This window comes from Stenella coeruleoalba, assembly GCF_951394435.1.
Source record: "Stenella coeruleoalba genome assembly, chromosome: 11".
Lineage (NCBI taxonomy): Eukaryota > Metazoa > Chordata > Mammalia > Artiodactyla > Delphinidae > Stenella > Stenella coeruleoalba.
The window spans coordinates 76,639,388-76,700,335 of NC_137157.1; the positions used below are offsets into that span (position 1 = coordinate 76,639,388).

Here is a 60,948-nt window from a genome sequence, read left to right on the forward strand (position 1 = left end):
TGAATAGACTGTCTTTTCTCCATTGTATATCCTTGCCTCCTTCTCCATCGAATCTGAATGAGACCCTTGCCGGGTAGAGTAATCTTGGTTGTAGGTTCTTCCCTTTCATCACTTTAAGGATATCATGCCACTCTCTTCTGGCTTGTAGAGTTTCTGCTGAGAAATCAGCTGTTAACCTTATGGGAGTTCCCTTGTATTTTATTTGTCATTTTTCCCTTGCTGCTTTCAATCATTTTTCTTTGTCTTTAATTTTTGCCAATTTATTACTATGTGTCTCGGCATGTTTCTCCTTGCGTTTATCCTGTATGGGACTCTCTGTGCTTCCTGCACTTGTGTGGCTATTTCCTTTCCCATGTTAGGGAAGTTTTTGACTATAATCTCTTCAAATATTTTCTTGGGTCCTTTCTCTCTCTCTTCTCCTTCTGCGACCCCTATAATGCGAATGTTGTTGCATTTAATGTTGTCCCAGAGGTCTTTTAGGCTGTCTTCATTTCTTTTCATTCTTTTTTCTTTATTCTGTTACGCAGCAGTGAATTCCACCATTCTGTCTTCCAGTCACTTATTCATTCTTCTGCCTCAGTTATTCTGCTATTGGTTCCTTGTAGTGGAGTTTTCATTTCAGTTATTGTATTGTTCATCTCTGTTTGTTTGTTCTTTAATTCTTCTAGGTCTTTGTTAAACATTTATTGCATCTTCTCGATCTTTGCCTTCATTCTTTTTCCGAGGTCTGGATCATCTTCACTATCATTATTCTGAATTCTTTTTCTGGAAGGTTGCCATCTCCACTTCATTTAGTTGTTTTTCTGGCCTTTTATCTTGTTCCTTCATCTGATACATAGCCCTCTGCCTTTTCATCTTGTCTATCTTTCTGTGAAAGTGGTTTTTCTTCCACAGGTTGCAGGATTGTCATTATTCTTGCTTCTGCTGCCTGCCCTCTGGTGGATGAGGCTATCTAAGAGGCTTGTGCAAGCTTCCTGATGGGAGGGACTGGTGGTGGGTAGAGCTGGCTGTTGCTCTGCTGGGCAGAGCTCAGTAAAACTTTAATCCACTTGATGGCTGATGGGTGGGGCTGGGTTCCCTCCCTGTTGGTTGTTTGGCCTGAGGTGACCCCACACTGGAGCCTACCTGGGCTCTTTGGTGAGGCTAATGGCAGACTCTGGGAGGGCTCACTCCAAGAAGTACTTCCCAGAACCTCTGCTGCCAGTGTCCTTGTCCTCACGGTAAGCCACAGCCACCCCCCCCCCGCCTCTGCAGGAGACCCTCTGACACTAGCAGTTTGATCTGGTTTAGTTCCTTCCCCTGGGTCCCGATGCGCACACTACTTTGTGTGTGCCCTCCAAGAGTGGAGTCTCTGTTTCCCCCAGTTCTGTCAGTGTCTTGCAATCAAATCCCGCTAGCCTTCAAAGTCTGATTCTCTAGGAGTTCCTCCTGCTGTTGCCGGACCCCCAGGTTGGAAGCCTGACGTGGGGCTCAGACTCTTCATTCCAGTGGGTGGACTTCTGTGGTATGAGTGTTCTCCAGTTTGTGAGTCACCCACCCAGCAGTTATGGGATTTGATTTTATTGTGATTGTGCCCCTCCTCCCGTCTCATTGTGGCTTCTCCTTTGTCTTTGGATGTGGAGTACATTTTTTGGTGAGTTCCAGTGTCTTCCTGTTGATGATTGTTCAGCAGTTAGTTGTGATTCTGGTGTTCTCACAAGAGGGAGTGAGAGCACATCCTTCTACTCCATCATCTTGGTTCAGGGCTCAATCCTGTGTCTTCTATGTCATAAAAATTTTAGTATTATTTGTTCTAGTTCTGTGACAAATGTCATGGGTATTTTGATAGGGATTGCATTATGCTTTGGGTAGTGTGGTCATTTTAATGATATTTATTCTTCCAATTGAAGAGCATGGTATATCTCTCCATTTCTTTAAATCATCTTCAATTTCTTTTATCAGTGTTTTACAGTTTTCAGTATATATGTATTTCATCTCCTTGGTTAAGTTTATTCCTAAGTATTTTTTTTTATATGATTTTAAACAGTATTTTTTTTTACTTTCTCTTTCTGATATTTCATTGTTAGTGTAAAGAAATGCAACAGATTTCTGTATATTAATCTTGTATCTTGCTAGATTCATTTATTCTAATAGTTTTTGTATGAAGACTTTAGGGTTCTCTACATAAAGTATTATGTTATCTGCAAATAGGGGCAGCTTTACCTTTCCCTTCCAATTTGGATACCATTTATTTCGTTTTCTTGTTTGATTGCTGTGGCTAGGACTTCCAATACTATGTGAAATAGAAGTGGTGTAAGTGGGATCCTTGCCATGTTCCTGAATTTAGCAGGAAGGCTTTCAGCTTTTCACCATTGAGTATTATGTGGCTGTGGGTTTGTTGTAAATGGCTTTTCTTTTTTTTTTAAAGTATAATTTCCAATTTATTGTCTTTCCAGGGAACAGTATTTCTTTAGTCTTTAAGGACTTAGCTCCTTACATGGGCTTTGGTGGAGGTCGTGGGGCAGCACCAGCAGGTCTAAATCAGGGTGGAGTTTTTCAGTCCTTCCGGGCTTCCCGAGAACGATTCCTGACTACCTTGCTGTGAATGGCACAACTCATGCAGTAATGCAGTTTCATATACAGCTTAGGAAGCACATAGGTGTCGAAAACACTCACTTCGGAAATGTCCCTGACAGCTGCAGCCTCTACGATGTTCCGAATGATGAACTTCTTAATGGCCTTATCCTTGGGCACACAACGGGCACTGTTGGTACAGCGAATAGGCTGCACGTGGCCGCGTCCCTTTTTGGCATGACCATTGTTCCTTCTTTTCTTGGTCATCTTGGAAGCAAGGAGGTGAAAGAGCATAAATGGCTTTTAATATGTTTCCTCTATATCCACTTTGCTGAGAGGTTTTTTTTTGTTTAATCATTAATGGATGCCGAATTTTGTCAAATGACTTTTTCTGCATCTATTGAGATGATCATGTTTTTCTTATCTTTCCTTTTGTCAATGTGGTGTAGCACATTGATTGATTTGCTTATTTTGAACCATCCTTGTGAAAGTGGAATGAATCCAACTTGATCATGGTGTACAATCCTTTTAATATATTGTTGGATTCAGTTTGCTGATATTTTGTTGTGGATTTTTGCATCTATATTTATCAAAGATATTGGACCGTAATTTTCTTTTATTTGCAGTTTCTTTGGTTTTGGTTTAGGGTAGATGGTGGCTTCATAGAATGAATTTGGGACTGTTCCCTCCTCTTCAATATTTTGGAATGGTTTGAGAAGTATGGGTATAAGTTTTTCTTTGTATGTTTGGTAGAATTCCCCTGTGAAACCATCTGGTCCTGGACTTTTGTTTGCAGGGAGTTTTATTACAGATTCTATTTCACTTGTAGTGATAAGTCTTTTCAAATTATCTGTTTCTTCTTGACTTAGTTTTGTCAGGCTGTATGTTTCTAGAAACTTGTCCATTTCTTCTAAGTTGTCCAATTCATTGACATATAACTAACTGTTCATAGTATTCTTTTATGAGTTTTTGTTGTTGTTGTTTTTGTATTTCTGCAGTATCAGTTGTTATTTCTCCTCCTTCATTTCTTATTCTGTTTATTTGGGTCCTCTCTCTTTTCTTGGTGAGTCTGTCTAGTTGTTTATCTATCTTGTTTATCCTTTCAAAAAACCAGCTCTTGGTTTTTCTGATGTTTTCTATTGTTGGTTTTTTTTAAATCTCTATTTTATTTATTTCCTCTCTGATTTTTATTATTTCCTTCCTTCTGCTGACTTTGGGCTTTGTTTTGTCTTCTTTTTCTGTTTCTTATGGAGGGTAGGTTAGGTTGTTTGTTTGAGATTTTCTTGTTTCTTGAGGGAGGCCTGTATCATTATGAACTTCCTTTGTAGAACTGCTTTTTCTGCATCCTATAGATTTTGTGAGACTGTGCTTTCATTTTCATTTGTCTCAAGGTATTTTCTGATTTCTTCTTTGATTTCATTGTTGACCCATTGTTTTTTAGTAGCATGTTGTTTAGTCTCCCTGTGTTCATTCTTTTCCCATTTTCTTTCTGTGTTGATTTCTAGTTTCATACCATTGAGGTCAGAAATATGCGTGAAATAATTTCTATCCTCTTAAATTTGTTAAGGCTTGTCTTGTGACCTAGTATGTGGTCTATCCTAGAGAATGTTCTCTGCGTGCTTGAAAAGAATGTGTGTTCTGGTTTTTATTTTTATTTTTGAATATAGTATCCTGTAGATATTAATTTAGTCCAACTGGTCTACTGTGTCATTTAGGACCTCTGTTGCCTTATTGATTATCTGGATTATCTGTCTATTGATGTCAGTGGGGTATTAAAGTCTCCTACTATTATTGTATTCCTGTCAATTTCTCCCTTTATGTCTGTTAGTATCAGTTTTTTCTATTTAGGTCCTTCTACATTGGGTGCATATATGTTAATGAGTATAATATCCCCTTCTTGTATTTGTCCCTTTATATAATGCCCTTCTTTTCTTTCTTTATGGACTTTATTTTAGAGTCTATTTTTTTGATATGAATATTGCTACCTTTGCTTTCTTGTCATTTCTATTTGCATGAAATATCTTTTTCCATCCCTTCACCTTCAATCTATGTGTGTCTTTTGCCCTAAAGTGAGTCTCCTATAAGCAGCATATTGTTTTTTTTAAATCCAATCTGCCACTCTATGTCTTTTAATCAGAACATTAAGTAATTATTGATAGGTATGTACTTTTTCCCATTTTAAGCCTTGTTTTCCAGTTGTTTTTGTAGTTATTCTTAGTTTCTTTCTTCTTCTTTTTGTTCTTCCTTTTGTGGTTCGATGATTTTCTTTTATAGTATTCTTGACTTCCTTTCTCTTTGGTTTTTTTGAATCTATTGTATGTTTTTGATTTATGGTTATTCTGGATTTCAAGTATGTTGATCCATAACTATATCCACTTGCTTTATTTTTTTAATAGTCCTTTTAAAATTTATTTATTTATTTTTGGCTGCATTGGGTCTTCATTGTTGTGCATGGGCTTTCCTTAGTTGCAGCGAGCAGGGGCTACTTTTCATTGTGGTGCACAGGCTTCTCATTGTGGTGGCTTCTCTTGTTGTGGAGCACGGGCTCTAGGCATGTGGGCTCAGTAGTTGTGGCTCGCTGGCTCTAGAGCACAGGCTCAGTAGTTGTGATGCACAGGCCTAGTTGCTCCTCGGAATATGGGATCTTCCTGGACCAGGGCTCGAACCCATGTCCCCTGCATTGGCAGGTGGATTCCTAACTACTGCTCCACGAGGGAAGTCCCTATCTACTTGCTTTAAATCAATAGCCATACAAGTTCAAACACATTCTAGAAGATCTACATTTTTATATTCCCCTTCTGCACATTTTGTAATTTTGATGTCCTATTTTACATCTTCATGCTTATCCTTTTGCTGTTGTAATTGCTTGTAGTTATAATCGCTTTTACAAAATGTTTTGATTGTTTTTTAATCTAGGTACTGGCTTATTTAAGTGATCTTCAATCCTTTTATATATCTGCCTTTCCTATTGTGACTTTTCCTTTCCTATAAATTCTTGCTTCTTTGCTATTTAGAGAAGACCTTTCAGTACATATATTTTTAAACATCTTTTTTGGAGTATAATTGCTTTACAATGGTGTGTTAGTTTCTGCTTTATAACAAAGTAAATCAGCTATACTTATAAATATACCCCCATATCTCTTCCCTCCTTTCAATACTTCTTTTAGGGTAGGTTTAGGATTGCTGAATTCTTTAATTTTTGTTTGTCTGAGAAATACTTTATCTCTCATTCTATTCTAAATGATAATTTTGCTGGGTAGAGTATGCTAGGCTGCACATTTTTCCTTTCAGGACTTCAAATATCTCGTTGCCACTCCACTTCTGGCCTGCAAAATTTCTGCAGAGAAGTCAGCTGAAAGCCTTATAGGGGTTCCTTTGTAACTGACTCATTTTTTTTTGTCTTGCTGCCTTTAGAATCCTCTCTTTAACTTTTGCCATTTTAATTATGAGATGTCTTGGTATAGGTCTGTTTGTGTTCATCTTGTCTGGGCCACTCTATGCTTCCCATACTTGGATATCTGTTTTCTTTTCTAATTTTAGGATGTTTTCAGCCATAATTTTTTTTATAAGCAGATATTCATTTTTAATTAATTATTTATTTATTTTTGGCTGTGTTGGGCCTTCGTTTCCATGCAAGGGCTTTCTCCAGTTGTGGTGAGGGGGGGCCACTCTTCATCGTGGTGCACGGGCCTCTCACTATCGCAGCCTTTCTTGTTGTGGAGCACAGGTTCCAGATGCGCAGGCTCAGTAGTTGTGGCTCACGGGCCTAGTTGCTCCGCGGCATGTGGGATCTTCCCAGACCAGGGCTCGAACCCATGTCCCCTGCATCGGCATGCAGATTCTCAACCACCGCGCCACCAGGGAAGTCCCCATAATTTTTTTAAAAATTTATTTTATTCAAGTATAGTTGATATACAATGTTGTTTTAATTTCTGCTGTATAGCAAAGTGATTGGTTATACATATATATACACATATATATATGTATTATATATATATATACACATTCTTTTTCATATTCTTTTCCATTATGATTTATCACAGGATATTGAATATAGTTCCCTGTGCTATACTGTAGGTCCTTGTTGTTTATTCATTCTGTATATAATAGTTTGCATCTGCTAATACCAAACTCCCAATCCCACCCTCCCCCACACCCCCCCCACTTGGCAACCACAGTCTGTTCTCTATGTCTGTAAGTCTGTCTTGTAGATAAATTCATTTGTGTTATATTTTAGATTGCATGCATAAGTTATATAATATGGTATTTGTCTTTCTATTTCTGACCTTCTTCACTTAGTATGATAATCTCTAGGTCCATCCATGTTGCTGCAAATGGCATTATTTCAGTCTTTTTTATGGCTGAGTAGCATTCCACTGTATATATGTACCACATCTTCTTTATCCATTCATCTGTTGATGGACATTTAGGTTGCTTCCATGTCTTGGCAATTGTGAATAGTGCTGCTATGAACATTGGAGTGCATGTATCTTTTTGAGTTAGAGTTTTGTCTGAATATTTGCCCAGGAGTGGGATTGCTGGATCATATGGCAACTCTATTTTTAGTTTTTTCAGGAACCTCCATGTGGTTTTCCACAGTGGCTGCACCAATTTACATTCCCATCAACTGTGTAGGAGGGTTCCCTTTTCTCCACACCCTCTGCAGCATTTGTTATTTTTAGACTTTTTAATAATGGCCATTCTGATCAGTGTGAGTTGGTACCTCACTGTAGTTTTGATCTGCATTTCTTTACTTATTGGAGATGTTGAGCATCTTTTCATGTGCCCATTGGCCATCTGTATGTCTTTTTGGAGAAATGTCAATTTAGGTCTTCTGCTCATTTTTCAATTGGGTTGTTTGCTTTTTTGTTACTGAGTTGTATGAGTTGTTTTGTATATTTTGGAAATTAAGCCCTTGCTGGTTACCTCTTTTGCAAATATTTTCTCCCGGTCCATAAGTTGTTTTTTTCTTTCATTTATGGTTTCCTTTGCTGTACAAAGCTTGTAAGTTTGATTAGGTCTCATTTGTTTATTTTTGCTTTTATTTCTATTGTCTTGGGATACTGACAGTATCTAGTACTATCATTCTTAAGAAAACATTGGTACAATTTATGTCAGAGAATGTTTTGCCTATGTTCTCTTCTAGGAGTTTTGTGGTGTCATGTCTTATATAAGTCTTTAAGCCATTTTGAGTTTATCTTTGTGTATGATGTGAGGGTATGTTCTAACTTCATTGATTTACATGTGTTCAGCCATAATTTCTTCAAATACATTTTTTTTTTTTTTTTTTGTGGTACACGGGCCTCTCATTGTTGTGGCCTCTCCTGTTGCGGAGCACAGGCTCCGGATGAGCAAGCTCAGCGGCCATGGCTTACGGGCCCAGCTGCTCCGTGGCATGTGGGATCTTCCCAGACTGGGGCACGAACCCGTGTCCCCTGCATCAGCAGGCGGACTCTCAACCACTGTGCCACCAGGGAAGCCCTTCAAATACACTTTTGATCCCCTTTTCTCTTTCTTCTTCTTCTAGATCCCCTATTATGTGTAGGTTGGCATGCTTTACATTATCCCATACATCTTGTATGCTGCTTTCATTTTTTTTTTCCATTCATCTCTCTGACTGCGGTTCTGATTGGGTGATTTCCATTATTCCGTCTTCTAGATCACTTATTCCTTCTTCTATGTCATTTGGTCTGCTACTCATTGCTTCCAGGTTGGTTTTTATCTCAGCAATTTAATTGTCTAATTTTGATTGGTTCATCTTCATTGTTTCTATTTCCTTGTTACTGTGATCTGCATTTCTTTTGATAATCTTTCTTAATTCCTTTAGCATTTTTATTGTCCCTTTTTTGAACTCTGGGTCTAGTAGACTGGTGAGGTCTGTTTCATTATTTGTTCCTTCAGGGGATTCCTCTTGTTCTTTTAATTGGGAGTAGTTCCTCTGCTTTTTCATTTTACTTAACTTTCTCTGTTTCTATGAACTTAGAAGAAACAGTTAGCTACTGTGGTCTTGAACCGGTGTTTTTATGTGGGAGTGTCCCTGTCTAGACTTCTGTGACTCCAACTCGTTTGGTGCAAGAGCTGGCTTTGGTATGGATGCCAGCCATATCTTTCTTTATAGTGTGCCAGTTGTTATCCCCTTGATAGGGGATGTGATTTGTGTTGTGGTATCCAGAGCCTGTGCTGGATGTGCGGCAGGGCTTCCTCTTTGCAGCTGTCACTGCCCTGTCTGGGGTGGGATCTTCTCCCCAGTTGTTGGAGTAGAAGCCCTGAGGATTGGGTTCGATCAGGCTCTTTTGCCTTTGAGTGCATGCCCTGCCCCAAAGGAGGTGCCATTGAAGCATGTGAGGCCTGTGTGGTCACAGCAAACCTATGTGTTACCCATGCAGGTGTCTGCAGTTCTGCCCAAAAGTAGCCCAAGGTGGCATCCCTTTGTCTGTTATGTTTTTCCCAGACCTAGTGCAAGGCTGTGGTGTGGAGTATGCTGGGGTGGGGACCAGCGTGTTGTGGCTGCAGGTCGAGGTGGCTGTGCTGCCACTGAGGTCCTGGGCTGCCACTGTGGCAAACTTCTCCCAGGATCTGTTCACCCCAGATTCAGCTCCAAGCTGAGGTGTGGAGTGGAGGAGCTGGAGTGCTCGTAGTTCACAGAAACAAACCAATGTGTACTCCTGCCAGGCCCTGTCTGCCCAAGACTCAGTGCCCAGCCTCTGTACATTCTGGACCCACTGCTGCTGTGCATGCATTAACAATGGGCTCCCTCTGCTCTTCTCCCTGGACCACACCCCAGCTGCATCCAGTCCTCTTCTGAGATTCAGTGCCAGGCCACTGCACATTCTTGTGGCACTGCCCAGTGCATGTGCTGACAGTGGTCTCTGTGGTTTGGCCTGGATCACACCCCAGGCGTCCCTGCCTGTCTCTGCACAGCTAGACTGAATCTCTGCCATGATCTCATGCTAGGCTATGGTGTTGAGCGAGTGGGGCTGGGCATTCAGCCCTTCAGACTGGGAAGAGCAGCAAGGCAGTAGCCACCAGCACAAGTCTCTCTCAGCCCTGATTGTCTGCATGCAAGCACTCCTTGTGAGCAGAATCTAGTCTTCTCCAGCCCCTCTATCTGTCCAAGTAGATTTCCCAGCAGGCAAGGCAGCTCCCCAGGGTATGAGCCTGCCCATGTGGAACTTCTCTTTCTTACAGATCCTCCCAGGGGCACCAGTCCGTCCTGATGCCTCTTTCCCCTCGTTCTACCTCTTTATGTGGAGATCTTTCTTGTAGCTTTGATTGTATAGGAGCACTTCTGCCAACTTTCAGTTGGTTTTCTGTGAGAAGTGGTCCACATGTATATGTTTTTTTTGTGGTACGCAGGCCTCTCACTGTTGCGGCCTCTCCCGTTGCAGAGCACAGGGTCTGGACGCGCAGGCTCAGCGGCCGTGGCTCACGGGCCCAGCCGCTCCGCGGCATGTGGGATCTTCCCGGACTGGGGCACGAACCTGCGTCCCCTTCATCGGCAGGCGGACTCCCAACCACTGCGCCACCAGGGAAGCCCTGTAGATGTATTTTTGATGTGTTTGTGGGGGGAGGTGAGCTCCATGTCCTCCTGTCAGCCGTCTTGGTCTTCCTCCCTCTAGTGGCTTATTAAAAGTAATGGACCAGATGCTCCAACGCTTATATCACCCTAATGGCCTGATGGCTCTGAAAGCCTTCGGCTTTAATCAGCTTTTTGACTGCAGCAGGCTCAGGAGATTCCATGATCTCCGGTAGCCAATTCTCTCTTCTTCCATGGTCTGGCCTTCTTTCTTATTTCTCCTCTGTGTCTTCAAATCTCTCTCCTCTTATAAAGACCCCAGTCATTGGATTTAGGGCTCACCCTCATCCAGTATGACCTCATCTTAACTTGATTATATCTGCAAAAACCCTATTTCCAACTAAGGTTACATTCATGGGTTTTGAGGGTTAGGACTTCAGCATATCTTTTTTTTTTTTTTTTGCGGTAAGTGGGCCTCTCACTGCTATGGCCTCTTCCGTTGCGGAGCACAGGCGGCTCTGGACGTGCAGGCTCAGCGGCCATGGCTCATGGACCCAGCCGCTCCGCGGCATGTGGGATCTTCCCAGACCGGGGCACGAACCCATGTCCCCTGCATCGGCAGGCGGACTCTCAACCACTGCGCCACCAGGGAAGCCCCAGCATAACTTTTTGATGGACATAAATCAACCCATAGCATCAAACCACTCACCCATTTAAAGTGTACAATTCAATGATTTTTAGTATATTCACAGAATTGTGCAACCATCATTATTATCAACTTTACAGCACTTTAATCCCCACAAAGAAACTATGTATTAGCAGTCACTCCCCATTTCCCCCTAGAAATTCCCCCAAGCCCTAGACGACCAACTAATCTACTTTCTGTCTTTATAGATCTGCCTACCCTGGACATTTCATATAAGTGGAATAATACAGTATGTGGCCTTTTATGTCTGGCTCTTTTCTTGTAGCATGTTTTCAAGGTTCATCCATGCTTTTGCATGTATCAGCACTTCATCCCTTTTTATGCTTGAATAATATTCCTTTGTATGGGTATACCACATTTTATTTATCCACTCATCAGTTGATGGACATTTGGGTTGTTTCTAATTTGTAGTTATTTGAATAATGCTGCTGTGAAAATTTGTGTTCAAATTTTTGAGTGGGGATATGTTTTCATTTGTCCTGAGTGTATATATATATATATATATATATATATATATATATATATATATATATATATATATATGACTATATACTTGGAATTGCTGGGTCATATGGAAGCTGTATGTTTAACTGTTTGAGGAACTGCCAAACTGTTTTCCAAAGAGGGTACACTATTTTACATTTCCGCCAGCAGTGCACGAGAATTCCAACCAATTTCTCCACATCCTCAACAACATTTGTTATTATCTGTCTTTTTGATTCTAGTAGGTGTGAAGTGGTATCTCACTGTGTTTTGATTTGCATTTCCTTGATGACTAGTGATGTTGAGCAGCTTTTCAGGTACTTATTGGCTATTTGTATATCTTTTTTGCAGAAATGCCAAATCAGATTCTTTACCCATTTTTAAATTGGTTTTTAAAAAATTATTTAGTTGTAGAGTTCTTTGTATATTCTTATATAAGGAATAAAGATGCAGACGTAGAGAATGGACTTGAGGACATGGAGGGGAAGGGGAAGCTGGGACAAAGTGAGAGAGTAGCATTGATATATATACACGACCAAATGTATAATGGATGGCTAGTGGGAAGCAGCTACATAGCACAGGGAGATCAGATCGACGCTTTGTGACGACCTATAGGGATGGGATAGGGAGGGTGGGAGGGAGGCTCAAGAGGGAGGGGATATGGGGATATATGTATACATGCAGGTGATTCACTTTGTTGTACAGCAGAAACTAACACAACATTGTAAAGCAATTAAACTCCAATAAAGATGAAGGAAAAAAAAAAGAGATAACCAGAAAAAAACTATAACATTGTATATATATAATATATATTGGTGATATAAGTACCTTATCAGGTATGTGATTTGAAAATATTTTCTCCAGTTCTGTGAACTGTCTTTTCATTTTTTTGATGGTGTCCTTTAAAACACAAAAACTTTTCAGTTTTGATGAAGTCTAATTTATTTATGTTTTTCTTTTTTTGCTGTGCTCAGTGTCACATGTAAAAAAATAGAACTCTTTTAAGATGTATTGCTTATTAAAGATGAGTAATTAATTTATGTGAGAAATTCTGAGGTAACAATATGATGGTGGATAAAAAGTAGTTTTTCAAGTGACAAAATAACTTGTACTATTTTAGGCTTTCTTTTAGGGTAACTTTTTCATGTTTCATTTAGGATTCTTGTCCTTTTATGGGGGGAAGAATTATAGAGATTACCATTTATTCAAATATTTATTATTATATATTATTTTTGTGGTTCCATTTGGACAATTAACATTTCTGTTAAATAATGAGGTATCTAAGTTATACTTCAAGTAAAGTGTTATTTATTGTGTTTCTAATTTCTAACTTGTTCACAGGAAAGTAAAAAGAAGATAAGTAACATCATACAAAATTCTAGCACTCAAACCTAACTCAAAGTTAAAATTTGTTTTAATAAAAAGATGTGTACCACATTTTAAGTGAAAATGACTGAATTGCCAAATGTGTTTAGTACATTCCTATTTTTGTAAAAAGATTATATAGATATTTGCTTGGAAATAAAGTCTGGAAGGATGTAAACAAAAAATTAAGAGTAGTATTTTCCATGTTTTGGGGAAATTTCTTGGGTCTACTTTGCTATCTAAAATAAACATATGTGGGAATTCCCCGGTCGTCCAGCGGTTAGGACTCCACACTTTCATGGCTTGAGGGCCCAGGTTTGATCCCTGGTTGGGGAATTAAGATCCCACAAGCCACGTGGTGCAGCCAAAAATAAAATAAAATAAAATAAAATATTTAAAAAATAAATAAAATAAACATATACTATAAAAATAAAGAGGAAAATATCTTCTAGCCTTTCCATGCATATTTAAAATGAAATATTTTACAAAATCACAACTGTATTCAATGTCTTATGTTATTATCCTGCCTTTGTTTACTTTGTATAATATCATGCCATTGAATATTATTTTAAAAGATTTGTACTGCTTGAATTATAATTCATGGATTAGAGTCTCCTTATTTAGCTATTTCCCTACTTTGCCTAGGTTTTTGTTTATAATTTTTTGTCACTTAACAAAGGCTGTGATTAGCATTTTTATAAATAAATTATTGTCTGCATCTCTCATTATTTCCATAGGGGAGATTCCTAATATAAGGGCTATTGGATCAAAAGATATGACTATTTTACAATGTCTTATTCAATAAATTCCTTTGAAGGGGACTTCCCTGGCAGTCCAGTGGCTAAGACCCAGCGCTTCCACTGAAGGGGGCACTGGTTCAATCCCTGGTTGGGGAAATAAATCCTGCATGCCACTCTGTGCGGCCAGAACATAAAAAAAAATTCCTTTGACAATACAGTAACACTAATTGCTTATTCTTTGTCCTTCTAGTTTTGTCAGTGTAATTCTGTTTCTACCCTTTATTCACTATGGAAGCAGCAAGGAAAAGGGTTGAAGCTGCTTGGAATGCACTTTGCACTAGTGGGCAGGAGACCTTGATTCTTTAGGTCCTCAGAAAACTCCCAAATGTCCAGAAGCTTTATTTACCTTATCTTTAAAATAAGGGGAGAGGTTTCACAGCCGTAAGATTCTCTAGTTCTCCTCAGGATACCAGGAGAAATGCTGGGCTTCACACTGTTGGAAAAGAAGCACATGAAATACCTCAGCAGAGGATATGACTTTTCATAAATGAAATGAAGTCCTTAATGACACCATTAAGCAGCTATTATTGTCTTTCTCTTAGAGCTGAAGGAACTGAAGCCCAGAGAATTTAGGTAACTTGCCTAAGATCACTGTGAACTAGTAAGAATCAAATCCAGGTGTGTGTGGTTCCAAAGTCTGTGCTGTTGACCCTTTACAATGATTTCAAAGTTGGACACAAATAGTATTTTTATGCTCTTGATATTATTATTATTATTATTATTTTTGCGGTACGCGGGCCTCTCACTGTTGTGGCCTCTCCCGTTGCGGAGCACAGGCTCCGGACGCTCAGGCTCAGCGGCCATGGCCCACGGGCCCAGCCGCTCCGCGGCACGTGGGATCTTCCCGGACCGGGGCATGAACCCGTGTGCTCTGCATCGGCAGGTGGACTCTCAACCACTGCGCCACCAGGGAGGCCCGCTCTTGATATTATTAACCACACACACATCCACAAGTTCTAAACTGATCGTTTCTCTCCAAAGAACTTTTATTTCAAAGGGACTTACCGGTGAAACACTGTTAATGTATTAATTCCAATACCATAAAAATAGTTTAAACAAAATCTCTGGGAATGTGGTGCTATAATTTCATGAAATAATAAGCCCACAAAAATATTAACCTTAGAAACTATAAGAATTCTGTTATAATGCTTCAAAGAATTATGGCAAAAATTTTTTTTCTGACTGAAGGCTGTATTGGTCAGAAAGTTACTTACATAACTTTCTCTCCTCAAGTATTTGAAGAGACACTCAATGAATCTGAAAATATGTGAAAGTGCAATATTTTAAATAATTTTACTATGTTATCTGTTCCCTGAGAATCTTTCTTAGCCTTTTCTTCCTTCCTTCCTTCTCTTCCTTCCTCCTTCCCTCCCTCTCTCTCTCTCTTTCTTTCTCCTCTCCCCACCTTTTTGTGGCAACGCTCCAGAAAGCCTTGTAGAACCAAAGAGAAGCAGATTTCTATCACTGGTAACAAAATATACAAGATAATTTCTCATATCTCCACTCATATGCTACCAGCTTCAACATCCTTTGGTGAATTAATCTTTCCAGCTTCAACAATACGTAGCTACATTAATTTTAAGTGACTACAGCATAACCATTCCTATAGGAACCATGCATTTGCTAGACAATGCATATTTAAAACCTTCACATTTTCAAGGTATGCAAAGTTCGGCTGTTTTTACAGAAATGAGATGATCCATTATAAGTCTTCAGTATTTTTGTTTTTCTATTTTGAGTTTGTTGTTTTTGCTATTTATTCCTGCAGCTTTTATTGAATTCCCACTCAGCTCCATGAGGGCAGGGGCTATATTTGTCTCACTCAACATTGTACCCAACACATATCTGGTGCCCAATAAATGTTTGGTTTTCTCCCCAGCTTTACTGAGATATAACTAACATAACAAAACATATTTGTTGAATGAATGTATTCTTTCCCCATTGATTTGAAACAACTTTTAAAATCACATTTAAATATAGTAATTTGTTGCTAAGCTTAGAGGTGGCTATCCACAAATACTGCCTCACTGTTGGCAAGGCAAATCAAGGTGTAGAAAATAGGGAGTGGGGGAGGGGAAAATATAGACAAGCCCTAACAAGTAAAAATTGAGGGGGCACGTGCTTTCAAAATAAACTGAATTCATTGGCTTTAAAGATCTTTTCTAGCAGGAAAGCTTTTTTCTGAATCATCTTTTTCATTTTTTTCAGAAAACATTACTGCAACATTATCTATAAGGTACAATCTCCTACAAATGTTATGCTGTGCTTATACAGATGGTACCTTACCAGACTTGAAATTTAATTATGTTTGCTTTTGCATCCTTGATTCATTTTCTGAAATATCTTGGGAAATAAAACTGTATAGATTTATTCAGAATTATTTCATTTAGTGGAATATTTAGGATCTATGGCTAGATCTATATGACCCAAGGGATAGTTTATTATTGGTCAATTAGAAGGCAAACATTTAATGATTAATATGTCTGAAATACCATTCTGAGGTTCACTATTAGTTCAGGCTACAACAGGCATAATCTGTGCTGTAACTTTGAGCCTGATCGTTGATCCAAGTGTGTCCTTCACATTTTTTTTTAACTTTGTCCACTTTTTTGCTTCCTCCCCTCACGTTTAGCAGCTTCTGCTCTATCTCTGGTTGTAAACAACGAAACAAATGGACAGTGTAGTATTTGTCTGACCCTCAAGGTCACATATGGGATTCAGAGATTCAAAGCTAAAATGAAACATTAAGGTACAATAGGTTTCCAGAGACGGAAAAGAACACAGATAAAAACTGGCAAAATACTGTATCAAGAAATGTTAAAAAACATGATAATTTTTGTGTAGGTTTCCCCAACACTTTTTAAACTGGACTTTGGTTTCCTTGATTATACTTCTGATTTTTCTCTGTTCTTCTCTTGCTAGTCTAAATAACTTTTATCAGAGCCCCAAGGACAGGACCTAAAACAATTCTATTTGGTGTAATAGCTGGACACATGGTAGGTATTCCTGTTTTTCTTTTCTTTTTTTCCCCTCTTATTCTTTTGGTATGAGAAACACCATAACTTCCTTCAGAAACACTGATGTATTTCCAGCCTTTTCTCTTAATTTGATGCAACCTTACCAAGATTTTTATCAGCTTTTTCTCTGAGTGACAACGAATTAATCTGTTTCAAAGCAACAAATGACACAGCCTAAATAAAATCTTGTTACTGAAGGTTGCGGAGTCACCCACTCCGTTTTTATGGCAACGCTGGTTTGGAGCATTTTGCTCATACATGCTATCCTTTCTGAGGAAACTGATTTTTTCCCCGTCCTACTGTGAAGGATGGAATCTGGGGGTCAAAGGCATCCCTGCATTTCAACAGTGCCCACCTCAACCACCAGAGGCTCAAGCTCGGTTTAACTGGCAATTCCACAAAGGGCTCGCTGCGCTTTTCGAGTGATCGAAATCACCTGTTCAAGGTCGCACATCCAATTGTTACTGGATGCAATCATCAAGGTCGGGTAGGGCTGCCGGGTCTGCGGCCCGCCAGCTCCCGGCGGCGACTCAGCAGGCCCACCTGGTGCCCCGCAATCTGCGCAATCGCTGGGAGAACGCGCCCTCTCGCGACCGACTTCGCGCCGCAGCTGGGCCTGGCGCAAACGCCCCCCGGGCGGAGGCCGGCGGCTGCAGGACCTGGGAACCGGAAGGAGGAGGCGGCGGCGGCCCGAGGCTGGGAGAGCGGTTGGGGGCGGGGCGCGCCCATATAAGCCCCGTGCGGGGTTGAGGGCGGGCCTAGGTGAGAGCGGCTAAGTCGGCGGAGCGTCCGGCGCCGCAGACCCGGCCAGCGAGGCCTGGGACGGGAGAGGGAGGAGACTGGAGGAGGAGACGCGAGTGCGGGGTGGCGCTGGTCCACCTCCGCAGCTCTCCTGGCTCCCGCCGGCTTTCGAAGGCGGGCCCGTGCTGCGGCAGTGGCGGCGGCAGCGGCCTCGGCGGCCTGCGGAGGTGAAGCCTGGCTGCCGCGGCCTGGGTCGGCGGCGCGGGGTCAGGTGGCCGGCCCGCGTGGGTGGGCAGGGTTGGGCGGCCGCCGCCGTGAGTGCAGGGGAGGCTTGGCATCCTCGGGGCGGGGCCCTGGAGGGCAGGTGGCCCGTGCGTCTTACTGCAGGTCGGTCTCCTAGAGGCACCTGCAGAAGTGGCCCCGGCCGTGTGCTTCGGCGTCCGGAGGACTGTGGGGAGGGCGGGGGTCGCTGCCTTCGGGGTGCCGAGGGCCCGTCGCGTAGAAGCGCCTCTCGCCCGGGCCCTGCAGGGGCTTGGGATCCGCGCCGGCTGCCTGGGGCCTGTTGTGCCCTTGCTTTGGGGATGCTCCTCAAGGGGAGTGGGGGGAATAGCGCTGATGCGCGGGGGTGGAGGGGGAGCTAGGGTCACGGTCGGGACGGTGTAAGACTCGCCAGGATGAGCCCTTAAACCGGTTGGATGTGAGTGGTTAGTCTAAACAAAACTGAACACCAACTCGGGGCGGTCTCAGCTTCACAGAGTACCTTGCTCTAAATGTCCAGTAGTGACGGACTTGCCTTATAGGCCCCAGAGCAATCAAAGGGAAGTTAGCATTCTTGTTCAAGAAGTTTCTCTTCACTTAGTGAATGAGAGCTCTAAAAGAATTGTGTGTGCTCGGGATTTTCTTTTAAAAGTCGTTGTTAGTGATTGGGGTCGGGGATGCTGGTGAGGGATAATGTAGAGAGTTTCGAATGGCTGCCTTGTCCCAATGGGGAAGGCTTATTTTTTGTGTGTCATCACTTGACCATAGAAATTATTCAATATGTGGATTGCCCTCAGCTCTGAAGCCACTGCTTGTTTAGCGGCTCTTCATCCCTGTGTGGGAAATTGAATTTCTGGAAACGTCCCCCATATTGTAGATTTTTGCCTACGTAAAGGCGCCAGTGCGTGGCACTAATTGCCTTCAAGGTAGTGAAATGGAAGTGTGGTATTTAAAGCATCATTAGGTTTTGAGCTCACTTCTGTGGAAGAGAATTTTGAGGGCGTGGGTCTAGACTTTTAAGGGAATTTAAAGCCTCTAGTCGTAATTGACTTTTATACTTTGTTTTTTTCTTCCCTCTTTCAGACTCATCTGTTTCAATGGTGCAACTCTCTTCATCTCCATTTGGTTACCAGTCACCTTCAGGCCATTCGGAGGAGGGAAAGGAGGGGAATATGAAGTCAGCCAAGCCCCAAGTGAACCACAGTCAGCATGGGGAAAGCCAGCGGGCCATGAGCCCCTTGCAGCCTGCTCTCGGTTCTGCTGCCTCTCCTTCCCAAGCATATGAGACATATATTGATAATGGACTCATATGCCTTAAACACAAAATCAGAAACATCGAGAAAAAGAAGGTAACTTTTTTTTTTTCCTCCCAGCCCTGTATATGCACCATCTTAAATAAGGGTTAAGGAACTGGCATTTTTGCTTTCTATCAGGGCTCATAGGTATTCTTCCTAAAGATTTTTTTCCTAAAGATTTAAGTAACCTTGAGATTTAGCTGGCTAAAATGTACAAGTGGGCTAAATATTGGCTATATTAAACACTTTCTGTTTGATTTGTCAGAATAATTGAATAAAAATATTCTTCATGGTAAAATTATTATGCATGCTACTGTTGAAATACTTGAAGAGCTGGCTACTTTACGTCAGATTAATTCCTTGAGTGTAGTATTAATGTTTCTTTTCATAAATGAGTAATAGTCTGAATTTTTTAGCTTGTTTTCCTTGTGACTTTCTGCAGCAGTTGATATTGCAGTATAGCTGCTGCAGTCTTTGGAAGCTTTAATGATGGTAGAGCCAGAAAATGTTTTAGCACTAATTTTTGTGTTGCTAGGTTATCGTTTAAGATTGGTAGGTGAAAGCATTGTAGAGAGCCTTGTGAAGTTACTCAGGGTTATAATCAGCCTAACGTTACAGTAAATGCTGATGTAAAGATCCAAATCATTCTTCATTTCCTGAGTCATGTAGCCTGTGAAACAGTACTGCACGTAGCTTTGTTGTGTCATGATTCTCTTTTGCTTGGGATAGTAAGGTGAGTTAATAACTATCTGGACCTAGGAACTCTTAAATATTTTTATGCCAAGACCTAGTTAAACCCTAGGAAAGTTGCTTTTAATGGAGGAGGGTGAAGAGATTTTTAAGAGTCTGGTTGACTCTTTTTTCCTCCCCCTTCTCCCCTCCCTTGGCGCCCCCCCCCCCACCAACACACACACTAGGAAGGTAGTGAAGAAGAGCCAGTTACTAGTAGCTTCTCTGTAGCCCTAGCTCTCACCAGTTGTCTTTTGAATGCATGCAGTTGATCACAAGTGTGATAAGGTGAGTGTGCCTGGGTCAGCACAAATCCCCTGCCACTGTGGGAAATTAGTCAAAGCAGGATCTATTGATAGAGACTCATTAATGTCTTACCCCAGGTGGAGGAACTACATATATATGTATAATTATGCTCTTCAGTTTAACTATAGTGCCTCTTTAATTGTGAATACCAATCTGGTCAGTACTTACACATTTGTTTCAAGCTTCTGGAAGAGCATTTTAAAGCTATCCAGCCAATATGGAAGGAGCCTAAACATTGCTTTTAGAATACCATAAAGGGTCATGTCATTATTATGTGGACAATAAATGCAGTTAATTTGTCATCTATTTACTTAAATATCAAATTTTATATGAAAAATAGCTGCAAGTTGAGGCTACTATAATTCTAGAAAAGAAGTATTTTACATTTCTGTACTTCCATTAGGAAGTTTCCTATGGAACAAATGCCTACATAATTCAACAGGTAACAGTTTCAGTATGAGGTTAGAGTAGGACTTCTCAGTCTCAACACTATTGACATTTTGGGCTGGATAATTCTTGGTTGTGGGGGGGCTGTCCTTTGCACTGTAGGATGTTCAGCAGCATCCCTGGCCTCTACCCACAAGACGCCAGTAGCACCTTCTTCCTCCCTCCCATCCCCCAAGTTGTGATAACCAAAAATGTCTCCAGACATTGTCGTATAACCTTGGGGGACAAAATTGCCCCTGATTGAGCACCACTGGGTTAGGAGCATATGATTGATTAAATCCCTGTGTGTCACGTAGTCTAATTATAGAGGCCATTAAGAGAAAAAGGTTTTATTACTGCTTAACTTTTGTAATTCCAGACTAATGTTGATTGTGTGTAATATTTTTTTCCCTGACTGGAACTCACCTACAATTTCTGCTTGCCTCGTAGTAAAATGTTATTCTTACAGATTGATAGCTAACTTCAAGAACTTTGTTTTCATAAGGAACAGTCTGGTATTTAGTTTGTTTCAGAATTTTATATCAGGTTGTAGTAGATACAAGTTTCTCTTTTGTAGCTCAAACTGGAAGATTACAAGGATCGCCTGAAAAATGGAGAGCAACTTAATCCAGACCAGTTGGTAAGTGGTTTATGATCCTTTGGCCAGACCTACTGATTTTCTTTTCTTAGTAAAACTCTAGATGAATTTGGGGGAGACCAAAGATTTGATAGGCTAAAAAAGAAGAGTGAGAATCCACTGGATTTTTCAAAGACTTTGTCTTCACCTATTAGATCTCATAGTTTTGACTTTACTTCTTTTGCACTAGTAGATGGTGTACGGATGGGTGTGTGTGTTGTCAAATAAGAGGGAAAATGTAGACTATCGCTAAGAGTTAACGTATGGATTTAAATTAACCTTTCACTAGAGTGGACTAAAGGAGAAGAGCAGGGAATCATCTAGCTTTCTATTTTTCTAAACCTAACATCTCTCTGCTCTGAAATATAAAAGAATATTTACTACAGCTTACCTTGGTTTTCTCTAGTTGCTTCCCTCTAATTCCTTTGATGGTTTCATCCTGCTTTTCTATCCTGAATTGCCATGTTCCTTCGCAGGAGGCATGTTTATCTGATAGATAGATGTTGGGCCTTTTTTTTTTTTTTAAAATCTTACTATAACTATTTACTATTTACCACATTTAAAAATATTGTTTACCTTCCCATGATATACCTGGTAATTGCAAATTTTATCTAATATGGTGAAGGAGAGTTTTTGCTATATGGAAAATTTAAAAGATGCTTTATTGATGTTTGCCATTTTGACCTGATCACATCTCCTGGCTAAGATGGGGACAAAATTAATCTAAAACTTATTAGATCTAGCTTGTAGATCTATTGTCTTTTATCTTTTTTAACTAAAATTTTTGGTTGTGAATCATAGGTCCTGGTATTCAAGGGCTTTTCCCTTGCCATATTGGCTGTTCTTCACTGACCTCGAATTTTTGTGATGTAGTAAATTACAGTTTTGCTGAGGCACAGATTTGAATTGTCTGAGCTCCGAGAATGATGGGCTTAGATAGCTGGTGAAAGGACTTAGCTGGACATTTCAGCGTTTCAACATGGCTTTGTTTTTAAGTAGTCATGGTATATTCGATAACTTTTAAAGTGATGAAACTTCCCTTTGTGTAAATACCCTTGGAGGAAATGTTCTGTTACAGTAGTGTTTTTGACTTTGGGGAAACATAGGGGATGAGAGTGGGGAGGTTGGTGGTTCTCATGATAGCTCTGTAAGAAATGTCGAGGATATGCTATATTTCAGAGCTCCAGCCAGGTAAACTTTAATCTCAGCATTTCATTACTGCCTTCACAACTACATGTTGCTTCTATAGTATTAATTTAGATTTCTTGAGTAATATCCTGACAAATGCCAAATTTATATTGCCAATAGATGAGTCCTCTCAACTCTAGATTCTTATGTCCAGTTGTCTTTGACATCTTTGACTTCATTTTGCTTCCCAGAACCTGTTCCTCCTTTAACCTTCACTATGTCAGTTAATGGCTTGATGAATTAGAAGGATGGAGTTGCCCAAAACCTTGGAGAATTTCTCGTTTTTCTCTTCATACCTCATATCTAGCCCATCAGCAAGTCTGGTCAATTCTGCCTTCAAAATAAATCCAGAAACAGACCATTTCTCATAAATTCTGCTTCTTCCTTCCTGTTCCACACCACATCACCTTTCATCTGCATTACTGTAACAGCTTCCTCACAGGTTTTTCTATTTCTGCTCTCTCTCCAAGTCTATTCTTAACATAGTAGCCTCAGTAATTCTTTTCAAATACAAGTCAGATGGTCATTCCTCTGCTCAAAAGTCCCTCCCTATTGGTTCCCATCATGGTGGCAAAATGTCCTATAAGGCCCTACGGAATGTGCTCCCCACTTCCTTTTACATCTTTATTGCATTTCCTGCACTGCTCTCTCTTGCTGGCTTCATCCCAGCAACACTGGCCTTCTTGCTGGTCCTCAAACATCCCAGCCACACTTCTACTTCAGGGCTTTTGCATGTGCTGTTCTTACTGCCTGGGATGCTTTTTTCCCAGATGTCTAAATGGCTCCATTCCCAATCTCCTTCAGCTTTTTATTTGAAGGTCATCTTAGTAACGCATGTCCTGACAATACCATACCTCCATTCCCCCATTCACACTCTTTTGCTCCTTTCCTTGCTTTAATTTTCTTAATAAAAGTGCTTCTGTGACAAACTGTAAAGTTTTATCTCTCCTTCTCTTACACTGTAAGTTCCATTAAAGTAGAGATTTTGTCTGTCACTGTTGTTTTCCTAGTACTTAGAATGGTTTATAGTATATGGTAGGCATTTAAATATGTATTACATATAGATTTACTAAATATAAAGTGATTGAATGTTAGGTTTTTAGGTGTGATTAATTATATAGTTAGTGGTACTTTTGAGAAATAACATCTCATACAAGGAATATATACTTAAGGTAGAAATTTAGAAAATGCAGATGAGTCAGAAGAAAAAAAATCTATAATCTGACCCCTCAGAGAACTGTTGTCAGTAGTATAGTACTTAATTTAAAAGCTCTAAGTTTAGTTTTTAAAGTTGCAAGTAATTCACATAGTTTAGAAATCAGGAAATATTAAAAAAGATAGTTTTTCTTTCACCCTGTCCTTCCTCTGTTCATTTCTCATCTTACAAAATAATGATTCTAATAGGTTACTTTGTATTTGTCCATAGTTTCTTGAAGCCTGTATACAGTTTAGCTTAATATAGATACTTCTGGGGCCTTTATTTTTGCTTCTTTTTTTCTTAGTGTACTTTATTTTTTGGGCAGCTTTAGAAATTGAGCCGACAGTAGAGAGAATTCCTGTATACCCCTTGACCCCACCACACACGCACAGCCTTCTCAGCTGTCACCATTCCATACCAGAGTAGTACATTTGTTACAATTGAACCTACATTGACACATCATCATCAAAGTCCATAGCTTACATTAGGGTTCAACTCATTCTGTGGGTTTTGACAAATACGTAATGGCATGTATCCACTGTTATAGTAACATACAGAATAGTTTCACTGCTCTAAACATCTGTGCTCTGCCTGTTCATTCTTTATTAATGTGGTGTCAGTGTTTCCATAATACTTTAAAGTTTGGTTGAAATGCTCTCAAACTGTCAGCCTGGTTCTTTTTTGGGTGGGAGTGCTTTGAAAATATTCTCCATTTTTTCTTTGAAAATTGATCTGTTTAGATTTTTATTGTTTTTGGAGTCAACTTTTTAAAACTTTTCCTTGAAAATCACTAATATTTCATCCAGTTTTAAAAAATTATTTGCAAAGATTGGGACAAAGTAATTATTTATAAAAGCCTATTTCTGTATTACTTTATTTCTAACTTTGTGTGGTTGTATTTCCTCGTTTACTCAATTAAGTTAGTGAGTAGCTTAAAAAAATTCTTTTTTAAAGCCAGCTTTTATTTTTTCTCTCCTACGCCTTTTATCTTTTTGCTTTCCTTTGGTTTATTTGCTTCATTTTCTATCTTTAAGCTGAGTGCTTAATTTGTCCTCCCCCCCCCCCCCCACCAACCTATATGTATTTAAAGCTGTGACTATTACTTCAAGCACTGCTTTGGCTGATACTATAGATTTGATTTGATACTGTTTTCAGTATTGTTGGCTAGAAATTTTGTAATTCAGTTTGTATTTCTTCTTCAACCCAACAGTTATTTGTAATACTGTAAATAAAGCTTTCTATGATCTGCGTGATTATATGTGCCTAGCTAATATAACCTCTTTTGGTAGTAACTCTTAAGTAGCCTGTTGAGACTAAGCTATAGACTTCTGAGATTTCACTATTGCTAACATAAAGTTAGATTTCTCCTTTAAAATAGTAAGAAAAGTGTCTTAATGAAGTTTTTTAGAGTCCCATTTGTAACTTTAATGTCTATTTTGATTGAGGTCTGGATTTGAAACGGAAAACCGAGACTCAAGTGAGTGCTTGAGCAAAAGGCAAGGGTACTTGATGCTTTCAGCTGCTATACCTGTAGTCTAGGTCAGAGCTTTTGGGAGCTGGTACCAAGATAGTGGCAGAGGGGTTTGAATAAAGTAGTTGGATTTGAGAGGTAAAATCAACATAGCTTGGTACTGTGTAGGAATAGAGAGAAGAACCAAGAGTGGTTTCCAGGTTTCTGGCTTGACCAGTTGGGTGGATGGCAAAACCATTTATTGGGCTTGGAAACACCGGGAGAGAAGAATGTTTTGGGAGGATGGGATAAAGAGCTCAATTTTGGACCATTGATTTTAATGTGCCTGTGAAACATTAAAGGGTGAGATATCTAGTAAGTATTTATGAGAAGGTCTGGAGCATAGAGAAGTTTAGTCTACAGATCTATCACCTGTATGGCTGCTAATTGAAGCCATGAGAAAAGATGAGACTATCACGGGTGAGAGTATAGAAAGCAGAAAAGAAGCGTAAGACAGAATGCTAAAGAAATCTGACATTTCATGTTTGGATAATAATATTGATAGTGGCTAAAAATATTGATAGTGAACTTACTTTCGGGCCAGGCATCATTCTCAGTGATTTATAAACGTGAAATCATTTAAATTGCACATCTCTGTGATGTAGGTCCTATTATCTTTATAAGTGCTTAAAAACTGAGGTGAGAATAGTTAACGGAAAAATTGCCGGTAAATAAAAAGCTGGAGAAATGGGAAGTTAGTGTTACAAAAAAACAAGGGATCTTAGTAGAGCAGGAGGATGCCTTTATGTTGAAGTCTTCTGAGAAGTTAACCAAAATGAGAGCTATACAAGATGCATAGGTTTAAAGGATGGGACTGACATCGCTGACTTTAGCCAGGACAGTTCTGGTGGAATGGTGGAAACAATTCAGGTTGATAAGGGCTGAGGAGGAAATGGAAACTGTGTAGGCATTTTTGATATATGTCTGAGACTGGAAGGATGTGGTTGCCAGAAAGGCACTTTTTATTTTTCTTATTTAGGTTGGGGGAGACTTGAACTTGTTAAATGCTGGTTTCAGCATCAACAGAGAGGGAGAGGCTCAAGACATTAAAGAGAGAATCAGAGTAAGATCTCCCATGAAGGCAGAATTGAATAGGATCCAGGGCACAGGTGGAAGGACATCTCCTCCAGTATATAAAGAAAGAGAGAAAGAAAGGATGGATCCACATTTGATGATGGGAAGTCGAGGTAGTTCCCATTTGATTTTGCTTTTCTTGAGTCAAAGTTAATACCATTTGGGAGTAGATATGAAGCGGTATTCCTTTTTAGTTTTACATCCCTTTGAGGACTGTATGATATGGTTATGTTATCTGTGCATTCTTGGTTCTATATTTGGAAGGCCTCTCTACCTGTTTTGTTAAGACATATGTAGTCCAAACAAAGTATTGCACGTAAGTTACAATGCATAATAAAGCAAGTGTCAGAACCCACTGCTCAACCCAAATAGTATATTACCAACAACACTGAAGCTCCTTTGCAGAACTCTCTTTCCTGTAACCTGACCTTGAACTTTTTCCCCCTCATTCCCTTCCTTTTGTTTTAACAGGACTAATTTGTTGTCCTTAAATCTGTTAGGGTTGCTTTTTTGAAACTTATGATAAATGTTATACTGTATATTCTTCAGTTTATCATTTTTATTCATTATGTTTAGGATTTTTATATTGATGCAAGTAGCTATATTTCATCTGTTTTTCTCTACTTAGTAGTCTGTAAATAGATGGATGTTTGAGTTGTTTATTTTTTGGCATTCTACTTTGATTGGTCTTATATGTGTTACTGAGGTACAGGTGTAAGATTTCTTCAGGGTGTATACCTATCATTGGGTTGTAGGGTATACCCATAGTTAACTTCATAGTAAGAATGTTAAACTATTTTCCAAAATTATTGTACCAATTTATGCTAAGACAAGGAGTACACAGGAGTTCCTATTGTTCTGTACCTTTATAAAGACGTAGTACTATCAGATTATTTTAAAAACAGCTTTATTGAGGTATCATAAATATATTATAACATTAACCCATTGTAAACGTACAATTCAATAATTTATAGTAAATTTGTAGAGTTACGCAGCTATCACAACAATCGAGTTTTAGAACATTTCTATAACCCCTTCAAGTTCTCTTTTGTGCCCTTATTTGCTTTCTATCTCTATAAATTTGGCTTTTCTGGATATTTCATATAAAATAAAGTCTTGCATCCGGCTTTTTTGACTTACCATTATGTTTTTGAGGTTCATCCATGTTATAGCATGTATCAGTAATTCATTTATTTTCATTGCTAACTAGAATTCCTTTGTATGGTTATAACACATTTTGCTTATCCATTTACCAGTTGCTGAATATTCGGATTGTTTTTATTTTGGGCTATAATGAATAATGTACTATATAAATTTACTTACAGGTCTTTAAGTGGGCATATGTTTTAATTTCTTTTGGGTAGATACCCAGAAGTGGAATATTATATTATTTTAACCATGGAGGCTTTGTAATATGCCTTTGTCTGATTGGACAAGTTCCCCATCTTGTTCTGTTTCATAATGGCCCTTTGAGGTAAAGTCCCACCAAAAAAATAGATAACTAATGAGAACGTGCTGTATAGCACAGGGAATTCTACTTCACTGTACAGTAGAAACTAACACAACATTGGAAAACAACTATACCCCAATTAAAAAACAAAACAAAACAACCTACCCCTTCTCTAATTATCAACTTCGTTCATCTGTGAAATCTCAAAGAAAATTTTCCTCTTTAAATTTACAGGGAATTCCCTGGAAGTCCAGTGGTTAGGACTCTGCACTTTCACTGCTGAGGGCCCGGGTTCAATCCCTGGTTGGGGAACTATGATCCCACAAGCTGCACGGTGTGGCCAAAAAAAAAAAAAAAATATATATATATATATATATATACACACAATATTTCTGTCACAATACTTAATTTGTCTGTTATAGGTAATTATTTACAAGTCTTTCCTACCATAGTATAAGTTTCTTGAGGTTGCTTTCATCTGTGTGATTCTCACTGTGCTATTTGTGTAATATATTTGTGTAGTGAATGAATATCGACAGAGGAATCCTATTGGCTCAGTGCTCTTAAAACCCACAGGCCTCTCTGACCTTAGACTTTATAGATAGTCAGCTTTATTATTATTATGGTTCAGATTTCTAGCATAAACAATTGAATTTTTAAATTTAACTTTATGTAACTTCTATTAAATACTTTCTCCATACTTTTTTTGAGTATGTATAGTAAATGGCTAGTTCCTAAAGTCTTAAATCTCCTTTGCTGTTATTAAGGAACTTATTTTGAGATATTTGTACTTAGAAGTTCACAGAATTGATTTTTTTTATCCTGTTCGGTAGGAAGCAGTTGAGAAATATGAAGAAGTGCTACATAACTTAGAATTTGCCAAGGAGCTTCAGAAAACCTTTTCTGGACTGAGCCAAGATGTGAGTATGTTTTCTTTGCTTTTCCTAAAACGAACTTAACCACTGATCTTGAAGAAAATATCAAGTGTCTGATAATGGTGTTTGGTTATTGTTCATCTCATTCCTGCTGATATTTTATCGGGGGAGGTGGGGAGGAGTATAGTTTCTGAAGAACTAGTGTTTTCAGATTTCTAGAGTCTCAGCACAAATGTTATCTGAATATGAGGCATTGTGAATAAAGTGTTAGTTATCTAATGTGTATTATTTCACTGTGGAATTACGGAAATCATTGAGAAGGGGCATGAAAACTATTTTGACAGATAACATTTATTAAAGACGTTTTAGAATATAGGCTTGAAAATTTATATTACATAGGCTTGTAAGTTTAGCGTTACTGGTAGACTCTTCTTGAGAGCGTGGTAGTTATTACCAGGAAAATTTATGGTTCATCTTACATTTAAATAGCGTTAAGTCTGGTCCCACTGCTTGTTTCAATTGCTCTGTGTTGGCAACTCAAACTTTTCTCTTCCACAGATTTAATCAGTAATTAATAGTGAAGTCTTAAGCATTCATTAATGAAGTATTCTTCATTGTTTTAGAATCTTAGTGTTAGATGGCCCTTGAAAGATCATGTTCTACCAATTGAGGAAATAATTTGGTAAATTCATTTCTGAGATGGGGAGCATGCCTCATAAGATAGTCTTTTCTACTTTTGGGATATTTTCTTGTTTGGCGAATTAAAATTCTCTTCTCCATTCCTGTGGCATCAAAAAAGAACCAATAAAAAAATAAAAACCCCAAAACATCATTCTGAAGCTGAAGACAGCTACCATCTTAATCCTTGTAAAATATAGTTCTGAGTTGCTCTCTTCTGGATGTCTGACTTAATTAACTTTTGAAAGGTATTGTGAAACCTAAAATAGTGTAGTATAGAGACACTTCCTTCTGTTTTCTGGATAATTCTGTTAATGCAAGTCTAAGATGATATTAGCTTTGTTATCCATAGCACACTTTAACTCGTGTTTACTTATTCATCACTTAATTATAATACTTTCTGTTAGTTTCACAGTTGTTAAATACTTCTAGGCTGTTTTAGATACAATACTTCTAAGTCATTTTTTTTCTTGTGTGATTGATTCCCCGTCCCCCCACCCCCCATATGTTAAGTTTATTTAGTTTTGGTCCATTGTGCTAAAAAAATGATCTTTTATATCTGCCTTCTGGTTGGAGGTTTGAAGTATATTTTTATAATACTTAAAAATTTCTGTTAACTCTCTTTCTGAGTTACCCTGTCAAATTTTCATTTTCCACTCAGGTGTTTTTTTTCAATGTATCATGTTCTTTTTATTTATTTATTTATTTATTTTTTACATCTTTAATTGGAGTATAATTGCTTTACAATGGTGTGTTAGTTTCTGCTTTATAACAAAGTGAATCAGCTATACATATACATATGTTCCCATATCTCTTCCCTCTTGCGTCTCCTTCCCTCCCACCCTCCCTATCCCACCCCTCCAGGCGGTCACAAAGCACCGAGCTGATCTCCCTGTGCTATGCAACTGCTTCCCACTAGCTATCTACCTTACGTTTGGTAGTGTATATATGTCCATGCCTCTCTCTCGCTTTGTCACAGCTTACCCTTCTCCCTCCCCATATCCTCAAGTCCATTCTCTAGTAGGTCTGTGTCTTTATTCCTGTCTTACTCTAGGTTCTTCATGACATTTTTTTTTCTTAAATTCCATATATATGTGTTAGCGTACGGTATTTGTCTTTCTCTTTCTGACTTACTTCACTCTGTATGACAGACTCTAGGTCTAGCCACCTCATTACAAATAGCTCAATTTCGTTTCTTTTTATGGCTGAGTAATATTCCATCTTATATATGTGCCACATCTTCCTTATCCATTCATCCGATGATGGACACTTAGGTTGTTTCCATCTCTGGGCTATTGTAAATAGAGCTGCAATGAACATTTTGGTACATGACTCTTTTTGAATTATGGTTTTCTCAGGGTATATGCCCAGTAGTGGGATTGCTGGGTCATATGGTAGTTCTATTTGTAGTTTTTTAAGGGACCTCCATACTGTTCTCCCCAGTGGCTGTATCAATTTACATTCCCACCAACAGTGCAAGAGGGTTCCCTTTTCTCCACACCCTCTCCAGCATTTATTGTTTCTAGATTTTTTGATGATGGCCATTCTGACTGGTGTGAGATGATATCTCATTGTAGTTTTGATTTGCATTTCTCTAATGATTAATGAAGTTGAACATTCTTTCATGTGTTTGTTGGCAGTCTGTATATCTTCTTTGGAGAAATGTCTATGTAGGTCTTCTGCCCATTTTTGGATTGGGTTGTTTGTTTTTTTGTTATTGAGCTGCATAAGCTGCTTGTAAATTTTGGAGATAATCCTTTGTCAGTTGCTTCATTTGCAAATATTTAGATTTAAATCTTTTTTTAAACACCATCCATGTGCCAGGCACCTATGGAGGTTCACTTTTTTTTTAAAATTAATTTATTTATTTTTGGCTGCGTTGGGTCTTCATTGCTGTGCGTGGGCTTTCTCTAGTTGCGGTGAGTGGGGGGGGGGGCTACTCATTGTGCCTTCTCTTGTGGCAGAGCACGGGCTGTAGGTGCCTGGGCTTCAGTAGTTGTGGCGTGTGGGCTATAGAGCAGAGGTTCAGTAGTTGTGGCGCACGGGCTTAGTTGCTCTGTGGCATATGAGATCTTCCTGGACCAGGGTTGGTACCCATGTCCCCTGCATTGGCAGGCGGATTCTTAACCACTGCATCACCAGGGAAGTCCAAGGTTCACTATTTTTATAGCGAAGTACCTTCCAGCCTAGGAATTTGGGGGCTTTCTTTTTTAACTCTTTCGTCAGACCTCTTCTATGGTAGCCTGTTTTGCAGTTTGTGTAGCATTTTCTTCTTTCCCTTCAAACTAAAGTTGGAAGCCTTCAGCCCACCACATCTCTCTTTATCTTCATGATATGAGCTTTGTCCTTTGGGGATTTATCATTCTAAGTCATGGTTCAGAAAATAAATTTTATGGTTCGGTGCTATTGGTTGACAGCAGTTTACTTCATATCTTCTTTCTAAATCAGTTTTCAACTGAAAGAAGAGAAGTCACCTGATTTCTTAGTTTCCACATAAATAAGAATAGGCTGCTGTCAGTGGTTTTCATGACATCTGATTATGACGTAGGAGACAGCATGTTTCTTACTTGATACCTGATAGAATCGATAAATATTTGAGGTTCTGTCATGTGTCAGACTCTGTGCTGGATACTAGTGATATACTGGTGAACAACAGAGGTATAGTCCCTGCCATCATGGAGCTGAAGCGTAAGGGGGATGCAGCTAAAGAAAAAGATAAGCATTTCATATAATAGATACTTTGATAGGGGAAGTTCAGGATGACCTGAGCCCATAAGAACACCTAATCCAACCCTGGGAGGTGGCCAAAGAGAGATCTGAGGTAATCATGTGATATAGTCCTGAAGATGTCCTCAGCACCAACTGCCTTTTCTTATACCATCATGAATCTGTGTCCAAGGGAATCCCACTGTCTTGGAGAGCTAGAATTGCCACCTCTATCGTCTTTCCTCCTCTCAAGCAGAAGCTGAGTTTGGTAAGTGTTATTGGTGTAAGTCCATATTAAGGTCTTGGAAAAAGCTTTTCTGAGCCTTTGCCGTCCTGAAGAAAATACCCTTGCCCACGTAACCCCCAACCAGTCCATTTCTCACTCTTAAAATTTTATCTTCAGCCATTGTCTCTTGTCCCTGGTAGTAGCACAAGTCATATTTATTAAGTTGCTTTCATACCCTGTAGAAAGGAATTAATAATGCCATAATGAATCTTTTTCCTGAGGTTTTTTTTTTTTAAGGCCCCATCTTGATTAGGATTTATGAATGTCTCTTTTGTAGAGTTTTAAATGTTGATGCTGAATCAAAGTACTTTAACTCATCTATAGGAAAAATATAAAAGTTTTTTTTTTTGTTATCTTAATTTTCATACCTTGGAAAATATCCAGTACGTTGGAAACATTACAAACAGAAAAACACCTATGGGGAGAAAAGACCTTTTGGGTTTCTCAGTGGAAATAGATGGTACTTTTTGTTATTGGTATTTTATAAATGAGAAGCCACTTTTGGAACCCACATATTATATCAGACTTTAAGGTATTACAGTTGTAAGCTTTACAGTAGACTCGGAGCTGCTCAGTCTACACACACACACACACACACACACACACACACACGCATTTGAGGGAAAACTTACATTCCACTAATTTTCCATGTGTGTTTCCATGACAAACTATTATGAAAACTCTCTCAGTTTTGCTTAAAAAAACCCCTGTTTGCTGTGGCTGTTTTTTTGGCATTACATTTGTAAGACATTTTATTTCTGTTTGGTTTTCAGTTCCTTACGCTTTAAGCAGTCTTCTTTGGTTGGTTGAAAATCAACCATTTTAAATACTCTTCCCCTGGAACATAAGATTTAAAAAAAACCCCAAACTAAACTGAAGCATTTTCTTAAAATACTTAGCCTAAAAAGGCTTGGTATACATAATATGGAAAAGTAAAACCTTATGATTAATATAGACATTAACGATAGGTACTTTGCTTCTCATCATGGTGATAGTAGAGGTACTAGGTTCAGCCTGGGGTTGGGAGTCACATATTAGACTTCTTTAGCTTTGGTTAGCTGAGACAAACCAGCTAAGTACTCGGTGACTTCTTTAGCTCAAAAAGCAAGCAGGCGGTTAAATGACCTTGTCAGTTTCACAGTCAGTGTTATATATTTGAGATTTATCATCTAATCTCAACTCTTTGGGATTGGACTTTTGTAGACGAATGGATTGCTAGTATGGGTTGTGGAGAGTTGTCAGTCTTAATTAGCGTTTGTTTTAACAGCTGCTTAAAGCGCAGAAGAAAGCCCAGAGAAGGGAGCACATGCTAAAACTTGAGGCTGAGAAGAAAAAGCTTCGCACTATACTTCAAGTTCAGTATGTATTACAGAACTTGATGCAGGAACATGTACAGAAAGACTTCAAAGGGGGCTTGAATGGTGCAGTGTATTTGCCTTTAAAAGAACTTGACTACCTCATTAAATTTTCAAAATTGACCTGTCCTGAAAGAAATGAAAGTCTGAGGTAAGTTAATGAAAATATTTTCCTGAAACAGGACACATAACACTTTAGTCTAGCTTTTCAGCATGTATATATGTATATGTATGTGTGTATGTGTATATATATATATTCAGCTTTGGAAACGTTGGCCTGCCCAGACTCTCACGAGGTTGATAGCCTGTCTACTAAGAAAGTGAATTTGAATGATCTCATTAACCTGCTTCCTTATTGTAACACTGATTTTTAAAATGTCTGATCAAGTTTTAACCTTGTATAGGTATTAACCATAATACTAATTATGTATATTCTTAAAAATTTTTTGTAATTATATCAGGCTGTTGTGTTACCTGAGAGTCTTTGCCTCCTTACTACTGCTGTACTTAAGTGGAGGTGAATAAAATTTAACTTGATTAGTATTGAGTGTTCTTCTTAGGCTGTGAGTAAATACTGAGAAACAAATCTGATAATTTAAAATATAAAACCAGCAAATTGAGGCAACCCAATTTTTTTCTCCTACAGTATCTATTTACTGTTTTTGCTTAGATGGAGTAAATCAGCTAATGAGCAGAAGCTGTATGCTTTTGGTTTGTTAGATACAGGTTGTTTCAATGCTGTGTCTGTTAGCCATGCAAAAGCAGTTAGATTTCAACTGCTTTAGAAATTAGCCCTATCAGTGCAGGAAGAAACCTGATAAAACTCTTAATTACTTATATATAGCCATATATATATATTTATTCCCATCCCAATAGTCTGTTCCATCATCATTACCTATTTGGATGCTTCCTTCTCTTGCTTCAGTTTGGTAGATCCAAGGAATGTGGCTTACTTTAATATGTGAAATGTAAGTGAAACAATTTGAAAAATGAGCTGCTCTCTTTAAAGACAAATGCAGCTCTTAATATTTCCATTCCACTGTTTTTTTTTTTTTTATCTAGGGCATATACTTGATAATGAAGGATACCACACTGATTGCTTTAAACTCTTTTTGTTCTATTCCTTAATAGCTGTATTTGGTAAAATCTTTATTTTAGTTGTTTTAAGGAAAAATGCTGAACGTTTGAAATCCATAAATGGGTATTTAGTCATCTTTTATAAAATTTCAATTTTTCATTTCCAAAGAGTAAAAAAACACAAAATTAACATTGAATGTCTTAATTGTTGATGGGTTATATTGTATAAATTGTACTGCTCCATATATAAATATATGTGCCTCTAAAGCCACTTTGTTCTGCTGCTGCTTTTCCTTGTCAGTGTTGAAGACCAGATGGAGCAGTCATCCTTGTACTTTTGGGACCTTTTGGAAGGTAGTGAGAAAGCAGTGGTAGGAACGACATGTGAGTTTTCTCTACTCTGGACTTATGCAGTAAATACTAAACTTTACATCTAGGAGTTTAGTATGATATTGAGGGCCAAAACTGTGTCAGTCCATCAGAACTTACATGTCTGACAATACTAGATTCATCGGCAGAATGATATCTTTGTTTAGTTCTGTTAAAAGCAGCTATTGTATAATTGTACTCGCTAAAATGGAGCCTAGGGAGAGTTTTGAGGTGACGAGTCACTGTCATTTGGGAACAAGAGCTAGGGACTAGTGCTTGAGCATTTTGGGGTTCAGTTCTCTATTGTGCGTGGTAGTACCTGTTCTATTTACAAATCTTAAATCCACATACTGTTAATATCAAGGCTTTTCTATCAGACCTGCTTAAGAAAATAAGAATGATTTGGCTACATAGTCTATTCAAATATTGTTGTCTATTGGTCTGGAAATGATCTGGGGAGAAAGAGTCCTTTTGGCTTCCTAGATAGGCTTTGGCCAAATGACCAAGTACAAATGTTTGGACATGAAGTACACAGTTTTGTGTACTAGTTTAGGATAACGAAAACTCATTGGAAGCTGGTAAACATTTTTGTTACTAGTGATTGCTTCCTTTTTAAAAATATTTAAGTATGAATAACTATCTCAATTTCTAAGTCCTTTAAAGTTTAAACCACAGAAATTTATTGCTTGGCTGGAATGCAAAATGATACAAAAACTTTGGAAACTAGTTTGTTAGTTTCTTATAAAATTAAGCATGCACTTACTATATAACCAAGCAGTTACACTTCTGGTACCGGAGAGAATTGAAAACATACATTCACATGAGTACTTGTACATGAATGTTCATACCAGCTTATCCTAATAGTCCCAAATTGAACACATCCCGGATGTACACCAACTGATAATTAATAAACAAAATGTGATATATTCATGCAATGGAATCTACTCAGCAATGAAAAAAGGAATGAATTATTGATACTGAAACAGCATGTATGAATCTCAAAATAATTATGCTGAGTGAAAGAAGCCAGACAAAAAATGAGAACATATTGTATGATTCCATTTATATGAAATTCTAGAAAAGACATAACTGGAACGATAGCAGGTCAGTGGTTGCCAGGGAGTAGAGGGAGGAGATTGATTATAAAAGGGGCATAAGGGAACTTTTTGAGTTGTTTAAAATGTTCTGTATCGTGGTTATGGTGGAAGTAACATGACTGTTAACATCTGTTAAAAATGTACACTTAAAATGTGAATTTTGTAAATTATACCTCGAATTTGATTTAAAAAAAAAAAGTCATCTGTGTGTCACAGTATTTCTGTGAAAGGAATAGTAGACCCAAATCAAGTATGAGAACTCTGCTTAATTTGGGAATTATGTTTTTAGTGGATATTAAAAATAAAATAGACTTTAGACCTATTTATGGTACAGTGACTTTAATAACATCATTTTAAGATTTTTCTTGATCATCAAATGGTGATGTGCTAGGAGTGAAATATAGCATAACTCAAGAGTAAAATCTTAATCATGGAATTTTATACTTTAAAAATTCTTTAGAGGTTGTCCAAAATAGGTTTTTCTAAAGTTTATGTTTGAGGAACTGTGTTGTTTATTTCTCTTAAAGCCTAATTACTTGGGGAAGGTAGAGTAATTGCTTTTTGTGATGTCTTGGGGGCAGATGGGAGGAATCACTTTTCTCCCAGCTCAGGGAATAGATGTGTGCTTTTATAACATACTAGATAAAGTCCTTGATTGGAGTCTCTGATTTTTAGCCATTTTTCAAATGGTGTAAATGGAGGCCCAGGGAAACTTAAGTGACTTGCTAAACTTTGGGATTCTGATTTTTAAAATTTATATTGATTCAGCATGACGTAACGATGGACTGCATATTTCCTTTTCATGGTACGACCAGTTCTTTGAATACCCTCAGTGTAGACTGTTATAATGACATACTACAACTAGGATAAAATTATATTACGATTTCTATTCCAAATAATTTTCCATGAACTATTAGGCTATGTGATAACGAAGTCTTAATCACTCTTTCTTAGACAAACACATGAAAGATCTGCTATCTAAATTGTTGAACTCAGGCTATTTTGAAAGTATCCCAGTTCCAAAAAATGCTAAGGAAAAAGAGGTATCATTGGAGGAAGAAATGCTAATAAAATCAGAGAAGAAAAAACAATTATCGAAGACTGAATCTGTCAAAGAGTCAGGTTTGTTGTGATCTCTGAAATTGTTTATAGTGGTTGCATTTTTAACACTTAACCAAAATGAGTCAAATCATTGTAAAATGATTATTTTAATTTTATTTTCTACATGCATAGAAATCTTTACTTGCCCCAGGATAAGCCTAGGTTTAGGACACATCTCTAGGCTTTACTACCATGATTTGCAGAGTCAACCTTAATAGAAACATTAGGTTATACTTTGTTACAAGAGAGTACACTGTTAAAATGAGGCATTTATGGAATTTGAATTCTTTGTTAAACTATTAGGATCATTCCATTTAAAACCATTGTTTAAAATGTGAGTTATAGTACATTCCAATACTGTATAGAACAAGAATGTAAATAATCTAAGGTTAACATATTGATTTAGGAAAAAAATTGCCAAAATCAGTAAAAGAAATAATGTTTTTCAAAATTCCACTTTTCTTGGGGAAGAAACACTTTGAATAAATGGCACCTTGGCTATTTATTGTTGAGGCTGGAGTTATTTAAGAAATATTACTTCTAAGGAGGTAGTCCAAGCAGCCTTTTGGTAGCCACTAGCAAGATTCGAGTATTTCTCGTTTACCCCATGGCACCAGAGCTATAAATCCAACTTGAAAGAAGCTGTGTTTGTGGGTAAGAGGAGATAGTCCTATTTTCAGTCAGAAATCAGTTTTTAACTACAACGTGACTTCAGAAAAGTGTCTTATATAAGCAGAGCTACTAGCTTCAACTAGCCTCAGACCACATGCTTTTGACCAGCACCCAATAGTGAGAATTACTCCTGCCCTGAATGTACTTAATTGCACTATCCTTTTTCTGTTACTATTCTGAAATTTGCCTTAATTTGTACTTAATTGCACTATCCTTTTTCTGTTACTATTCTGAAATTTGTTACTATTCTGAATATCCTTTTTCTGTTACTGTTCTGAAATATGCCCGGAATGAATTACAGTGTAATCAGTCTAAAAACTTGTAGTTTACCTAGTACTTATTTAATATTCCTTTTATCTTCTCAGAGTCTCTTATGGAACTTGCACAGCCAGAGATACAACCACAAGAGGTAAGGTACCGAAAGGTAATTTTCAGTCAATTTTGTTTTTTGAGACTTTTGTATATTGTTGTGGTTAGGAGCTGAGGCTTTGGAGCTAGACTGCTTAAGCTTGAATCCTGGCTCTGCAGCTTATTAGCTTAATGACTTTGGGCAAGATATATAGCCCAGCTGTGTCTGTTATCCTCCTACATAAAATGGGGATAATAACAATGCCTGCCTCATATGGTTATTGTGAGGTTTGAAGGTTAAATCTGAATTACTTACAATTTGGCCTGGCACGCAGAACGGCTCAAGTGTTAGCTGGTGGTGATGGTGGTTTTGGTCCCTGTATTGGAATTTGAAGATGGGTGGGATTTTGCTCTTTCCAGAATTTACTCATATTGGTAATAGAAGAGGGCATTTGTTCTCTTTCTGAAGTGACATCGGAATTCATGGAAGCCGAAAAGAATGGAAGAAGCAAAATCACAGTATGATTGATATATAATGGGAATAAAGAAAAGGCTGGTAATTCAGGAAACATAAGGCTTCAGTGTAAAGAGTAGGACTTTGTGTAGTTGAACTACCCTCTGCCTTAACTTGAAGGGGGTCAGGTGGTCCTAAGCCTGGCAGAGGCAGAGTAACCTTGGTAAAAGAGCCTGAGTCAAGCAAATGTGGCACCACGGTGTGCACTGCTTACCAGTCTCAGGTGAATCAAATATAGGTTGCTACTTTTGAAGTATACTTTTGAAGTTTGTCTTTCTGTTAATTGAGGGGAAAGGAATGGACATAAAAGTAGAATACTCTTTTCAAGTAGGATAAGGTTAGAAGTTTCCTGTTAGCACAATGGCTCAGACCAGTGGACATAGGAGTTCAGTATTCCCTTCAAGGTCTTCTACAGACTGTGACTTGAGCACATTTTCCCTGTGGTTTAGTTTCTTAACAGACGCTACATGACGGAAGTAGATTATTCAAGTAAACAAGATGAAGAGCAATCTTGGGAAGCAGATTATGCTAGAAAACCAAATCTCCCCAAATGTTGGGATGTGCTTACCGAACCAGATGGTCAGGAGAAGAAACAGGAATCCTTCAAGTCCTGGGAGTCTTCCGTGAAGCACCAGGAGGTATCAAAGCCTGCAGTTTCCTTAGAACAGAGGAAACAAGAGATTCCAAAACTCAGGTCCACTCTGCAGGAAGAGCAGAAGAAGCAGGATGTCTCGAAAACCAAGGCAACTCCTAGCCAGTGGAAGCAAGAAGCTCTTAAATCCAAAGTGGGATACATTCAAGAGGAACAGAAGAAGCAGGAGACACCAAAGCCTTGGCCAGTTCAGCTGCAGAAAGAACAGGATCCAAAGAAGCAAACTCCAAAGTCTTGGACACCTTCTGTGCAGAGTGAACAGGACATCACCAAGTCATGGACCACTCCCACGTGTGAAGAACAGGATTCAAGACCGCCAGAGACTCCAAAATCCTGGGAAAACAATGTTGAGAGTCAAAAACACCCTTTAACAACACAATCACAGATTTCTCCAAAGTCCTGGGGGGTAGCTACAGCAAGCCTCATACCAAATGACCAGCTGCTGCCCAGGAAGTTTAATACAGAACCCAAAGATGTGAGTTGATTTGTATCAGTTTGTTCCTATCAATGTAGGCATAAATAGAGATTTGTGGTAGTGATAATTTAAAAGTTCTCTTTAGGAAAAGATCAGTAAAACCCATGTTTAATTAATGTATTAAGTATTTCACTTAGCTCTTTAAAGCATAATTTGTTTTCCCTAGAAAATTGGAAGCAGATTTAATCTGTCATTTGCGCCTAACCTGAAGTGAAATTTCCACAACTAGAAAATATTGTTTTAGTGCTCAAATTTTAATGACATGATATAACATCAAAATAGTGGATAGTTCAGAAAAAACCATAATGTTGAAGAAGTGAGAAACGTAAATGCATGTCAAAAGGCAGGAGACCTTTCTCTGACAAGTTACATTTTTCTGTATTCTCTTCCTTCTCTTTCATTTATAGTCACTCAAATTAGGCTGTCCTCTTTGAAGAAGGTACAGATGGTCAGGAGAAGAAACAGGAATCTTTCATGTCCTGTTTCAGAAGAAGCAGTAGTTGGGGAAGGATCTGAATTAGTTATCTATTTCTGTTTCAGAAGAATTTTCTGCAGATGAAAAGTATAGCCATTAAATATTCTGTAATTAGGTTTTGGAGTATGAGATTTAGTTCAAATATAAGGCCTCATTCTGCTAATGATAAATAACGCATGTCAGTGAGATAAGAAGCCTTATAATGAATAATCTTGGATACGATGCTAGTTAGTGTTGTCTTTTATTAAAGCATAAGTTATTTACCACTGTTTCATTGCAGACTTGTTGAAGACTTGTTACCACCTTGTTTGCTAAGAAATGTGAACTTGCTACCCTCCCAGTGTTCTCCATATACATCTAGTAGTGTTGCTGTACTTCCACACCATTTTAGCCAAAGGCATGCCCGGAAATCTTTGGTCCTCTAACAGTTTGAAAAACATTTTGCTAAGGACCTACTTTATTGCACAGGGAACTATACTAAATATTTTGTAATAACCTATAAGGGAAAAGACTCTGAAAAAGAATACACACACACACATAAAACTGAATCACCGTGATGTACACCTGAAATTAACACGATATTGTAAATCAACTATACTTTAATTAAAAAAGGTGGGGGGAGAAAAACATTTTGCTTAGGGAATTCAAAGCATTGCATTTTATAAGTTACCCCCGCCTCAATTCTACCTTATGGGAAGAGAATTTTAGAATTATTTGTCTCCTTTTATTTTCCTTTCTTCCTCTTTAAGTGGTAATATAATTTTAGCTTCTTCCTGACCCTGCAGAAGATTAATAGCCTTTTTCATAAACTAGATATCATATGACAGTAATTGTAATATAGCAACTATTTTGAGAGATTTATATCTAAAAACCCAATTTAATACCTCAATAAAGCTGTTTAAAAAACCGCAATTAAAAATTCCACTAGGTATAGCAGTGCTGAACCTTTACCGTACCAGAATATTGATACCATGCTGTTTGCTGAATAGTATTTAAAATTAAGGGTGTTTAATTGGAAAGGTCAAAACTCATTTAATGTGCTTTATGGCACAGACATCATTATATTGAAGTTACAGGGTCTCTCAGTGACTGAGAGGACGCTTCTCTGTATAGTAGAGTATTTTCCTCTATCTGTATTGAAATCTCAGCTGTTTGGAACATGACCAAGTACTGTCAAGGGCAAAATAGAGTTCAAAGCCAAAAGACTAGGTAACATGAAATAAATCACTAAAGTTCATACTTTTCTCTTAAAAGAGCCTTTCATATATTCCCTTAGGGTCTATTAACAGTTATTTTATGACACTGTTGACAAGTTTAGCTATGTGACTCCCCAGTGAATTAGAAGGTGGAGAAGAGGAGCTGGTAGGGACAGGCTTGCTGATACCTGTAAGAAATAACCATAAACATGAGGTGTATTTCAGGGTATTCAGCAATCATAAGAAATTTAGCAGGAGGGCGAACCACCTTCTAAACATCAGTAGCCCCCTCCCCCACAAAGTATACCCACTGTATAACAGAATATAATAGTATATTTCCTCAACTCTAGGATATATATGTATGTGCTTTTTACATCTTACTGTTTCTGAAATCAGATATGTGTTAAAAATGGGATGTATATTTAATGTGGAGATAGTAATTTTTTTCCCTGGGGAAAAAAATCATTGATGTGTTTTATATTATAGTCAGTGGCATCTTATCATAGAGCACACAGGGTAACTGATGTCCATAATGAGAGAACTTCTACAAAGGAAGTTCTGTTGCTCTGGGCCTTCCCTTTAAAAAGATGATGTTTAGAAACATTTCCCATTAAAGTTGTTCTGAAGGAGGAAACATGAAAAGTTTGCTTAAATTACTTAGAAAATGCATTTATGTGGAAATTCTTTACCTGAGATAAATCTATAAATGAACACTGCTATGTGTTTTGATTACATTAAGATGTAGTGATAAGCTTAGTTTCCTGAATTAGGCTTTTGAATTTGAATTTCACTCTTATACATTATGGGTTTATCTTATAGGTGCCTAAGCCTATGCATCAGCCTGTAGGTTCTTCCTCTACCCTTCCAAAGGATCCAGTATTGAGGAAAGAAAAACTGCAGGATCTGATGACCCAGATTCAAGGAACTTGTAACTTTATGCAAGTATGAGTCATTATTAAGTGAATCTTAAATGATAGTCATGGGGCTGCTAGCTTCTGATGTGAAGCATTAAATGAAGTTGTTAAGAGCATAGATTCTGGTGTCCAGAATGAGTACAAATCTCGGTTCTGCCATAGCTCTGAGAATTTAGGCAAGTTACTTAACTCTCTGCCTCAGTTTCTTTTTTGAAAAAATGATAATAGTTCCTACTCCTGTTTGTTGTGAGTAATAAAATGAATTAAACATGTAAGAAGCATAAAGTGCTCAAATGATATTGCTGCTGTTGTGTGTAGATAATCATAAGACATTCATTATGACACATGCTCAATTGTGTCATACAGACTCTTACAGAATTTCAGAATAGTATGGTATTACTGAGGGATGAAGTAGGCAAATAAGAGATTTTTGTATAGTAAAAAGATTTTGAGCTTTGGAATTAGACCTGCATTTAAGTCCACTTCTACCAGTTACCAGTTGTGTAATCTGTGGCAAGTTATTTAACCTCCAACCTTCTGCTTATTTGTAAAGTGAGGGAATTGCATGCCTCTTCAGATTATTTGATAAATAAAAGACCTAAAACGATCACTGTAAGTATATAAGTTAAGTACTCAAAACATTGGAAATATTTTTAGGATAACCAGGATAGGCAGATGGGAGAAGAGAATGCCTTCTTGTCATGAAAGTCTCTAAGAGCATGAGTTAGTTTAGTGGTTGAGATAAAATAATTAGACCCTCTCATTGGTTATAATAAAAATGAGGGCTCAGTCTACACTAGGATTAACGTTTAAGACTTCAAGTCAGGAGTTTTCTTTTCCTCATTTGGCCTTAGAATTACTATTGGAGTTTTAACACTTGACACAGTCTTTTTTTTTTTAATTAATTAATTAATTTTTGGCTGCATTGAGTCTTCGTTGCTGCACATGGGCTTTCTAGTTGTGGCGAGCAGGGGCTACTCTTTGTTGTGGTGCGCAGGCTTCTCATTTCAGTGGCTTCTCTTGTTGTGGAGCATGGACTCTAGGCACGTGGGCTTCAGTAGTTGCAGCATGTGGGCTCAGTAGTTGTGGCTCGCGGGCTCTAGAGCACAGGCTCAGTAGTTGTGGTGCACGGGCTTAGTTGCCCCATGGCATGTGGGATCTTCCTGGACCAGGGCTTGAACCCGTGTCCCCTGTGTTGGCTGGCAGATTCCTAATGACTGCACGACCAGGGAAGCCCCTGACACAGTTTTAAGGTTTGACAGTTACTTTAGATTTCGCTTTTAATTCTGTTTCTTCTCCTATAAAGACTAAGTTATTAACATCTTGAGATGGTTATTAGCTAGATTCCTATAGCTAATAAGTAGCTGACATCATAAATAATTTAATGGTAATAGCTTTACCAACAAATGATAATCTTTGTTTTCACTTATTATTTAAACTCTTGTCTTTAGGAATCTATTCTGGATTTTGACAAACCTCCAAGTGCAATTCCATCATCACAGCCGCCTTCAGCTACTCCAGGTAGCCCAGTAGGTATGTCCTCATTCTTAAGACTTGTTAGACCTATAGCTGTTTTTCCAATTACTTCTTTTACATATAATTTTACTCTAGATTATCTTAAGGTTAAACTATGTCTGTGTGTTTATTTTTTTTCTAAATGTGTACATATGTTATCAGAGTTACATACAGGTAAATTACCATGAGGATGTTAGTGTACTTAACTGACCAGTTTGCATTTTAGAGAAGGTCTCCAGATAGGTGAATGGAAGTACACAATATTAGTTGTCTTTGCTACTTTTTATATTCTTCTTGGAGTGAATTCTGACTAGAACTGCTTGACTTCTTTCAACTCTGTATGTCTAGTGTGGAGGCTTTTGGATCCTAACTATGAATGAAATTACATCAGTGGTATTTAGTGCACAGGTTAACACAGTAACTAATGATGCAGCCCAGATCTGAATCTGGTCTGATGCTTCAGACTTTAGGCTTTTTGTTCTACACTAGTTTATCTCAGGTGGAATGACATAATCAAAGCCATAGTTCGGCTGCAGTGAGCAGTAGACACCAACCAGAAGACTGGTCCAGTAATTCCTGGGTAGGGTAAGGAGAAGGAAGAGAAAGTACTTAACAAAAGTGATAGAGATTAATAAGAAGAAACCAAACTGAAACTATGTAATTGAAAAGTATATTTAATTTTACATGATCAAAGAGAAAAAAAAAACTGAAGAGCCAGATGACCCCTGCACTTGTAACTTAAAGTGTATCAGCTAATTACTGCTCATGATAGCTCAGGTTTTATCATCCAGATTACAATGACCAGTTTTCTAAAAGTCATAGTTCTTTTCTTTTGGAAGCCTTGAAATGCTGCTTTTGTCCATTGATGGAACCAGTATCCTTTTCTTCTGTAATCCTCTCTGACTCTTTTTAGAGCTCTACTACAATAGAAAGGACTTGAGAGCTAGTTCTGCCAGATACTGCTTTGTTTTATGAAGTATAAACTTTAGTTTCCACCCAGTTGGTATGCATAAACTTTTCTCCTCCCTCAGTAGTTTACTGTTGATTTCCCTCTCTGCAGCATCTACAGAACAAAATCTATCCAATCAAAGTGATTTTCTTCAAGAGCCATTACAGGTAACTTTTCCAGACTGATCTTTCATTTACTCTTCTTTGCTATTCAGGGAGGAAACTCTTGCTTTGGCAAGAATGATCAGACTCGCTGATTCTAATATACCTAATGAAATTATTGAAAATGTTCTAAGGGTATGTAGTTTTTTAGATTAAGTACAGCTGGTTCTCAAAAGATTCCCTAATAAACATGGGGAAGTCATCTGTTATAATAGAGGAGGTTAGCTGATGTTAGTAAGGAAAGAGTAAGCCTGAAGAATTCGGAGGTACTTTGGGAATCTTACTTTGCTGTTGAGCTACCTAAGTCACTTAGTATATTGGCAGAGTAAAGGGTGTAAAGAAAGAAACTAATTTTGCTTAACTCATGGTTAGCCAGTCCCACCCGCCTACATATATCTAACATTCTGATGAACTGATTTTCACAGAACACACTTAGAGTTATAAAGGGACCAGATCATTGAGATCTGTAAATGCCACATTGCATTTCCATCAATAGTAAGTTCAAGATTTGCTAGTTTTCTGGTCATTACTTTAAAAAAAATTTTTTTCTCAGGATCCCTCTGAAAACCTTACAGCAATTTTCTAGACAGCAACTGCTTTGACAGTAGGTTAAATATTTTGATCAGGTGCTTCAGCAGTTGTTGCCTTCCCTTCCAAAAACTTATGAGTAAATACCATTTGTTTACAGTGGTTTATATCTAGTTTAAGATGTAGCTCGGTTTTCAAAATGTGTTTGTTAAGCAGGGTCCCTCACCCCAGTCACTGCTTTAACTAAAGAATTCCATGTTATCTGGTCTAGCTATTAGGTTCTTTATGAGGCTTTCAAGTGACAAGTTAAGATTTTTTTTTTTTTGGCGGTACACGGGCCACTCACTGTTGTGGCCTCTCCCGTTGTGGAGCACGGGCTCCAGACGCGCAGGCTCAGCGGCCGTGGCTCATGGGCCCAGCCGCTCCGCGGCATGTGGGATCTTTCCGGACCGGGGCACGAATCTGTGTCCCCTGCATCGGCAGGTGGACTCTCAACCACTGCGCCACCAGGGAAGCCCTAAGATTTTTTTTGATAAACCAATAGTCTGGTAGCTCTCAGGGCATGCCTGTGGGATGGCTACATCAGAATCACTTCGTCACTTTAATAAAAGTACATACAGTTGACCCTTGAACAGTATGCGTTTGAACTGCTCGGGTCCACTTATACATGGGTTTTTTCCACCAAATTCGTAGAGTACTACGCTTCATGAATTTGCGTGTCATCCTTGCGCAGGGGCCATGCTAATCTTCTCTGTATCGTTCCAATTTTAGTATATGTGCTGCCGAAGTGAGCACTAAATACATAGAGTACTACGGATCTGAGGTTGGTTTAATCCGAAGTTGCGGAACCACGGGTATGAAGGGTCAACTATGGGACCTGAGCATCTGCGAATTTTGGTATCCATAGTGGGTCTTGGAACCAATTCCCTGTGGATACTGAGGGATGACTGTGTTGTTAGATACCACCGTAAACCTATAGGGTCAGAATTTCCAGGGGTGTCGTCTAGTCATCTGTATTTTTAATCTGCTCCCTGGGTGAATCTGCACATTTTTTTGGAACCACTGGCCTCAAACATCATGCTTACTCAGCAGTACTTAAAACGAACTCCAGCCAGTCTTCTTAAAGAGCAACAATTTGGAAGGAAGAACTGCCGTAACTTCTAAATAAATACTAATGTAAAGAATGTTTCTTCATCTTTTTTGTTAACGTTTTAACTAAAGTTCAAAGTCTTTTAAAGCTTAACTATCAAGTGGGCCAAGTTGCCTTAACTTAGTATCATTGAATTTTTCTTTGGCAATAGAGTTAGTTACGTCCCCACAATAGCCAGTCTCACTTATTTTGGGTGGTTGTCTCATTGTTTTAATGAGATGACCAGAAGAAAGGCCTACTTTTAGAAACACTACCATTTTATAATAATTCTAATAGTTTGGTCAGATCTAAATTATATCTATTTATTTAGGTACACTAAATGCTCTAAAGGATTTCAAAATTTTCTCCATAAGACCTTTTAAAGGTCTTCCATGAGGCTTTTTAGAACTTGGTCCCCATCTCCTTATCAAGAAGTGGCATATCATGATGAACCCTTCTAGAAGGTCACTGAAACATAACTGTTCTGATATTTGGTTACCATTAATTAGTTTCTATTTAACCCATTTTATTACTTGGGCTTCTGAGAACCACACTGAAACATTTAGATAAAAGGAGTGGATTCACCGACACTTCAGACCTTGCCATTGCTAGAATTTTATGGATCTCTGTTATGTTGTAGTACCTGTTGTGCCGTAGCATTCCTTCCTAGCTACTCTTAGTTTTTAATTGGTTACAGTTGTCACAGCATTAGTTCCTACTGTGCTTTCTCCCAATTTGTATTTTATACATATTAGTTTTAATTTTTCTTAGAATATTGGTGCTATTGTGATTTATATAGAGCTTATCCTTTCTATTTATACTTCTGCCGACTTCTTTAAGACACTGAGAGCACTTAGAGTAAAAGCATAGTTGTCATGATCCCTGGCAGGCCCGTGCCTAGAGCATTAATGTACCCTGGGGTCATCCCATGGAACTGCTATTGAGAGCCTGATAGAAAATCTGACCCCAGATTTCCAGGGCCAAGAGTCTTGGTAAATGAGGATGGGATTAGATGTGTAGCTCTGGTGACTAGGCTTGGAAAGGCAATGTAGCTGACTGCTTGGGTTTGAATCTTAGCTCTTCTGCTTAATTTTAGTGTGACCTTGGGTAAATTAGTTAACTTTCTTTTCTTCTGCCTGATTATGAATAAAATGGGAATAGTTGTACCTATTGCACGGGGTTATTGTTAGGATTAAATATATTAATATGTGTTAAAAGTGTTTAGCATACCATTTGGCACTAGTGATTGCTCAACGAGAGTAATGTGTTAGGAAGCCCAGAGCCCAAGAAATATAAAGTGAACAAAATGTGCCTTTTACAATGTTTTATATCTTCCTATATTTAGGCTGCTTCTTCTCCAGTTACTTGTAGCTCAAATGCTTGCTTGGTTACTACCGATCAGGCCTCTTCAGGATCTGAAACAGAGTTTATGACCTCAGAGACTCCTGAGGTAATAAGAGACCCATTGTCTTAATTTCTTTTCTGTCTTAAAGAATAGCATAACCAGTTTATTGTATGAATTACAGGCATAATCAGTTTAATGATTTAACATTTATACCTTACTAATGTTTGCTTTCTGTAGATGTTGTAGTCCTGGAACTTATACAGGTAACTCTAACTTTATCGTGACCTTACTGTATAAATGGACTTAATAGTGTATTGCCTTTTCAGATACAATAAATATGTCCAAATTGCTAGTGTCAAAAAAAATGAAAATTTCTAGGTAAGGGTAGGGTTAGTTCAAATTTCTCACTATATTCATATTGAAGGACTCCTTAGGAGAAAAATCGTTTTATCCATGTAACAGAAGACTCAATAACTTTATAGTTTTAATATTAGCACTGACTCAATTGGAATGAGTTACATTCTCTTTTTGCCCAATTTTGTCAAAGCATTTTGACAGTATTACGTTTTTCCTCTCAATTTTCAAGTGAAAGTTTTTGCTGTGTTTGAGCAAATCCTTGAGATAGATATAGCAAGATAGGATGATTTTTTGGATTAATTTAGCAATTCTTAGGTTTTATTATTATTTTTTGGTTAACTATTATATGAGAATTTGTGTTCATTGTATAAGAAAGTAAAGGTAAGCATTAGTTTTTATGGTGTTGACTTGGTCTAAATTAAAATTACTTGGTTCCTTATTTTAAGAAGAGGAAGTGTTTGCCACCTAGTGAGTCACAGCTGTCTGCTTCAAAATCTCATTGGTATTGGTTTTTTCATATCTTTTAAAGCATTTGGCTTTATAATCTATTATATTAAGGACTTGCTTATTCCCTTAGTTAAGATTAGCTCAGGTTTGGTTTTCTTTTTTTAGGCAGCTGACCGAGGAATCCACTAATAAGACTTTAAAATAGAGAAAAATTAACACTGACTAAGTAACTAACCCAAGGTTTTTCTTAAGCCTAATTCTTCTGTATAAATTTGGAATAACACTAGATTCCGAACTGGAAAATACCATTACAGGGTTTGAAAAGGACTAGGTACTCATAAAAAGTTCAGCCCCTCGTCTGTTAGACTGATTAATAGTAAGATTCTCACTTAGTCAGCAAGCCGTGCAAAGCAAATGCTAGTGTGCATCCTCAGCAATTGAGATTTGAAATTGTAAGCAAAAGCTATTCTTCTGCATGCCTGTGTCCAAATGTCGTCCTATAGGACTTGCTGACTTATGCCAGTCTGGGGTTTAGTGTAAGTTAACTGTTTATTGTATGGCAGGTGATTGGCTGATATTGCATTTCTCCTCCCTAGGCAGCAGTTCCCCCAAGCAAGAAACCGTCTTCACTAGCTTCTCCAAATCCTCCCATGTCAAAGGGCTCTGAACAGGGCTTCCAGTCACCTCCAGCAAGTAGTAGTTCAGTAACCATTAACACAGCACCCTTTCAAGCCATGCAGACAGTGAGTATGAAACGTGAATGATGATTGCAGTTCATTATTCCTGTTAAAAAGCTATTGTTTCTCTTACATCTCTTACATTAGGTACTATGTGAAAAAATTTGCCTTTTCTATTACTCTTTTTTGGGCTGGTAGAATTTGCATTTGTCCAATGGAAATATTGTTTGTGTGGGAAGAGTATTAAATCCAAAGCCTCAATAATTTTGAATGGAAATTTTATCAGGGCATTTTCCCCTCTGAAAATTAGTGGCAGGCAAAGCTGAGGACCCATATTAAATAAATGAAATGTGAGTGAGAAACATAATTTTCTGTAAATAGCTTAATAATACTAACCATTACTAATATCACAGTAGTAATGTTTCATGGCATCAATAACCTGAAATACAGGACACATACTTGTGTGTTCTATCACTGTTGAAACTTTCATTTGATTTCATCTTCATCTCATCTGGGTTTTGGAGAATTGTTCAGATTTCTGTGGTATTTTGAATTACATATTCCGCTACAAATTGTAGTTTAAAACTTTTTAAGGTGATATTTCAACTAGGTTTGTATGTTTATTCTGTAAACATAGAATAAGTATAAAACTTTTCTTTAGAAAAAAGCAAAAAGTGATAGCCAATAAGTACCTTTCCTGATGGTGCTTAATGTCCCACTCCAGGTACTTTCGTCCTACTCCAGGTGGTGGGAGGGGGCCAGTGGAGTGGTAGTGGAAAGCAGGCACAATGCAGGGAGATGGTCTGGTGAATTCACACCCCTGAATTCACTAATCTTGTTAATTCCTGCTTGGCCACGTAGCACAGCTTTGTGTCCTTGCTTTCCCTCTATCCCTGTCAATCCATCCTACACAGTATTGCCACATTAGTTTTACTAACTTTTTCTTACTCCTAATGAAAAGCAAATATTGGTCCATTATAGAATGAAATTGAAAGTCCTTTGCCTGACACTCAGTAACTTTTCAAGTCTGGTATAACTTGCCAGACTAGTCCCCTGGGCTTGCCTTGTACACTCTTGTCACAGTACCTTTTTTTGTGTGGTGTGTGTTTTAAGATTTTTAATTTTAATTTGGAATGAAATACAATTATTCATTCAACAAATTGGAAAATATTAAAACAGTTGACATTATCTAGAGTGGGGAAAGAAATAAGAAAGTTTTATACACTGCTGATGTGACAGTAAATCATCACAACCTTTTAGGAAAGGCACTTCCTGTTAAAATTTTTTAAAAAGGGTGCATAAAGCCGTGACAGAAGTTTCATCTTGAGGAATCCATACTACAGGAACAAGGGGATTAGTAGCTAAGGATATGCTTCAGTAGCTGAAGATATGTTGTATATAACGGCACTAGAAAGCAATCGCAACAAAACCAGTCTGAATTGGAGACCATCTGAACGTCTGTTAACTGGGAAATGATTGACTAAATTATGGTATTTCCAATTCTATGGCTCATTCATTCCCTCACCGTATATATTTTTCAAGGCAGGCATTGTTTTACTGTATGCCAGGCATTGTTCTAGATACTGGGGGTAAGGAAGTGAATAATACAGATTTGTCCCCTTTATCATGAAGCTTACATTCTTGTGTGTGTGTGTGTGTGTGTGTGTGTGTGTGTGTGTGTAGCAAGGGAGAGACAAAAATGATAAATGATAATAATAATAATAACAACAGCAACAATAAAACAAGTCAGTTAACCTTTAGAATAATTGCCTGTTTCTAGAGGCAGGTACCTTGGGTTTTTCAGTGAAAAAATTACATCCAGATTTTTATTCTGCCTTGAAATCTTTGTGTCCTGATTAGTTGTTCCTGGTGTGTCTTCTCATTGTATTTTGGAAATTTTTAATAGCACTTACCCTACTTTATTTTTATGCTTTTTAAGTGAAACTTCAGACTTTATCTGGATTTCCCTAGTTTTTCCACCAGTGTTCTTTTTCTTTTCCAGGATCCCTTGCAGGGTGCCACATTGCATCACAATACCTTTTTGCTCATGCCACTCTGTCTTCTCTACCTGTTTGGATTCTATCCAGTATAAATTGGTTCTTATTTGTTTGCTTACTCATTTATTCAATAAACAGGTAGTTATGAAGCCAGGCACTGTTCTTAGGGGTTGTAACAATGGAGAATAGACAGGTCTTTGTGCTTAAGAAGCTTATACTTTATTATGGAGGTGGAAGGGCTAGAGAGAAAAATATTCATATATATATTATATCAGATGCTATGTGTTGTGAGGAAAAATGGAGCAGGATAAGGGGGCTAGAGAGTAACAGAAGTGCTATATTATAGATGATGACCAGAGTCTGGACAGATCATTGCCTGCTACATGGTAGAAATTCAGTAAATGGCAGATTTTTTCATTTGTTTTCAGTTTCTGAAAAAGTACCCTTTTCCCCTATATAGCTTTCATTCTCAGTAAGCATTATTACAACGTAATAGCGGGAGAGTTAATTTTTGTGCTTGGTTTAACTTCTGTCAGAAATCAAATAGAAATTTGGTGTTTTTACTATGGTAAAATATGCATAAACATAAAGTTTACTGTTTTAACCGTATTTAAATGTATAATTCAACGGCATTAAGTACATCCACAGTGTTGTACAGCCGTCACCACTATCTACTTCCAGAACTTTTTCATCGTCCCCTCCCCCGTCCTAGCCCCTGGTAACTTCTATTCTACTTTGTCTCTATGAATTTACCTATTCTTAGGTACCTCATATAAGTGGAATCACGGTATTTGTCCTTTTGTATCTGGCTTATTTCAGTTAGCGTAGAATTTTCAAGGTTCATCCATGTTGTAGCATGGATCAGAATTTCATTCTTTTTTATGGTGATATAACATTCCATTGTATGTATGTACCACATTCTGTTTATCCATTCATCTGCTGATGGACACTTGGGTTGTTTCCATCTTTTGGCTATTATGAATAATGCCACGAACATTGGTGTACAAATATTTGAGTCTCTGCTTTCAGTTCTTTTGGGTATATGCCTAGAAGTGGAATTGCTGGATCCTATTCTACTTGGTAATTCTACTTGGTAAATGGGAATTCCGCATTTAGCTTTTTGAAGAACCGCTGTACTGTTTTCTGCAGTGGCTGCACCATTTTACGTTCCTACCAGCACTGCACTGCCACTGAGGGTGGCAACTGTACCACACCCTCAGCAATACTTAGATTTTCTGTTTTTTTTTTTTTAAGTAATAGCCATCCTAATGGGTATGAAGTGGAATCTCATTGTGGTTTTGATTTATATTTGTCTAATGACTAATGATGTTGTGCATCTTTGCATGTGCTTATTGGCCATTTATCTTCTTTGAAGAAATGTCTATTCAAGTCCTTTGCCCATCAAATAGAAGTTTTTGAATGTTGCAGAGTTTTGCTGAATGTCACCTTTAATTGTTTTCTATAAAACTTCACAAATGACTCAGTGTACCCTGTCTTTTAAGGTATTTAATGTTAATGCACCTCTGCCTCCACGTAAAGAACAAGAAATAAAAGAATCCCCTTATTCACCTGGCTACAATCAGAGTTTTACTACAGCAAGTACACAGACACCACCCCAGTGCCAACTGCCAGCTATACACGTAGAACAAACTGTCCTTTCTCAAGAGACTGGTAAGATCTTTGTGTATCATATTTTGAAGACTTAGATGAGAGCTAATTAAACGGAAAGCAAGTCTGTAGTGACACTTGAGATGTTCTTTCTTGACTAGTAAGCCTTATCTTTTCACATGTTCAAGTATTGAGAAACACTTAATGCTTTTTCGTCTCTTTAGTTAAGTTCACTTATTACTTTTAACTTTTGTAGAGGTAGAACTTAGATGGTTGATTTAACCTTGAAGTAGGCTTTTATTTTTAAATCTGATTGCTTTGATTACCATCAACAGTGGTAGAGCTGCATAAGGCACTATCCAGCTGCTTCTATGAAGGTTTTGAAACCATTCTGTTAACTCCGTGTTAGCACAGATGGCTATCTGGCCTTTTTTCTTCCCTCTTGTAATAAAGCATTGATTAATGTGAAGGTATAATTTAGTATGCTTATTCTACTCTCTGATTAGAGATGGGAGACACTTTTGATTGTTCATGCTATTCTAATACGTACATGAAAGAATAGCAACTTTGTAGTTATTTCCCAATTTAAGAAGCACTTGTAGATTTTTACTGTTGGTATTTCAGGCCCCTATTGGGTTTTCTAAAACTTAAGCTGGGGCAAACGAATTGCTTGGTTAATCACAAGAGGTAGTAAATGTAAATCCCTGGACCTAGCCACAGATGACCTCATTCTCTTCTCACCTGTACTGTGAAAACATAGGGCAGGTGATTTACATAAAGGATACTTTTTTGTCATAATCCTTTTCAATTACAGTATTAATAAGAGTTCATTTTCTTTTACTCCTCGATCTGGCATATTTAGCCTGTTTTTTTCCTTTAATTGTGGTAAAATATACGTAACATAAAATTCATCATTTTAAACATTTTTAAGTGTACAGGTTTTATGGCATTAAGTACATCCAGGTTGTTGTGCAGCCACCACCACCATTCATCTCTAGGAATTTTTCATCTTCCCCATTTAACACTAACTCCCCATTTCCTTTCCCTGTAATCCCTGGCAACCAGCATTCTACTCTGTGAATTTGACTGCTCTAAATACGTAACTTATATAAGTGGAATCATAGAGTATTTGTCCTTTTGTAACACCATAATGTCTTCAAGGTTCATCCATGTTGTATTGTAGAATGTGTCAGAATTTTCTTCCTTTCTAAGACTGAATAATATTTTATTACTTAGATATATATATAGAGAGAGAGATATCTGTGTCTCTCTCTATATATATACATACATATCTATAGCATCTGTTTTTTTTAAAAAGGGAGGAAGTTGTATTAAAGGTTTTGATATACACTGACTTCTAAGTATAAAGAATATTAAACTTTTATTACCATTTAACTCTTGGACTCTAAAACTGTTTCCTTAAGCAGCAAGTTATCCTGATGGAACTATTCAAGTAAGCAATGGTAGCCTTGCCTTTTACCCAGCACAGACGAATGTATTTCCCAGACCCTCTCAACCATTTGTCAATAGCCGGGGATCTGTTAGAGGATGTACTCGTGGTGGGAGATTACTAACCAATTCGTATCGGTCCCCTGGTGGTTATAAAGGTATGCTCTGAATACAATTTGTATGTTTACTTGACTCAAACTGTTTTTACTTTACCTTGTTCCTTTTTGTGGTTTCCATTTATAATGTAGTAGAGAATTCCCTATTCCTACAAAATATGGTATTTCTAATATGTCTATTGTCTATAACAGAGGAACTCTTTGAATGAAAAACAGATCGATCCTGTGACTTACTGAAGTGAAAGGTTGAGCATCTTGGTTTTTTTCCAGGGATGAATTTTGGTTTTCATATTTGAATAATTTCTTTCTTCTGTTAATTGACTTGGCTGGCTCAAAACATGTCATATTTAAGACAGTGCCCATTTCCTAGTTATCAGAGTATACCACAGATGAAAACTTTGAGACAATAATAGTGATACGCTTTTAAGTTAGATATGGTTCCAAGTATTCTAGTCACTGCTGGTATTAGCAGAAGTACTCTAGACCAAGGCCTTAACCACCATCCTTTCCCAACCCCATTCCAGCAATAGTAAATTTCTACAGTTGGCTTGTTTGAAGTCTGTGATATTTTTATAAATGTGTGTTTTATTGTGCAAACAGTATTATGGAGTTTGCTTAAAGAAGGCATAAATGTAATGATGGCTTTATAGGATTAATTTAACTTTCCAAGTGATATAGAACAGACTATTTAAGAGTTTAGTGTAATTTTGCCCATAATTTTATGTAAGTTGTTTGTTTATTAGGTTTTGATACCTATAGAGGACCTCCTTCAATTTCCAATGGAAATTATAGCCAGCTACAGTTCCAAGCTAGAGAGTATCCTGGAACACCTTATTCCCAAAGGGTAAGAATAATTGTTATAACTGAACAATAGTACAAGTGATGTGAAGCTGGTGACTAAACTATAGCAGAGTCGTAATTTGTTTTGTAAAGACACTCTTATAACTATGGAGAGTGGATCTGGAAGCTTTTCTAATAACCCAAGTAGGGTACATGAGAACTGCCTGTTACATGGAACTTAGGAGGCCTTAAGGACTTTATTAAGTTTGCATTAACTCATTTACTCCACCATCCTATAAGAGAAACTGGAGTTCAGAAACAAGTAACTTATCTAAGGTCACTCAGCAAGTAAATGATAGAACTAAGATTAGATGCAAGTTTCTCAACTCCAGAGCCCATGGTCTTTACTATATTGCCTTCAGTTTAACTTTTTTAGATATCACGTATAGGAAAGTCCTTTTTTGTAGTTTGATTTTTTTGGTTTATTCTTGATTGACTAGTTCAGCAGATTTTCTTTACTATATATGATAAAAGACTGATAGGAGGATGGTGGACATTCCACTTGAACAGCCCTTGGGAACTCCCTGTCATTGGTCATATATGGATATGAATTTATACTACATTAGCATTTTCAGTTTTGAAGTTTTACAAGCCTTTAAGTATGTATGGGGTATTTTACTGAGTTCTGTTGTTAATATACAAAGGAGCTTACGGTTACATGAGGTAAGATAGATGTCTATACAGAGGCAGTATTGAAGAACACACCTTGGAAAACACACCAGGTCACCTAAATGACTTGGGTTTGACCCCGATCTCACCAGTTACCTCTTTGTCTGACCTTGGGCCTGTTACGTAAACTTTCTGAGCTTTAGTTCCTTATCTGTTAGGTGAAGACTCATCTGTTTGAGTTACTTATCTTACTCTGGAGTGTTGAGGATTACTCTGTGAGGGATTCTGAGGATTAAATGAAGTCATATACATAAGTGCTTTGCATATATCAAGGATGCAAATATTAAATCTTATTACTTGATTGTCACGTACTGTGTGTGCAGGGAAAACTTTGATTAATGCGGTCTTTCAGTAATGGAGCTATCTGTTCTTAATACCAGTATTCTAGTATTTTTGTGTGCTGCTTTAAATTTCCTCCTGAGGAAACATAAGATATCAATGATAGTAGTGCTGTTGGGAAGAGAGTTAGGAGTTTGGGGTAGGAAAATTAATTATTATTTTTACTGTATACATTCTTGTTCAAATTTTTTATTACATGTATTGATATTAATCTGATTGCATCATTAATTATTCTTTTCATGACTTGCATGGGGGCTGACTTTCACCATACTTGGGAGTCAGTTTGAAATGTTGCCTCTTGAACATTTTTTCTTAAAGATTCCAGGCAATAATATGTTCATACGTTAAATTCTTATCAATTTCCCTGTCAAAACAAAATCAAACCCTAACATAGTTTGTAATTGTCTTCACACTTTGGTTTATAAATAGAGCAAGACTGAAATTGTCTGTATTTTTGCTTTATCATCTCCTTTTATATTGAGATGAGGCACAGAGGACCAGGACATATTTCTGAATTTCCCTCATTACCTAGCATTGTGTCTTTTACGTAGTGTTCTCTAAATGCTTTCTTGTTTTTGCAAGTATTAACATATCTAATTTGTCAGGTTAATTAACAGATGAAGCAAATATTGCTACTGTGACTCTTGCTTTAGTTGTTTTTCTTGGTGTCATCTGAGCCCTTTTGGTTGCTGGAGAAGGCTAGACCAAGGGCTAGGAGGACTTAGTCTTACAAATTTATCTGCCAATAATAACTAATTACTGTTTTGCGTTTTTGGTGCTAAGATAAGTATTATGTGTTCATTTTAGGATAATTTCCAGCAGTGTTACAAGCGAGGAGGAACATCTGGTGGTCCTCGGGCAAATTCTAGAGGTAAGGATAATTAATTGAGGAGTTTACCCAAAACATACCTCTAGATCTTTCTTCATCCTTTGTCAAGTTCTCCCCAAAGTATATTAGCATTTATCTTTTGAGGTTTTCAGTTTGCTTAAATGTTTTACTGAAGATCTGAGGGAGATATTAGACTACTAGAAAGGCTGTGGAAATCATTTGTCAATTTACGTGTGTATGTATTTTAAATTTGCTTGACACCATAATTTAACCTTAGATACATATTCACTATGCTAACTTGATATAGTTTCAGGTGATATATCAGGATGGTGGTTTTGGAATAATGGGCACTTCTAGATACTCTAGTGCCCCTTAGTACATTGATAGATAGGAATAAACAACAATTAAGACACAATGACTTGAACAAAAGCAGGATACTTTTAATACTTCTTAAAATGTGAAGGTACTATTAAAAGGTTCAGTGTAACTGAGAAGATCAAGAATTACTGAAGATTAACTTTGTCACAAGAAAAGAGAAGCTTTTCCTTTTAAGAAAGTAGCCGCTATTCACATTATCTTTGCCCTCTATCTGAGCAGTGTTTTTGTACAATACTGAAAACATTAAAATTTTATGATACCACATTAACTTAGAAATAAAGAACAAGCATTTATTATGGGGCTTAGTACCATAACAAAATATGTTTGAATGTCTAGTAGGCTAGTAGTTCCAGAAGTTGCTACTTTTATGTAATCTCAGTTTTCTTGAGTCCTTCTCCATTAGATACTTAGAGTAGATTTATCACTGAGGAATTAAGAACTCAGAATTATGGGAGAAAGGTAGAGAATTAAAGAGTGTTCACACCTGGGTTTTAGACTCTGCTAACCATAACTACTGTTAAGTTATCCAACCTTTGGGGGCCTCATTTTTTTAATATTAAAAAAAATGAGGCTACTGGACAAAATCATCATCCAGGTCCTTTCTGGCTTTAGAATAGTAGTAGAAAAGCCTCTTGTCAGAGAAATCTAGAAGAGTATACTGTAGCTATACTTCATTGCTTTTTAAAAAAAATTTACTATAAAATGTATTTTTATCTGTATTTCAGTAGCCGACTAATGTTAAATATTGTGTTCAAAGCTAACTGCTTCATTATGAGAAACTCACTGTTGCTAATAAAACAGCAGGGTGGAGTGATTCTTCTCAGGTGAGCAGCCCAGAAAGAGACAACGAAACCTTTAACAGTGGTGACTCTGGACAAGGAGACTCCCGTAGCATGACCCCTGTGGATGTGCCAGTGACAAACCCAGCAGCCACCATACTGCCAGTACACGTGTATCCCCTGCCTCAGCAGATGCGAGTTGCCTTCTCAGCAGCCAGAACCTCCAATCTTGCCCCTGGAACTTTAGACCAACCTATTGTGTTTGATCTTCTTCTGAACAACTTGGGAGAAACTTTTGATCTTCAGCTTGGTAGATTTAATTGCCCAGTGAATGGCACTTATGTTTTCATTTTTCACATGCTAAAGCTGGCAGTGAATGTGCCACTGTATGTCAACCTCATGAAGAATGAAGAGGTCTTGGTATCTGCCTATGCCAATGATGGTGCTCCAGACCATGAAACTGCTAGCAATCATGCAATTCTTCAGCTGTTCCAGGGAGACCAGATATGGTTACGTTTGCACAGAGGAGCAATTTATGGAAGTAGTTGGAAATATTCTACGTTTTCAGGCTATCTTCTTTACCAAGATTGAAAGTCAGTACAGAATTGACAATAAAAGGATATGGTGTTCTGATTAGTGGGAATAAAGGAAAAGTAGTCCTTGCCCTTCTGACAGATTGGTTTAGGAAAATGTTTTCATTCCTAGAGGAAGGAGGAGGTCGTTACTTTTTTGTTTTCCTCCCCATGGTGAAAAATTTCAAGCTGAATGACAATTAGCACTAATCTGGCACTTTATAAATTGTGATGTAGCCTCGCTAGTCAAGCTGTGAATGTATATTGTTTGCACTTAATCCTTAACTGTATTAACGTTCAGCTTACTAAACTAACTGCCTCAAGTTCAGGCAAGTTATAATGCCTTGTTGTGCCTCAATAAAAAAGTTACATGCACCTTCAGTGTTCTTACTTGATTAAGCATTTAGTTAAGAAGTAAAATGTTTAATTTTTAGTGTTCACACTGGTAACTCTTGAATGGGAATCTATTCATGGGTTCATACTATTATTTTAAAATAAGCCTTTTATATATAACAGCTCCTTTTAGAGTTACTTTTCTCTGTTATTATACATATCATTCATCAAAAGATTTCATGTTTTCCACTGGCCAAATCACATATTCTCCTTGAAGCTGTTTTGCAGTAGGGTGTTTTATCCTTTAGTTAGCTATCTTCAAGTACCTACTATATGAATAACAGTACAAGGTACAGTACGCGATACATGGGTAATACTGCTGGTCCGCCATCAGTAAGGCTTATGCTTTCTAGTGGATTCTTAATTTGAGTAGGTAAAATACTTAGTCATCAAAAAGCAAAGGTCTGTGGTCGGGCAATGCTGTATTTGAGTGCGGATTTTGCCACTTAGTAACTGATCTTGGGCAAGTTATTATACCTCAAAGATTTTTTTTAAAGACCATTTCCCGAAATGCAAAATGGGCATGATAGATCAGCCTCAGGGCAGTTGTGAAGTTCAACTAAGAATTTATCCAAAAGACTTTACACAGTGCCTGGCACATAAGCATTTAATAAATGTTAGATGCTGTAATTGTGTTTTTCTCATTCGGAAAACTTTAGGGTGCTGTGTGTATATACTGTCTCGTATGCAGTGTAGCAGGCAATACCAGAGTAGTATCCATTCTAGACATACATCCTCACGTCTCAATTTAAGTTTGTATCTTACTACTAAGAACTTAATAATATGTTTCTCAATTACTTTAAAGAATAGTAATTCAAAATAAACATTTTGATCGAATATTCCAGAGTTTATTAAGGGTTGGAGAAAGGGCATTCGTAGCCTGCAACCAAGCAGGTCACTTGCTGAGGCAGAAAGTTCTTGTTTTGATCCCCCGCTCACTCTGTGTTGTTAAATAATCTCAGGAAGATGTAAGAGCATTAAATTATTATGGTTAATATTTTTGAGCTAGGTGTGGGTTCAGCAATTAAATCCTTAAGCCATGTTTAATTCTGTGGTGTTAAGTGTTAGTACAGTGCTCTCAAGATAGAGGATGTAATGTGATTCACTATTTAACAGAACTTTTTCAATTCATGGTAAGTACTTCGTGAGTTAGGGATATTAGTGTTCCAGTTAAATAAATTAGTTCATGGCTTTTATGTCCAGAACACAAAATGAAAAGTATGCAGGAAAGCAGAAATATGATTGGATGCTTGAGGGGAAAACTTGATGTTTAAGAACAGTTGTTGATCAAGTTCAATGAGGCCTTTCTCAGTCTTTTTTAGCCACTGTTTTCTGCTGCATTAGGGTCTTCAGCTTAGTCTTTTGTCCTGCACATGATCGACATTTATTGAAAAAATATTGTGAATGACTCTTTGTATTTTTTAAGGTAAGTGTCCAACAGGAAGAGATTGATTAACTAGGGTATCCCTTCATGATAATACTCATGTTTTAGGAGAGTATTTTAAATGAAATACTATTTCTCTAAGTGTAAAGACAATAAACTAGAAAATTATTCTTAGACTTAAGGAATGAATGGACAAGATCTTTCATTCTGAAGCAGTGTAACTTTTGAAGACACAGTTCTTCTGGAAGCTTTTAGTAAAAGTCCAGATGTCTTTACAGAAAGATGTACACATGCAGATTTTAGATACCTTTGCAGGAGATGTAATGGGGATCCATAGATAAGTAAAGCACATTTAGGGACCTTGTATAAGGAACTTATATTTTACTGAGAGGATCTTGTTGTAGGTATGACTGAAGTGGAAAGGCATTCCATAAAATTACTATGT

General features: G+C 37.8%; 2 protein-coding genes across 39 annotated transcripts; one reads left to right on the forward strand and one right to left on the reverse strand.

Annotated features, from left to right (window-relative positions):
• Positions 1 to 2,262: 2,262 nt before the first annotated feature.
• LOC307194553 (small ribosomal subunit protein eS26-like) lies at positions 2,263 to 2,822 on the reverse strand. Its single transcript, XM_079937727.1, has one exon. The coding sequence runs from the start codon at positions 2,818 to 2,820 to the stop codon at positions 2,536 to 2,538; it is 285 nt and encodes a 94-aa protein (XP_079793853.1). The 5' UTR covers positions 2,821 to 2,822; the 3' UTR covers positions 2,263 to 2,535.
• A 14,390-nt stretch (positions 2,823 to 17,212) lies between these two features.
• CAPRIN2 (caprin family member 2) lies at positions 17,213 to 59,123 on the forward strand. Of its 38 annotated transcripts, none has more exons than XM_079936223.1 (20): positions 17,254 to 17,408; positions 18,523 to 18,788; positions 20,773 to 20,835; positions 28,086 to 28,172; positions 31,705 to 31,779; positions 33,065 to 33,303; positions 34,531 to 34,613; positions 36,650 to 36,817; positions 37,834 to 37,877; positions 38,780 to 39,457; positions 41,948 to 42,070; positions 43,494 to 43,575; positions 44,618 to 44,673; positions 47,670 to 47,774; positions 49,070 to 49,216; positions 52,650 to 52,818; positions 54,180 to 54,362; positions 55,064 to 55,164; positions 56,976 to 57,039; positions 58,133 to 58,355. In XM_079936223.1, exons 2-20 carry the CDS (start codon positions 18,537 to 18,539, stop codon positions 58,201 to 58,203), a joined length of 2,790 nt encoding a protein of 929 aa, XP_079792349.1. In that variant the 5' UTR covers positions 17,254 to 17,408; positions 18,523 to 18,536; the 3' UTR covers positions 58,204 to 58,355. The 38 variants fall into 38 exon arrangements, with proteins under 38 accessions (XP_079792354.1, XP_079792356.1, XP_079792360.1 ...); XM_079936224.1 differs by having other exon boundaries at positions 54,183 to 54,362; XM_079936225.1 differs by having other exon boundaries at positions 54,240 to 54,362.
• Positions 59,124 to 60,948: the final 1,825 nt, after the last annotated feature.

Excerpts from the sequence above, each read along its gene's own strand:
- LOC307194553 (XM_079937727.1), bottom strand. The coding sequence starts at position 2,820 with ATGACCAAGAAAAGAAGGAACAATGGTCATGCCAAAAAGGGACGCGGC.
- CAPRIN2 (XM_079936209.1), top strand. The coding sequence starts at position 18,537 with ATGGTGCAACTCTCTTCATCTCCATTTGGTTACCAGTCACCTTCAGGC. Across the intron at positions 34,614-36,649 it reads AGCAGTGGTAGGAACGACAT|ACAAACACATGAAAGATCTG; the intron begins GTGAGTTTTCTC and ends ACTCTTTCTTAG. Across the intron at positions 44,674-47,669 it reads TTCTTCAAGAGCCATTACAG|GCTGCTTCTTCTCCAGTTAC; the intron begins GTAACTTTTCCA and ends TCCTATATTTAG.